This window comes from Teleopsis dalmanni, chromosome 2, assembly GCF_002237135.1.
Source record: "Teleopsis dalmanni isolate 2A chromosome 2, ASM223713v2, whole genome shotgun sequence".
Classification (NCBI taxonomy): Eukaryota; Metazoa; Arthropoda; class Insecta; order Diptera; family Diopsidae; genus Teleopsis; species Teleopsis dalmanni.
In genome coordinates, this window is record NC_051847.1 from 107,038,286 (window position 1) to 107,110,374 (window position 72,089).

Sequence of the window (72,089 nt, forward strand, 5' to 3'; positions counted from 1 at the left end):
GAATTTCGCTGACGCGGCACATCTGGACTCTGAACTTGTAACTTCGGGATGAGTTTTGAATTTCGCAGACGCGGTACATCTGGACTCTAACTTTGCGACTCTGTGATGAGTTTTGAATTTCGCTGACGCGGTACATCTGGACTCTGACTTTGCGACTCTGTGATGAGTTTTGAATTTCGCTGACGCGGCACATCTGGACTCTGAACTTGTAACTTCGGGATGAGTTTTGAATTTCGCAGACGCGGTACATCTGGACTCTAACTTTGCGACTCTGTGATGAGTTTTGAATTTCGCTGACGCGGTACATCTGAACTCTGACTTTGTGACTCTGTGATGAGTTTTGAATTTCGGTGACGCGGTACATCTGGACTCTGATTTTGCGACTCTGTGATGAGTTTTGAATTTCGCTGACGCTGTGGTACTAAGCACTTACATGGTGTCTGCTCTTGTGGATTTTCTTGCTGGTTTATTGCCTGGGCTTTTGAATAATCTCGAGGTTGTACGCGTTGTGTCGTTATGTTTGACTTTGGTAGTGATGCTGAAGTCACATTTCTAGTTATAAATGCGGTTGCTTGCTTAGCGGTTGATTGGTTCTGTGGCTGATTACTTGGTTTCTGATGAAGAATGAATGACTCAGAGTTTGGACTATGGATAACGTTATCCCGTTCTGGCATATTGGGTATGCTTTTCATTGTGTTTTGTAGCACCATTACTTGAGGGGACTCGACTACCATGCGCCCTACTTTCACTTCTCGAACACGATGACGGCTCACTTTATCCTGCTCTGTGCTTAGATCTTCGAAGTAATCGGTGAGTGTTGTTAATTCATTTAGGCTTGTAAAGTCTGAACGTTTAATGTACATCCGGTAGTCTGCCTTCATGTTTCGACACACTCGCTCCAATTGCGAATCTGGATCCATGCCAGTGTGTCGCATTAAATTTATAATGTCAAGTGAGTAATCCTTGAAACTTTGTTTTGTGTTTTGTAGTCGTGTTCGTACCTAATTTTCTAATTTTTCAAAATATCTGCATGATATGAAGAATTTTAAGAAATCTTCCTTTAAGCTTGACCAGAGGGGCCAAGGTTTATGGTTGTGGCGGTACCATCTTAATGTTTTATCTTCAAATTGTATTGGCATCATCTTGGGAATTAGCTTTACATCGATACTGTACATATCCGCAAGTTCCTCTATGTGATCGATGAAACCTAGTGGATCCTCACCACCATCATATTTACAGGACCACTTCTGTACCTCTTCAACCATCTGAAGGTAGGATCGCACTGGAGGATTTATTGGTATTCCTCTTGATCCCACCGACATTGTTTCTTGTTACGATATTCGTTAATATTTTATTCTCTGGATCTTAATTTTTTATTCAAGCCTTGGCCACTGTGATTTGACCAATCAGGTCCCTGGTAATTCTTTTTCTTTCCACTACTACTGTCGAACCTGCTTGGGCGCCAATTGTAACGACACGGATTTGTCGTTTTAATTTGGCTGAGGTATCAGTCAGTCGCGGTCCGAGTCGTTGCAATAAATTTGGATTATTGACTAGTTCGAAGCTCTGAAACCAAGGAAAAGCAAAGACGCTGTTTGTAGTGTTAAAATGACTATTTTTATTATAAAATTTTATAGACTCAAGAGAACTTCCAAATTTGTATAACTTCTGTAGCTAATTATTATGCTACAGAAGTTATATAAATTTCCACTAAATAGCCAACGATGTCAGAACATCAGAGGCGTTATATAACATTACTCTATTTACTGGACTCTAGCCAACGATGTCAGAACATCAAAGGCGTTATAAAATTACTTTACTGTACAAACTCTAGCCAACGATGTCAGAACATCAGAGGCGTTATATAAAATTTCTCTACTGAAGAAACTCTAGCCAACGATGTCAGAACATCAGAGTCGTTATGCAAGATTCTACAAATTTATTTATCCTTATGTTAGTATCAAAATACTATAGGCTTTCAAAAAGACTTAGCGTTAGAGTAGGTGACTACTCACTTCGGTATGCTGGCGCTAAGTGATTTTGCATACAAAAATCTCGTCTATTTATATGCAATTATTCTCACTTTATTATTTGCACGCACAACCGCACAAATGTAATTTCGCGTGCGTAAAGAAATAATGCATTTCTTCGCGAGGTAACGGCTCTGCCGTAAACTTGGCTTGACTTGTGTTGGCTGTGCGTGTGGATGTTCGCTGCTTCGTTGAAACTTGTTTGATAAACATTTTTCGCCTTTGTGTTGTTGGTAATCTTGCAGAGAATTTTAGTAAAAATTATAATTTTATGTAGGGCGGAAATTTATATAAAATTTCGTCCTTACATTAAGGACGGAATGCTAATTAATCAAATGTTAATCACCCGACTTATTGAGTGATGTTATAAGTTCCAAATGCAAACAAATACATTGAATATACCCTAAATAAAAGCTTTTTATGGCATTTTGACAATTTGAGAAAACTGTTTTTGACATATTTACAAAAAAGGGTAAACAATTGTTTGGTGGTTTCATTTCCTTGAAAACGATGCACCTCTTTTTAGAACTTCTTCTTCCCAAAAAGTACTTAATCGAAGTTAAAAATATGTTTTCGGTATATATTTTAAGGGTTGAAGGTATATTTAACCTTAATGCAACATTTTTTTTGGCACAGGCCAAAAAGCAAATTAACAGCCAAGTTGAAAAATCAGCTGTTTAAAATGAGAACAAATGAATTAAATGAATATAAACACTTTCAAATGGGTCATTCAAAATGAGCCATTTTCGGCTAATATAAACGACATATAAAACAAATTTCTACGACATCAATTTGTTCAATTCCAAATTAATATGTATGAGTCTTATGAACAGTTATATTTCCAATTCTTGTTCTATTTGGTTTTGCATAGATAAAGCTAAACAACATCAAAACTTTGTTTTGCAACTCTTCCAACAACAATATCAACTTGCTTTAGTGAAAATGTACAAAAATGTTCCTTGTGTAAATAATTTTAACTAGTACTGAATTTCTTCATACTGTTCATATGTAATTACTGTGGCTTCATTCTTACTAGCAACAGGTAAAAATAACACATTAATTAATCATGTAATTCAGTAGTAGAAAGTATTCTTTTATTATTATTTTTTTTATTATATTATTAATATTATTAATTATTATATTATTATATTACTATATTATTATTTTTTATATTCATTAAGTAAAACTAATAACTAAGTAAATAAAAAGTGTTGTGGACATTTTGTAATTTGTTAAATAACAATGCAACGCAAAAAATTACTAATTGTTTATGATAATTGTCGGTTGTTTATCATGATTTTTACCAATGCGTGTTAATTGTCAGCCCCAATAATTCGTGGAGCTTATTCTCGGTCCAATGATAAGGCATAGTGAGTTACATTGAATAATAGTACAGAATTATTATTTTTAAAGTCTTTCGTTCATTTTCAATTTCTTATTGAAGCTGTCACTGTCTTCAATTACTGAACCCATTTATTAACAGTTAATAGATATAACAATAAAAGACTTTTCAAATGATACAAATTAAACTTATATTGCTACAGCTTTCAAATAAGTTTGATATACAATACGTATATTACGTATTGTGCAAAAATATGACAACCTTAGTATTTATCAGTATAATATACAGTCCAAAGTAGCAAAAAATAAAAATATTTTTGGAACATCTGGATCTTTTAAGTTTTAACCATGTATTATTGTGCATCTTTTTTGTTGAAGATGAAATAACTTGATATTTTCTATATGGATTCTTTTATATGAGCTTCTAAAAAGTACTTTAATATCAGAAGAATCACAATATTTTAACTCATTGATATCAATTGAAAATTTTAATTTTAATTGAAAAAGTCAAAAGATCCTAAAATAAATAAAACTGACAAAGATACTACTTTCTGGCAATAGATTTGCTGAACTGGCTAAAACAACATAGGAAGCTAATCAGCCTACTATCAAAATGTTTAAACCCCCTCCAATCTAACTACTCATTGCAGATCTGATAGAAAATAATACGTTTCATATTATTTCTATAACAAGGGGGAATATACACGAAACCAAAATCCAAATCGACACTGAAAACAATTTTAGGGTCATAACCAAAGATTTCAAAGACAGCAGAAAAAAAACAAATGCCCTAAGCGAAAAATGCTTTAGCGCTAGAGCAGGTATAAACATTGTTAACAAAGATAAAATCCCACAACCTATGTTCAAAGTTTATTTTCATCCGGAAGCTTCTAAGCTTAAGAAAAATAAGAGCCATCCCATTCACAACCTGCAATACTTACTTTACCGCAGAATTAGCATTGAGGAGCCCCACAAGCATAATGGTCCGGTGGAATGCATAAACTGCCAAGAATATGGCCATACTAAATCATATTGCACTCTTTCTCCAAAAAATGTAGCAACTGCAATGAAAATCACACCGCAAACTACAGAAGCTGTCCTATTTATAAAGAACTGAAGTACAGATTAGCTCTACAGAAAGATGCTTTGCGTAATCCCACTAAAATTACCCCTATCAAATTAGTTGAAGTACCCCAACCTTTATCTTCTAAACCTGTTGCACCAGGTGTTTCTTATGTTAATGTTATTCAATCTGACAAGCAACAAGCCCCTTCAGTTCAAAGCAATAGTTTGGAAATGATGATCTCCACTCTCACCCAAAGCTTAACTCAGTTCATGTCAATCATCCAAATTACTCTTAACGAGATAGTTAAAATGCAAAGCCAATTAATGCAAATGGTTTTGTCTAATAAATGAGTACTTTAAAAATTTGTATATGGAATGCAAACGGCTTAAGCCAGCATAAACTTGAATTTACAAACTTCATGTCGCGAGAAAGTGTGGATGTAATGCTGTACACAGAAACACAACTAACGAACAAAAATTTTTTTTCTAATCTTGGTATTTATTCTATAAAACCAATCACCCTGATGGGAAAGCACATGGTGGTACAGGTATTTTGACACGAAGACGTCTAAAACACAATTTTCTAGATACATATGCACAAAGGAAAAAATTTAATTTTGTTGGCAGTTTATTGCCTCTCGTTTCAACAGTACTAAGACCAAATTTATGAATTATTTCTTAGCTCTAGGTGACAGATTCGGCATAAGCAGAAATTTGGTTTCAACATACTCCGATTTGTCTTCTGACCATTCTCCAGTTAGATTTTGCTTATCTGATGGTCCTCAGTTACATAACTATTTTTATAGCCTTACAAGTGCTAGAACAAACTGGCTCAAATATTAAAAGTACATAAGTTCACACACACACACACATATTACAAGATAAAGTGTAAGTCTCATATTAAGGACGCAACCTCGGTTTTAAATTCAATTCTGATTTTAGCAGAAGAAAACTCCATCTCTGAAAACAATAAAATTTACATATCTAATAAAATACTTACAAATAGTGACATAGAGAATTTAGTTTTACAAAAACGTAGATTAAGGCGTGAATGGCAAAAATCTAGGTCCCCTTCAGCGCAAAACTTATTTAAGGAAGCCCAAAGGAGACTAAGATCTGCATTAAGCAAGGAAGTCAAAGTCAGACAATATAATTATATTCAAAACCTATGTCCAAATGGCAAAAACCATTCATCTTTGTGGAATGCTAGCAAAGGTATAAATTCTCCCATAGACTCCGATTCTCCAATAAGAAACTCTTTTGGAAACTGGGCGCGAAGTGATGAAGAAAAATCTAACGTTTTTGCTGATTACCTAAAAGAGGTGTTCCAACCAAATCCTGCAACAGGACATTATGACTTTCCCACTCAGTATCTACATGTACCACTTATCGACATGAATATCACGGCCAATGATCTGGTTCAAATCATCACAAAGAAGTTAGATTGCAAAAAAAACACCGGGATATGATAATATCTCACCCATCATGATAAAAAACTTACCCCCTTTTGGCCATAAATTTTATCACAAGACTTTTTAATGCCATAATTAAATTTAACTTTTATCCAACAGAGTGGAAAACATCCATGATTATTATGATTCATAAATTAGGTAAAGACCCTACGCTTGCCTTTTCATACAGGCCAATAAGCTTACTGCCATGCCTTTCTAAACTCTTTAAAAGAGCACTGCTTTTAAAGCTAAAACCGTTCCTTGACGTTCAAAACTTAATGCCGTCCCACCAGTTTGGTTTTAGGGAAAAACATGGAACTATTGAGCAAGTGAATCGTATAACGAATGAAATAAGACACGCATTTGAGCTCAGAGAATATTGTTCCGCGGTATTCCTCGATGTTAAACAAGCATTTGATAAAGTATGGCATAATGGACTCATATATAACACACGCTGTTCATTACCTGCAAATGTCCACTCAGTTTTAGAATCGTATCTGCATAATGGAAGCTTTAAAGTGAAATGCAAATCATATACTTCTAATAATTTCCCAATAGAAGAACAAGGAAGTGTTCTTGGCCCTATATTGTATGTACTTTACACATCTGATATCCCGATAAGTAGTTCAGTTATCCCCACAACGTTTGCTGACGATACGGTAATTTTATGCCGAAACAGAAACGCTGTGCTAGCTTCAAACCAACTTCAATCTCACTTATATCGGGTGGAGAAATGGTTGTCAAAATGGCGAATTAAAATTAATGAACTTAAATATAAACACGTCACCTTTACCTTAAATCGGAGTACATCTCCAACAATTTTACTAAGAATCATTCCCATACCACAAGCAGGTAACATAACGTACTTAGGTATGCACCTGAACAAACGCCTAACTTAGCGCAAGCATATTGAAGCCAAAAAAAGCCTCTATGTTTTTTTTAACTTATAAAACCAGTATGGAGTTATGGTATCCAGCTTTTTGTTAATGCTGGTGCTTCAAATATTGAAATTATCGAAGGAGCTCAATCAAAAATACTGATGCCCCATCGTATATTAGTAATGAGAGTATACATCGAGATCTACAAATTTACCTAGTTAAAACTGAATTTGATAATATAAAAAAAAAGATACATTGAAAGCTGACAGAACATGTTAGAAAGAATCTCGCACTTCTATCCACTACTTCCCGTCTAAAAAGAGTTGACCGTCCAGCCATTAATCAGTATTCAATAGCTTGAAGTAAAAACTGCACTTTTCTTTTTAGTAATCTGATGAAGTTGAGCCGCTTTCTTGATGAACCACCTAACATTACCCCAATGAAATTTAACCCATTGATTTAAGTGAGGTTCGTGATATAAGATTTACTTATTTTATTTTATTTTATACAATGTATATTAAATATCATCTGTGAAAGCATTTCTTTTGTTTTATGTTTCATCTTTTGCACTCATTCTTAACCACCTATTGTTTCTTATATCTATGAAATAACGCTAGTAACTACCAAAATAATACAATAAATCAAACCCTGTAGCTACAAATTGCTAAATAGTTAACCCATTATCTGACGCTACTAGAAGGAGGCGGAATTTCTTAAAGCCGTTTTACTTGTGCACTTATGTACTCCTAATTAAGAAAAAAAAATTTTTTTTTTGCTAACCCGCCCAGTTTAGGCTGCACCCACTGTTGCGTTTTCGCAACATTGTCAGAATAAAGGTTCACATACCAAAAAGTTTTGATGTTTTAATATTATTAATTTTTTATTTTTTGTGTGTTTTTTGAACATTTAATTCACTTGTTATGATAATTTATAAAACACTTAGGGTGCAAAGCAACATTACATTTGGTACAGATATATATGGTTTGACTGCGACACAATTTACACCTTTGTCTGTTAGGTGTTTGGGATACTGTATGATCAACATTGTCGTATCTTGATAATGTTGGCATGTTTGGGTGTCGAAAATCTGATCCTCTGTTATTAGCAAATACTCTGTTACTTCTACATGGAAGTCAGCTTGTGATATAATTGCCTTTTTTTAACATTTTTTTGAAAAATGCAATGAAGTTTCCAAGCGTTAACCATCGCTGCATCAAGTCCATTAGTTATAAGAGGCCAGTACCATTTTTTTCCTCGAATCCGTATTCGGTAATTGTTTATAGTATTGTCAAAGAGATCAACGCCACCCATTGTTTTATTATAATGGCTTATAATGTTTGGCATGCTGATATTACCCATTTTCTTCTCTTTTCTAATATAGCCTTTGGTAGTTTGCATAGGAAGAGTTGCGATGTAGTGTGATGCTACTGTAACTACAGAATTGTCATTCCATCGACATAAATATACATTGTTGTCGACATTGTATACCGCATCACTTGTTCCTCGTAGCTGCTTAGATATGTCCTTTACATTTACATTTATATTTATAAATTTTGGACCACTTTAGTTTTTCTTTTTTGTTTTTTTTTTTGATACCTTAGTTTCAACTTCATCGGCCGTATAATTGAAAACCATTTCTAATTCACCTGCTACTTCATTTGGTAGTTGTTCTCCATCCTCCATCAACGTGTCATCTAATTCCTCCGCATCACTCTGGTTATCGACATTGAGCGGAGGCAAGATAGTAATGCGTGTACTATCAGAGGAATCAATATCATTAGATCCCATCAAAATATCTTCAATATCACACATAGATAAAAACTTTCGTTGTTCACTTATTTTAACACTAATGTTTTAAGGCTGAATATTAAATTGACACTAGAAATGTTGATTTGAATCTAATGACTGTATTAGAAGTCTTAGTGTATTTATTCAATAATTTATATTTATACACCAACATTGTACAGTTTCTAAGAAGAAGTAAAAAATTATACTGAAATACCATAAAAAATCATAAGATAACATTAAATATTTTAAAACATGGGAATATTTATCGTGATAAGTTGGAGCACGCTTATTATTTAATTGCTATTACGCTAAAAAATTAATTGAGACTACCTGCTACAAGCAATAGTTTCTTTACCGGAAAAAAACTTTAGTACTCGTTTCTTGACATTGTTGCGTTTTCGTAACACCTGACTTTGAGAGTTTGTGTAACGTACATATATCACCAAATAGCTTACAATTTATATAGATTCGCTAGAATACACTATTGTAATTAAGATTTAGGTAAAAAATTAACACAAATTTTCTCCATTTATATAACACATGCATAAAAATAAGCAAAAGTCGTATAATTTTAAAATAACACAAAGACGGCTCTGCAAAATCTTCCATTAAATTGTATCTATACAATTCAGGTCAAAAAAAAAATTATATATTGTAGATAAATCATAGTCCTATTGTACAAAAAAAACTATAAGCACAAAAACCTTTTAATTAAATTTTAAAAAATTTCTGAATACAGCGTTAAAATTGTTGCGTTTTCGCAACATTGTCAGGCAATGGGTTAAGCGACAAGCAGTTTAATTCCGATTACCGAATCGAGTCGTCAATATTATTTTCAAGTTCCATCTCCAATGTTTTGGTCATCAAAATCTTCATTATCAGTGAGCTTATGTAAATGTCGAGAAGTAATTATCAAGCGTGCATCGTCATCATCACTTTCATTTATTAGTACTTCTACTGTTTTTTCTAACACTTTAAATGACTTTCGTCCTCGATAACCCAATGTGTTCATATGTTTTGACATAATCTTCAAATTTATAAGACAACAAATATTTACTTCCGCCTATTTTACTATAAAAAATGCAGCAATATTTGCATTACAATTGGTGCCAAAATAGCAATTATAAATTTAAACTAAGAACAGCATTATTTTTTCTTACATTCAACGATTATGATTGGATAAAATATTTAGCAAAATTTATTGTGAAAGTATGACTTATTTTCGATGTTTATTCAGAAGATCGCGATTGCACTTATCCCATTATTACTGAACAAAAAACAAAACGTCAAAAAAACTTCGAATTCGATAAGAAACTGCCAAACGTTTGAAAAACTTTTCAAATGTAATATAAACAGATTTGTGACTTGAAATTTACCGAAGTGAAAAACACAGATTTGTATTGTATTACAGATTAAATTTATTATAAAACAGAGTTCGTATTTGCGTACCCATGAGCGGCTCATTTTGGCTCATTCGGCTCACGGCTCATGAGCCGGCAAAAAACTCTTTTCATACGATGGTTCACGCTCACGAGCGAGCCCAACTACAGAGCTCACGCTCACGAGCAAGAGCCGCCATTAAGTTATAAATGGGCTCACGCTCGTGTGCAAGAGTATGAGCTGCGGCTCATGAGCTGCGGCTCATGAGATCTCATGCGCCCAATTTAGGATTTTATTATTATTTTTTCTTGTGAAAATATGTCATTAAAAAAGATTTGAAATATTAATAACCTTGAACTAACTAAAATATGGAAATAATTAAAGTTCTTAAAATAAGCAATAAAAAATTTGTATTGTTTATTTGTGGAAAATTTCTTACCTACGAAATTTTCGAGGAAGTAATATTAACTACGGTCCTATAATGACCTTCTCATTTTACCTACTGTCCTTAATGAGTTTCTTATTTTATTTTCTTATTTAAGCTAAGAAATATGAATTTTTAACTTATTCTTTGTTCATAATTTTGTTTCGGAAAATTTAAAAATGAGCGCTATAAAAAATAAATACTTTACAGTTTTACATGAATGTAACAAAATAATTTGCTTACAATGTGAAAAACAATTAAACAAAAATTTCTAATGTTAAGCAGCATTATAAGCTCGTCCATAAGAAAGATATAGGTGAAAAACCAAGTGAAAGTGAAGAGGAAAATTGTGAACCAGCTAACAAAAAATATAAAAAGCATGAATTTGTAAAACTTGATATCGATAAACATACTTTTTTGAAGTGTTGTGTGGGATTAGTGGCTTCCAAAAACTTGCCTTTTAGAATTTTCGACGATGAAGATTTTTTTAAATTGTTATTAAAGCCGTATGAAAGAAAGTTTGGCATGAATTTGAATTCAAGAAATATTGTATCATTGCTTGATAATTCTTGCATAAAAATACAGCAGATAATTAAGGCGAGATTAACAAATAAAATGTTATCGCTTAAATTTGACATTGCAACTCGGATGGATAAAAGTATTCTTGGAATAAATATTCAGTATATAAAGGACTTTAAAATATATATCAACACTATAGGTAAGTGTAATAAATTTTATATAACCTAAATGTAATAAAAAACTATTGCCAGTAAGGTGGCTTTTGAGATGAGAAGAATATTCCAAAATATTCTTTTCATAAATTTTCAAATGCAAACTTTACTAACATTTTTTTACATTTTATTAAATAGGTATGAAACAGCTTCAAAAACAAAGCCATAAAGCTGCGTATTTAAAGGAAGAGATTTTGAAATGTCTTCAGAGTTACAACATTGATGTTGGCCAAATTTATTCCAGTACAACAGATAATGGAGCAAATATGGTGAAAGTTAGTGAAATACTACAAGACATACAAGAAGAGCATATAAACGAGGACTTTAATCAAGAGGAGTGCAGCAATAATGATGAAAATATAATCGGTATTATCTGTTGTGAGATGCGCTGCGCATACAATTCAACTTGCAGCCCATGATGTTTTAAAAAATCTTGAACTACAAATTGGTGAATGCAAAGATGCTGTAAAGCAATTACGAAAAGCTGTTAGGGCAGGCGACATTCATATACAAATGCAACATGTTGGAACTCGACATATGAGATGTTGAATAATTTACTTAAAATGAGAGAGATAATAGAAGCATTATATATTGAAAAGTCTGAAATTCCAGATATATCTTGGGATTTCGTTGTAAATTTTGTAACTGCCTTTTCCCCATTGGCTATTTGTACTAAACATATGCAAACAGAGCAGTACGTAATTGGTGATTTTTATAGAGATTGGTTATGTTGCGAGATAGAGTTAGAGGAATTAGTAACAAAAACACCATACGCTTCTCGTTTACATGAGTCAATGCAAAAAAAGAAACAAATATTTATGGATAGTGATGCATTCCAAGCCGCGCTTTATCTTGATCCCCGTTTTAATTATGAAAATTCAACAATGCTGTCTGAAAATCAAAAATCAACAGCTGTGGTGCGTTAAGTTGCAAATATACTTATATTTATAATTATAAAAATTATTGTATTTTTGAAAATTATTATTTATTAAACAAATTTTAAATTAATATGTTATGTTTTTCACAGGCGTATCTCACAGCAACTTTTGAAAGGTTAACAAAATTGGAGGACTTACAGAAAGTAGGGAATGAACCAGATTCTCCAAATATCTCATGTGATATGATGTTTGAGTTTCCTACTACTTCTGCAGCACCTTATTCAAAATTGCAGCAGCGAATGACGGCAAATATAACAGCTAACACCGAAACAAATCGCACCTTTAAACAAAAGCTCATAGCACTTGCCAGCCAAAAAGGTGTTCCTCTTCATACTGACATTTTAAGCTATTGGAAAACGTCAAACAATTATAAGGAGATTAAAAAAGTTGCAGCAGTAGCATTAGCTGTTCCAGCTACACAAGTATCGGTGGAAAGAGCTTTTAGCGCACTTTCTCTAGTTTTAACTAAACTAAGATCTAGATTAAGTAATAGTACAATAAACAACTTACTAATAACTAAATTAAATTTTCAAGAGCTTAATTCCAAAAATATGTGCTTAAATATTTCTGATAATAATATTTTATAAATTTGTTTTTCAAATTCAAATTATTGTTTCATTATATTGTTTTAATATAAATATATAATATATAAGCGAACTTAATTTCAAATTATGTATTTTCACATATAACGTTTATAAAAATAAATAAAGTAAATAAACTAACAAATCGCTTTTTATTAAACAGATGAGCTCGTGAGCTCTCGGCTCGTGAGACCTCATGAGCAGCTCTTCAATATGAGCAACTCGAAGGCTCACGCTGGTGAGCAGCTCTTTAATATGAGCCAATTATGGGCTCACGCTCATGAGCCCATTTTGGGCTCACGTAAGAATTGGCTCTTGCTCATGAGCCTGAGCTGCTCATGAGTGAGCAAATACGAACCCTGTTATAAAACAACAAAATTTTACGAACTAAATGTTTTGTTTAGATGCAATAAATATTTTGTGTAATATACACTGTAACTTACAATACTATAAATATATATATTAATTATAACATATATATAACAGTAATACCATGTTCAGACACACGTTAATTTCGCAAAAATCTTAATCTTATCTTCGTTTTAGTGAAATTAAGTTATTTTATCCATACAAAATTCAGGTTAGAACGAAATTAAAAAAAATGGCCTTAGTTTTATTGAAACGAATATGCTGTTCAGGCACACCTTAATTTCGCAAAAATCTTAGTGTCATCGTTGTTTCAGTGAAACTAAGTTGTTTTTTCTATACAAAACTTAGTTTCAATGTCAGAACGAAACTATGGAAAATGACCTTAACTTCGCTAAAACGAAGCATGAAATTAAGAGAATTTTCAAATTCAACTATGTAAAAGACAAATTTTAAGCAAAAGATAAAGTTGAGATAACGAAAAAGTGAAATGTATTTTTAAAAACAGTTGACTTTAATAAAACCGACCGTTTGCAGAAAAACCAAAACGATACTCTGGCGAGAAATTACCAGCAATTCGTAATGAATTTCGTGCACTACTCGAGGAAGAGATTATACGACCGTCAAACAGACCAAGGTCAAGCCCAGCCATCTTGTTAAAAACAAGACAGGTAGATGGATGGCAAATGGTGATTACCGTAAACTAAACGCCCGCACGAATCTAGACCGTTATCCAATACCGTACATCAATCACGTGTCAGAACGGCTTCATGGAAGTGCAATATTCTCTAAGATTGACATTAATCAAGCCTATTATAACATTCCAATGAACCCGGAAGATATTTGCAAAATTGCAGTCAGCACTCCAGTGGGAATGTTTGAATCCGTCATAACGCCATTTGGGCTTAAAAAACGCAACTCCAACGTTTCAACATTACATGGACTCAATTTTCCGAGCCGCACCATTCGTTTTTTTTTGTTACTTAAACGGTATTTTTGTTTTTTTTTAAGGACGCTAGCGAGCATAAAAAGCATTAAGACATTGTGTTACATAAACTTCAGCAAGCGCACTTAAGCATAAACATTTCAAAGTAAGAGTTTGGTAGTTTGGAGTTACGTTTTTGCAATTCCTTGGTTAACAAATTAATTCAGACGGAACCAGAAGATTGAGTAAAAGCGTAAGTACGAAAAATCAAAGACGGTTCATCAAGTTCGTCAATTTCTTGGCGTATTAAACTATTATTGAAAGTGGTCTAAGAGGAGCGAAAAGACCGAAGTAGTGCGGTCGTCGGAGCTCAATACATTCGAAGAATGTAAAGCAGGTGCCAACTTAGTACACTTATCACGAACATATCCATTACGATCCATTACGGACGCATCTAATTCCGTATTATTCAAAAAATTAACCCTCGAAATAAAAGTTAATGTTCTTAAAAAAATAAAACCGAATTTAAATTAATTTCAGTATCAACTTAAAAATAAAAACATTTCATTCTGCAAAGTTAAGAGCAATCCAACTCAATCACAATGGTCACTATAGGAAGCTCTAAGCAGTTTACATTTCAATCAAACATGCTAGAAGCATGACACTTCACACAAACTAATCACAAACCTCTCATTTTTGCTTTTGGACAGAAAATGAAAAAACTATTACCTCGTCAAGAGCGACAGTCAAGTTACATTGATGAATTTTCAACTAATATACCACACGTGTCTGGTCCTAACAAGAGCTGATGCTCTATTACTGCATAAGCGCAGTAATAATGGCTCAATCATTCAGTTAAGAACGCCTCAGTGAAGCTCAAATCAATGACGAGGAGTTGCAGCAAACACTAAAATCCAATTCATTACAACTACAAAATCTACGGCTACAAAAACATTTGGACACATACTGCAACATCACAACTGGTAGTAACTTTCCCAAGTTACTAAAAAGAAATGTATTTAACCTGACGCACTCGATATCGCATCCTAGTGTCAGATGCACCTCACATCAATTAACCTCAAAGTATGTTTGGCCATTAATTCGTAAAGATGTAAAGTCATGGGTACACCAGCTCCAATATTCTTTCCAGAAACAGACTAATGATTTGATCACGTTCAAATTGACCTTTTCAGTCTTTCAGAATGCCAAAGTTATAGGTACGCTCTGACAATGATCGATAGATTCAATTGGTGAATTGGCGAACTCGGTGAATTTTTCGTGGACAACGGCGCACCAATCAATTAAGAAAAGTTTTGAAATCGATTTCATATAGGATTGCAACAGTAAAGGTCCACCTCAAATTCGCAAAGGTTTAAAGACTGCACTCATATCTTCTTACGTGCTGATGATATAAAAAACCACTTGAGCCACCATATATACGTACAAAGTTATAAAAAGGATAAATGAACAGATTTTCGAGTAGCAAACACCTAAACATTTCAATAGAAAGGCTGAAACCAGTGTTTCTCGCAGTAAACAATGAGCAGCCAACAGAAACGTTATTCGTAGAAATATTAAACAACCTGGGTCAACCCAACCGCAACGATGGCACTACTGATTTGGTACGCAAAGTAACGTTTGCCGAACAAGACCATTTGAAATAAATAATCACAGTTCCATTAACACAATACAATCATCAGCAAACTCATCCTCAAGCGATTAAAATAAGTCACGATGGGTTTCACCACAGTCTTCGGCCCTCATTGAGGGGGAGTATTGTGGTGAACACATTAACCAGCAGAACGTCATCTGGCATGATGTAAAAACCAAAGTACAAACAACTACTAACTTAATGGTTCATCGTTCATTAGAATTTAGCGCGTTTTCTCAGAAGCAAAAGAAAAAATCACATAATTACGTGTAAAACAATGAATGTTCGTAAAATAATATGTATATGTTTACTATAGATATTTTTAAGTGTTTTAATTAATAATAAAGTGCTATTACAGAAGTATCACATATATGTAGGCAGTAATTCTAATTCATGGCAACTCTGCGTTGCAAGCGGCAGAAGATAGTGAAAATGGAATGCGGTTGGTAGAGGCAATAGTTGTTGATAGTTGGTGTCGAAGTGCAGTTGTGTTTTTCGTTGTCGAAAGGTAATAATAAACATATTATTTCCTACACTTGGGGGCTCGTCCTACAATAAATACAGGGAGCGGTTACAGAAAAAAAACAGTTCTTAGAGTTGTTTGCAGTTGTTGTTGATTTATGTTAAAATTGGCATAAAACAGTGGAAATAGTTGAAAAGTCGTAGAATTAAATTAGCAGTTATGCGAATAATCAAGAGGAGAGACTAGGAATTTACATCAGAAATTTTCACGTGGATGAATCTCTGGAAAGTAACGGAGTTTTATCAAGAGCACAAAGAAAAAAGTTGCAGATGTTAAAAACAGGAGCAGAAGACATAAGTTCGGGTGCGGACAAATAAAAATTAAGAAGAGATGACGGGGAACGCCAGCGAGGGAGGTAATGAAAAGAAACAACGAATCAGAACAGCAGTTAAAAACCGGATGTTTTCGATTAACAAACAAGTGAACGCAGAAATGGCAAATACTGAACTTAAAGACTTAATAGCACTACTCACGGTAAAAATACTCCCAAGAAGCAAATACAAATATAAATGTAAATGCAGAGGAGATGATTCTATATTTTAGAGGAGGAACAAACATGTTAATTTCGAATCGATAATTCATACACAAAAATTGGTTAATGCGAGTAATGAGATGACAAAAACAACAAAACTATTTAAGCAGTCATTATTGGTCAACAATTTGTACAGTTTTAAAATTCTAATGACAAAGGAATTAACACACGCTTTTTCAAGTACAAAAATTATGTTGAATCAAGTGATTTAAATTTGAGAACGCATGAAAAAAACAAAACACATGCACGTTAAATATCACAAAAATAATGAAATAACAAAGGAGCATTGTTTCAACTGCGGTTAAACAGATCATGAACGTCGTGATTGTAAAGAGATGCAAACGTGATCACCTTGGCAGAAATTACACAAACAGGCAAATAACCTTCAAAACAAATTAACTGCACGTCAGAATTCGAAAAACTAAAGAAAGCAAAAATCAACAACAACAATTTTTAATGCCTGATTGACAGTGGTGCGAAAATTTCAATGATTAAAGAAATATATAAAAAACATTTTGCAAATAGACAAGTTAATAAATATGAAGAAAGCATTATTGGCAATAGGCAAATTTATGGGATGGATCAAATTAGATAATGTTGAATTCGAATATTACACTAAAAGAAGAAGTAGTCAGGTACAATCATTAACGTGAGTACGCTGCAAATTATGACATCATTATGGGGTATAACATTTTAAGTAACTACAAATATATTTTTTTTTTGCTTCCCTTTATTATACAACTGCCAAGATTTAGTATTTAGTATACATTTTTACATAGTGGATGTTCAAGTAATAATTCAAAAACAAGATTAAGAATTACATGAGTGAACTATTAATAGTGGATAAAATGAAAAGAAAACTTTTCTTTAAATTATATAAATTAAATATTATAAAATAATTAAAATTAATGGATAGATGATATAAAAAATGAGTCAATTAAATAGACTGCTACGAATTTACTATGAATATATTAGTTAGATTATTATAGAATTGCTAGTTCTGATGGAAATAAGCGTTTCAATCTTCTGTGATGTGTGGCTTCGTCATTAGGTAGGTGCCTCATTGTTGGGTTAGGATGGAAAAATAATCTGTCTGTGTGCTTTTTACTATTTTTTCTGATAACGTCTGCAACGAAGGGTATCTTTAAATCGCGATGAATGTCATAGTTTGAGATGTATCATTCAGCGTTGATGATAATCATAAGTATTTTTGATTGTAGTCTTTGCAGTATTTGAACGTTGGATTTACATGCTGTGCCCCATATTTCGGCTCCATATTTCCATATTGGAGCGATTACTTTTTTATATACTAGTAGTTTATTTTCCACTGTTAGTTTTGATTTTGAGCAGAGTAGCCAGTACAATTGTCCAAAGCGACGCTTAATTTCATTGCTTTTAGCTTTAATATGGTCTTTCCAAGTTAATCTGCTATCTATAGTAATGCCAAGGTAATTTGCCTTTGTGTGTGTGAAGACTTCGTCATTGTTAATTTTTATACGTTTTAGGTCATATTTTTTATTCGTGTAGATAACATGAACTGTTTTGCTTGTATTTATTTGAACTCCCCATTTGTCGAACCATTCGAGCGTTGCGTTTAGGTAATTCTGCAAGTTGTCTGTGGATATGTTAAAATTTTTATTAGCTGCAATTAGTGCTGTACCATCTGCAAAAGTTGCTATCAAACTTTGAGAATCACAAGGTATCGGAACATCAGCCGTGTATAGCAAGTAGAATAATGGACCTAGTACGCTTCCTTGGGGCACACCAACTTTCATTTGTTTAAGTTCGGAGATTGAGTCTTTATATTTCACATAAAAGTATCTATTTTGTAGATAGCTCCTAAGTATGAGGTAAAAGTTTGTTGGAAGAAGCTCTGATAGTTTAGTTAGTAGACCTCCATGCCAAACGTTGTCGAAGCCTTTGCGACATCTAGATATACCGCCGAGGAAAATTGTTTTGTGTCAATATCACTAGTTATTTTATTAACAACTCTGTGAACTTGTTTTATAGTCGAATACTTTTTTCGAAAGCCGAATTGATGGTCAGGTATAAGTTTTTCTTTATGGAGAATCGGTTCTAGTCTTGATAAAATTATTTTTTCAAACATTTTTGACATAACTGGTAATAGGCTAATTGGTCTGTATGATTTTTGGAAAATAATTAAGGCGAAAAGCGCAATTAAACAGATTTCTCATATGTACAAGTGCTTGGAGAGGCAGCTAAGTCAGAATCTTTCCTGTGATACTATCATATCCTGGTGATTTTTTTGCTTTAATTTTATTTTAAATAGTATTCTTAATCTCTGTTATTGAAACTTTCTTTATTGCGACATTTTGAGTAGAGCTGCTCCGTGTAACGTTGCTATCATGCTGTTCTGGGTTTCTAAACGTAGTTTCGAAGTACGTGGCAAAAAGTTCAGCTTTTTCGGTGTTAGTTCTAGCCCAAGTTCCATTTGCTTTCCTCAGTGGTGGTTGATACATTACTGAGTTGTTGATATTTTTAATAACTTTTCATAAAGAATAGTTAGTGGCTTTATTAGCTGTCAAGTTCATTCTGCGTTTTTGCAGGTTTTTATTTTTCTCATTAAGTAGCATAATTTTAAGTCCCTTGGTTAGTTTGTTTAAGTCCGTTTTTAATTTTTAATTAAGGGGACCGATTTATTTGCCATTGTTTTCTCAGTTTTCTTCTGTCCATTATCTAGATTTAACTGTCATCGAGATTTTATTTTGAGTGTCGTTTTGTTTAAGAACTGGGGTAGAATTTGTCACCTTTTGGCGGAGTTCGATTGACCGGCATTACTGATCTTGTGTTATAACACTTTTAAAATAAAGGTTTGTGTACACACTAATCAAAGAATAGGTTGTATATGGTGTCTCAGCTGAATATTTTAATTTTGTTTAATTACTATGAACAGCTTTTGCAGTAATAAAATAAAATATAATAATAATTGTCTCTATCAGCACTTTTTGTTTTGTTTATATATGGGTCATTCTTTTACAAACCGGACGGATTTTGGCAAAAAATGACCTCATCACCTCCGATTTGGCTGAAATTTTTTTATGAGCTCCTTTCATAAAATAAGAAGACCCGTATCTCGGGAAAAAATTTTGTAATTTTTTTCCTAGGAGATATGGACCCATGGGGTTTTGAGAATTGGCATTGTAGACACATTTTCAAAATGGATATATCAAGTTCTATAAAAGGTAGAAACTTGAAATTTATTGCGTTTTAAAGATAATTGGTTGAGCTTTTAAGAAATTGTTTAAACAATTAAGATTGTTTATATTTAAGTACTTAAGTATTTTTCAGTAAAAAAAACAGAGGAATACGTCACACAAATTTTTCATTTTTACTTTTAATTCCGATTAAACAATAAATTCTTCTTCGAAAATAAATATTTCCAGTGTGATATTGCTTCCAGAAGTAATTTAAAAAAAATTAATTTATCAGGTGTCCTTCATGTTACTCATACGCACCATAATACCCTTGAATCAATTTTCCAAGAAAAGTGACACAATATTCACATTTTAAATTAGTTCCGCATCATCTCTATTTTTAAATTATAAATTTTAACATAATTAAACCGTTTTATGAACTTTTTCTTATATTGATCAGTTTAAAAATTAATTAGTTCCACACTAGCTGAAGTACCTGTATAACTGCAGCACATTTGAAAACAGTTGAAAAAATTCTTTAAGCAGGTACGAATTGTTATAGGAAATAAACTGTAAACAATTCCATATAGAGATAAACTGTAAAGAACTATAAACAAAATATTTTTTTTAAGTTTTTGTATTGATTTTATTAATAATCATTTCATTATTGATACATAATCTGTAATGTCTGCAGAAGAAAATATTTTTGCCATTAATATCGTTTTGAATTAGGAATAAAGCAGTGATATTTTAATGTGCCTTTAACTGATGTAGCTGCTTCGAAACGGTGTTTAATCTTATTTTCTTCAGCTTCATAGTCTTTTGATGTTGAGAAATGGCACACAACATTTGGTAAACATTCGTTAGCCCAGTTAAATAATTCCTTTGGTGTTTGAATTGGATTATGTATTCGTTAAAGACTAGCTCTTGCAGCATTCCTCTTTAAGGTGCCAGCTAAGCATCGTTTTCTAACGATGGGTGGCTTTTTGGATTTGGGTCTTCTAAGATTCCTTTTTCTGAAGCAAGTTTTTTAGCTACAGTAATCATATGCTTTGTAGCGTTTGGAAAGTGAGTTGTGATTCTTCGAAAAGACCAATTATGTACCACACTCAATATTTTTATTTTCATCGTCCTATCTACTGAGCCATTGAATTTTTCCTGTAGATTTTTTAAAATTGATGCAAGGTCATCTTCTTCATCGCTATTGTTGGACTCATCGGGAGGAATGTTGAAAATTTTATGTTTAATCGCTTCAGTTATATCCTTTATTTTTTCATTTTTATATTCGTGTTGTTTAAGTTTTCTCGATGTAATTGGGGTATTGCTTATTAGAGAGAGTGATTTATTTAATGGACTAATAGCACTTTTTCTGACTTCAGTTTCGTATGTAGCCGAACTGCTATTACTTGATGGTTGAATATTTTCCTCGCTCGATGACTGGCTGCTGTTTTCCGATATAGCTCCTTCATTGTTCTTATTTTTTTTGGCTCTCATCGCCAGTCTCATTCGGCAACTGTTACATATTTTTTTCCCCATATTTTTTTTGGTCCTAGGCATCCCCAACATACGCAGGATACTATCTGAAACTTGCCTTACTTTGGCCTTTCTTGGATGTATTTTTAACTTCAGCGGATTGAAACATTTTAAGTCATTGAATTGCCGTAGATGCAATTTATTTTTTTCAACTTTTGCCATTATTTAAATGTTCTTACTTGTTTGTTCGCTTTCAAAACAGAAACTGAAAATTTATCCGACTTACTTAACATTTTATACCAAATTTGATACTGGATCTTTTAAAGATAGGAGTACCTAGACACTCCATTTCAAATTGTTTACAGTTCTTACCTGCTTAAAGAATTTTTCCAACTGTAGCAGAATAACACTCACCATAGAAGGTGGGTGTACTTATGTGCTTCAGTTATTCAGGTAGTTCAGCTAGTGTGGAACTAATTAATTTTTAAACTGATCAATATAAGAAAAATATAAAATTAATTATGTTAAAATTTATAATTTAAAAATAGAGATGATGCGGAACTAATTTAAAATGTGAATATTGTGTCACTTTTCTTGGAAAATTGATTCAAGGGTATTATGGTGCGTATGAGTAACATGAAGGACACCTGATAAATTAATTTTTTTTAAATTACTTCTGGAAGCAATATCACACTGGAAATATTTATTTTCGAAGAAGAATTTATTGTTTAATCGGAATTAAAAGTAAAAATGAAAAATTTGTGTGACGTATTCCTCTGTTTTTTTTTTACTGAAAAATCGTGTGTATGTGTTTGGAGTGATGTGAAGGATAAATAAATTTTTTAAAAGTAGTTCCAACGACAATATCGTCCTGAAATTTTTGAGTTTTATGTACAATTTTATTACTAATTGAAATCAAAAATATTATATAAGAATATTTGTAGTATATTTTTTGAAAATTCATTCAATGTAAATATAGCACGCATGTGTTTGATGTGTTTTATGAGAAAAAAAAAATTTAAAAAATTTATAAAAATCGATACTATCATGAAAATTTTTATTTCTTAGTAAAATTTAAAACTGAATCTAAATAAAATATAAAAAATGAAAAATGTTGTGTACCCTTTTGAGATATCTTTTTTTTTGAAATTTAACGGTTAATATTAGTACTTAAATATAAACAATCTTAATTGTTTAAACAATTTCTTAAAAGCTCAACCAATTATCTTTAAAACGCAATAAATTTCAAGTTTCTACCTTTTATAGAACTTGAGATATAGCCATTTGAAAATGTGTCTACAATGCCAATTCTCAAAACCCCATGGGTCCATATCTCCTAGGAAAAAAATTACAAAATTTTTTCCCGAGATACGGGTCTTCTTATTTTATGAAAGGAGCTCATAAAAAAAATTTCAGCCAAATCGGAGGTGATGAGGTCAAAAAGGTGTCCGGTTTGTAAAAGAATGACCCATATACACAAAACCGCACTGTTCTTTTGTTTGAATACTTATTCACTTTTGATTATAAGCTTTAGAAATTAATCTGCTGTCTCTGTCAGCTATTTGAATTTTTTAATAAAGTTGTGCAAAAAAAAAAGAAAGTCAACAAAAATCGAAAAAAGCGCGCGCTATTTTCAAATTAATATTTTATGCACTTTAAACTTTCACTAATTGTTTTTTGCCCAAAAATGATCTATTTTTGTGAATTTGTATTAATAAAAAAAGTGATATTTAAAGGAGTACTTCTTATTTACTTGTTTTTATACGGTAATTTAAATTTCTTCGAGACCGGTTAAAAAACACGTCCGCTCACTACGAAACTTTGACTACGCAATACAAATATATGTCGTACGAGAATGGTTACAACTCCCTGTCTATAATTTCGAAAATCAAGCAGGAAGAAAAAGAGATTATGAATATTTCGATAAGTTAAGATACGCCGCAGTACAAAAAAACTGATAGTCAAAAGAAAGTAACTGTACCAACAAGCAATGATGAATGTGAATTTCTAATAATAACTTCGAAGAAAATGAGAATTCTAGAGCCACACCAGTTCATCAGCAAAGCGATGAAAGCAACAAAGAGAAATCACGAAGATAGTATAGAGGATGAAAAACTTGAACCAAAAGAAGAACTTGGGGCTAAATTCAGTGTTGTGGAAAAAAGTATTACCGGCAATATTGACAACAGTGATAACGTTAATGATAAAAGTGTTCAAGGAATTGCGTAGTGGAGCGGTCAGCAGATTTTAAGAAAGTCGACGTAAGTGTATTAGCAAATGGTATATCTGCACCAGAGGAATCAGATATATTAGGTGAATTGAATATAATACTTCCTACAAACATAACAAACGATAACGAAGTTGCAGTTAAACCCTGTATCAATGGAAGTTGATAATAACGATGAAGAAGAGTAATTCATTTGTAGTCGACATAGAGAAAATCTGAGTCTTCACCTTAATGTGTAACAAACAATACTACTGTTGCTACTGTTAGGCAGACGTACCACCTCCTATAATGGTATCGCATGCTGCCAATTATAGAGACATATACGCAAAGATTGTTGGAATTGTAAGAGCAAAAATCATGGTGTTTATATGAAAATAAGCCACTAAGACCGACTAAAGTCATTTTTAAAAATTTGCATCATACATGAGACTCAGAGTCAGTAGTCGCAGACTGGTAAAAGCAGGGCTTAAGTGCAATTTCGGCAGTAAATTAAATGGAAAACTAAAGAACCGTTAAACATGTTTTAAGTTTCGTTCGTCACATCTGAACACGTAAACAAAATCTATAAAATATCAAAAATCTTGAATACTATAGTGGCTGAAGAACCAGTTTAACAATATTTTGCAGCAATGTAGAAATTGCCAGGGTTTTGAACACACATAAAACTAGGCGGTAAACAACCTAGATGTGTAAAGTGTGCTGGAAAGCATGCTACATCTGACTGTGATAAACCACCAACATTGCAACCAAAATGCTGTAATTGCGGAGAAAATCATCCAGCAAGGAGTTAGCACGAGGAGTTAGCGCAAATCTACGCTACCTAAACTAAATAAAGGAATTTAGTTAACAGCTTCTGAATTCCAAATAGTTAAAGTTTAGAGAGGAACTGATCATCAACCTTTAACGATAGCGGCTTTATATAGCACTCAGCGGCATAATATAGGCAAAGAAAATAGATTGAAGTTTTAAAGGCTCTTGGGGATAAATTTTGGTGGTGACTATAATACTAAAAATGCTTTTTGGGATTCGAGACTTATTGTGACTAAGGGTGTAACAACCAAAATTTTATTTATTAAAAATTTGATTGCTCCAACGTCGCACAGTGTGACAAAACACAAAATTAGGCGGTCATAATTCGATATTTTCGGAACCAGTGGAGATATTGATATGAAATTTTCCTAAAACATAGTTTTTGAGTTGATCTTTCTTTTAAATCTAATTTGAGCCCAATCGGCCTACCGGAACTATCCGAAATTTTTGCCCAAACATGGGGATTTTACCGTGGTCCCAAGATTACTTAAAAACTATGATAGGTAGAAAGCTGAATTTTGGTGTCCAGAAAACTTACGTTATTATCTAGATTCTAACATCTTTTTAAGGTTTTCCGCCCACTGCCACACCCACCCCCCATACAAAATTTTCATATTAAATCATTTATTATCGTTAAAAATACTTTTTGCACTTATTGAACTACATATATATGTGACTTATATAGCAACACAACTTTATGCAAAAAATGGGCGTGATCCGCCTATTAGTTCCTAAGTTATTTGCAGTTTATGCAACTTTAGCGAAATTATGATTTCGTAAAAATTTAACCAATTTTAAACCCTTATAGCTTTTTTACTATTTACTCAAAAATGATCATTTTTAATTTTTTTTAAAGCTTGCGATATTGTTATTCATTATGTGTAAAAAAATTTCAATTTTAATTATCAATAAAATTTTATTAGCGAAATTGCACAAAAAGTCAGCATTTTTTTCATGGCCATTTTCACTTCTATCGGCGATACCCAAAAAATGTATCCGAGTTTTTTCATGAAATTTTTCCTATTAATAGCCAAATAGTTAAACTTTACAACAAATAAAAAATTGGCCTGCGCACTCTATGTTTTACACCTATTTCAGGCCTCAGAAACCAGCAAAAAATTACGAAAAATATGACCTTCAATAAACCCCATTTATTTCAACAACAAATTCAATCAGTAATAACAAAAAGACATTTATAATTTTATAAATATTTAATTTATTTATATTTCAAATTTCAACTAAATCGGTTGAAGAATAACGAAGTTATAACACATTATGTTCAGACGCCTGACTGGAAGTGTTCATATTTCAAATACGCATTACTTGCTTGTGTAAAATTGAATAGCTGTACATTCAAGGTTAAACGCTGTGATCATACTTCCGGTCAGGCGTCTGAACATAATGTGTTATAACTTCGTTATTCTTCAACCGATTTAGTTGAAATTTGAAATATAAATAAATTAAATATTTATAAAATTATAAATGTCTTTTTGTTATTACTCATTGAATTTGTTGTTGAAATAAATGGGGTTTATTGAAGGTAATATTTTTCGTAATTTTTCGCTGGATTCTGAGGCCTGAAATAGGTGTAAAACATAGAGTGCGCAGGCCAATTTTTGTTTTATTGTAAAGTGTAACTATTTGGCTATTAATAGGAAAAATTTCATGAAAAAACTCGGATACATTTTTTGGGTATCGCCGATAGAAGTGAAAATGGCCATGAAAAAAATGCTGACTTTTTGTGCAATTTCGCTAATAAAATTTTATTGATAATTAAAATTGAAATTTTTTTTTACACATAATGAATAACAATATCGTAAGCTTTAAAAAAAATTAAAAATGATCATTTTTGAGTAAATAGTAAAAAAGCTATAAGGGTTTAAAGTTGGTTAAATTTTTACGAAATCATAATTTCGCTAAAGTTGCATAAACTGCAAATAACTTAGGAACTAATAGGCGGATCACGCCCATTTTTTGCATAAAGTTGTGTTGCTATATAAGTCACATATATATGTAGTTCAATAAGTGCAAAAAGTATTTTTAACGATAATAAATGATTTAATATGAAAATTTTGTATGGGGGGTGGGTGTGGCAGTGGGCGGAAAACCTTAAAAAGATGTTAGAATCTAGATAATAACGTAAGTTTTCTGGACACCAAAATTCAGCTTTCTACCTATCATAGTTTTTAAGTAATCTTGGGACCACGGTAAAATCCCCATGTTTGGGCAAAAATTTCGAGTAGTTCCGGTAGGCCGATTGGGCTCAAATTAGATTTAAAAGAAAGATCAACTCAAAAACTATATTTTAGGAAAATTTCATATCAATATCTCTACTGGTTCCGAAAATATCGAATTATGACCGCCTAATTTTGTGTTTTGTCACACTGTGCGTCGTGGGTATAGTCACATAATACTCAACAGGCATTACTCACTTGAATTGATTAACTCGAAGATTCCTGTATTAAAAAAAAATAAAATTTGTTAAGTAGTGATAAAAACATTAACAATCCAACTCACCGCAATCCTCTGCCACCAACAACGTAACTGGACAAACTCTGAAATTATATGAAATAAAATTTGATGTGGTGTAAACTAATATATTGAAAGAATATTATACACACCGTGAACTATCGTTTTGAATATTTATGTTGCTGGAACTTTATTGAATATGAAATAATTTTAAATTAATTTTAAAATAATTTTTCACTGTCACTTAAATAAACATTTTGAAAAAAAAATTCTAGTTTTAAATATAAAAGAAAACTTAAATATTTTTTTTACAAACTGTTAAATTAAATACATTGAATATAAGATTGTTAAAAGAAAACTTCTTGAATGCAAACATTAAAATAAATTAATTTTACAAGAGAATTTAAATGTCAATAATACAGAACTTAAAATATCGTTTGTAAATTAGATGAAAGTATATTGTAATAAAGAGATTTTTTTTAAGAAATAAAAAAATACCAAAGAAAACAAATACCATTGGACACTGTCGAAAAATTACTTATTTAGAAGAAATATCATTCAAAATTAAATACATTGATTATAATTTTTGTTGGTTCACAATATTTCATGTGCAAAGGTGTTTGACCGTTAATTCACACAGTTACAGGTTAATACTCATATGCGGCGAGTGGTTAAGTGGATAAGAAGGATTGAACTAAGGGTTGAAAAGGTGAGCAAGATTCAGGGCTTTAACAGTTACTGAACCTAGGTCGCACGGAGTATAACACACGTAGATTTAACAGTTACGAGTGTCTATACCATAGTGTCGGAAACTGTAGGTGGCTTTTAACAGTAACCTAACGTCTCCGACCCCTGGACGCTTTAACAGTGTACAGGGAAGGGCGTGTTGTCTACGGCCTGTAATACAACACACGTAGCTTTAACAGTCACGTGTGATTGTATTATATCGTGTCGAGTATCGAGAGGGGTTCAGCTGTTTAGAACGGTTTAGTTTACCTCCAATTCAGTCCTTCAGAATTCAACGGCAGTGACAGGGTAAAAGATAAAACAAATTTCTTGTGAGGACCTTGGACAAGACTGAGTTATCCCAGCTCTAAACGAACCACCAGAAAAGGTTCATTACAAGGGTTCGGAATTTTTAAAAGCTATTCAACAATCTGGTCCACAGATCCAAGTAAGATACTTGATCTTATTAACTTTTTATTTCAAGAAAAGTTTTTAAAGGCTTTATGGAAATTAAGGATGAAGCTGATCTGTGCTCGGATCATTCCCCAATGTTTTTAAATATGTACAGTTCTATACTAAAAAAAGAAAATCCGTATTTTCTGGGTAATAAGTTCACAGACTGGAAGCTTTATAAAACACTTGCGAATCAATTAATGACAAAGCCTGCTATGGTCATAGAATATGAATACCAACTAAATAGCGATATAGAAAAATTTACAGCAAATAAAATAAAGTTTGTTGGAATAGTACTCCCGTTATAATGCAGGTTACTACTGGTTGCAACTATCCCAATGCAATCAAGCAATTATGACCAGATCTCTTGGGGACAAGTCTCTGCTCAATAAACTCTGTAAAAGGTTGAATCAAAGGATAGACATCTTAAACACAATTCATTTAAAACATTTCTGGCCAATTTATCGTGCGAAAAGAATTCACAACAAAAAACCTCAGACGACCACTGACACACTTCTCACCATTAAAGCTTGAAAATAATTGAGCAAAAAGCAATCAGCATAAGGCAGTGGTGTTTTCGGAATATCTTAAAAGTACTTTTACGATAGAAAATGCTGAAGAGCATATATCAGCTAATATAAAACTAGACAAAAAATAAGCAAACCTCCAGCTTCTGCTCAAGAAATAAAAGACATCATTACGTCACCCAAAAAGGTGCTGGATTTGACCTCTTGTTGGTGGTTGGTGTCGAAGTGCAGCCTCGCGTGTCAAAAGATATTTTTCATATTTTAAAGATCCTATTCTGTTTTACCGATATTAATTAAACATTTAATAAATAATAATACAAACATAATAATAAACACATTATTTCCTACACACATATCTATTGCGCCCCGCTCCTTGAGAAACATAGTCATTGAATTTTTTAACCAAAAATAAATATCACCAAATTGTAAATTTCTTGAATGTATTTATGTTTCGGGATTATTGTGTAGGTTTCAATGCACTTCAACATCGAAGAGAACTTTTCTATGATAAATTGGGTTTTGTTCTCAAACCATGTCTGCGAGTTTTGTATGCCATAATTTCATGCATCTTGAAATGCAAATATTTAAAAAAAATATTTCATGTGGTATTATGTGGAAGTCCAAGATCTTCGGATCTAAATCTTATGTTTGATTATGTTGACCATAAACTTCACACAATTCGAAAAACGTTCGTAAGAGATTTATTAATTTTGGGAACAATCTCAACAGTGATTCATTGAGAAAAAATGACAGTTAATATATGTTCATTATATTTCAAATACGCATTACTTGCTTGTGTAAAATTAAATAACTGTACATTCAAGGTTAAATGCTGTGATCATACTTCCGGTCAGGCGTCTGAACATAATGTGTTATAACTTCGTTATTCTTCAACCGATTTAGTTGAAATTTAAAATATAAATAAATTAAATATTTATAAAATTATAAATGTCTTTTTGTTATTACTCATTGAATTTGTTGTTGAAATAAATGGGGTTTATTGAAGTTAATATTTTTCGTAATTTTTCGCTGGATTCTGAGGCCTGAAATAGGTGTAAAACATAAAGTGCGCAGGCCAATTTTTGTTTTATTGTAAAGTGTAACTATTTGGCTATTAATAGGAAAAATTTCATGAAAAAACTCGGATACATTTTTTGGGTATCGCCGATAGAAGTGAAAATGGCCATGAAAAAAATGCTGACTTTTTGTGCAATTTCGCTAATAAAATTTTATTGATAATTAAAATTGAAATTTTTTTTACACATAATGAATAACAATATCGTAAGCTTTAAAAAAATTAAAAATGATCATTTTTGAATAAATAGTAAAAAAGCTATAAGGGTTTAAAATTGGTTAAATTTTTACGAAATCATAATTTCGCTAAAGTTGTATAAACTGCAAATAACTTAGGAACTAATGAGCGGATCACGCCCATTTTTTGCATAGAGTTGTGTTGTTATGTAAGTCACGTATATATGTAGTCCAATAAGTGCAAAAAGTATTTTTAACGATAATAAATGATTGAATATGAAAATTTTGTATGGGGGGTGGGTGTGGCAGTGGGCGGAAAACCTTAAAAAAATGTTGAAATCTAGATAATAACGTAAGTTTTCCGGACACCAAAATTCAGCTTTCTACCTATCATAGTTTTTAAGTGATCTTGGGACCACGGTAAAATCCCCATGTTTGGGCAAAAATTTCGGGTAGTTCCGGTAGGCCGATTGGGCTCAAATTAGATTTAAAAGAAAGATCAACTCAAAAACTATATTTTAGGAAAATTTCATATCAATATCTCTACTGGTTCCGAAAATATCGAATTATGACCGCCTAATTTTGTGTTTTGTCACACTGTGCGTCGTGGGTATAGTCACATAATACTCAACAGGCATTACTCACTTGAATTGATTAACTCGAAGATTCCTGTATTAAAAAAAAATAAAATTTGTTAAGTAGTGATAAAAACATTAACAATCCAACTCACCGCAATCCTCTGCCACCAACAACGTAACTGGACAAACTCTGAAATTATATGAAATAAAATTTGATGTGGTGTAAACTAATATATTGAAAGAATATTATACACACCGTGAACTATCGTTTTGAATATTTATGTTGCTGGAACTTTATTGAATATGAAATAATTTTAAATTAATTTTAAAATAATTTTTCACTGTCACTTAAATAAACATTTTGAAAAAAAAATTCTAGTTTTAAATATAAAAGAAAACTTAAATATTTTTTTTACAAACTGTTAAATTAAATACATTGAATATAAGATTGTTAAAAGAAAACTTCTTGAATGCAAACATTAAAATAAATTAATTTTACAAGAGAATTTAAATGTCAATAATACAGAACTTAAAATATCGTTTGTAAATTAGATGAAAGTATATTGTAATAAAGAGATTTTTTTTAAGAAATAAAAAAATACCAAAGAAAACAAATACCATTGGACACTGTCGAAAAATTACTTATTTAGAAGAAATATCATTCAAAATTAAATACATTGATTATAATTTTTGTTGGTTCACAATATTTCATGTGCAAAGGTGTTTGACCGTTAATTCACACAGTTACAGGTTAATACTCATATGCGGCGAGTGGTTAAGTGGATAAGAAGGATTGAACTAAGGGTTGAAAAGGTGAGCAAGATTCAGGGCTTTAACAGTTACTGAACCTAGGTCGCACGGAGTATAACATACGTAGATTTAACAGTTACGAGTGTCTATACCATAGTGTCGGAAACTGTAGGTGGCTTTTAACAGTAACCTAACGTCTCCGACCCCTGGACGCTTTAACAGTGTACAGGGAAGGGCGTGTTGTCTACGGCCTGTAATACAACACACGTAGCTTTAACAGTCACGTGTGATTGTATTATATCGTGTCGAGTATCGAGAGGGGTTCAGCTGTTTAGAACGGTTTAGTTTACCTCCAATTCAGTCCTTCAGAATTCAACGGCAGTGACAGGGTAAAAGATAAAACAAATTTCTTGTGAGGACCTTGGACAAGACTGAGTTATCCCAGCTCTAAACGAACCACCAGAAAAGGTTCATTACAAGGGTTCGGAATTTTTAAAAGCTATTCAACAATCTGGTCCACAGATCCAAGTAAGATACTTGATCTTATTAACTTTTTATTTCAAGAAAAGTTTTTAAAGGCTTTATGGAAATTAAGGATGAAGCTGATCTGTGCTCGGATCATTCCCCAATGTTTTTAAATATGTACAGTTCTATACTAAAAAAAGAAAATCCGTATTTTCTGGGTAATAAGTTCACAGACTGGAAGCTTTATAAAACACTTGCGAATCAATTAATGACAAAGCCTGCTATGGTCATAGAATATGAATACCAACTAAATAGCGATATAGAAAAATTTACAGCAAATAAAATAAAGTTTGTTGGAATAGTACTCCCGTTATAATGCAGGTTACTACTGGTTGCAACTATCCCAATGCAATCAAGCAATTATGACCAGATCTCTTGGGGACAAGTCTCTGCTCAATAAACTCTGTAAAAGGTTGAATCAAAGGATAGACATCTTAAACACAATTCATTTAAAACATTTCTGGCCAATTTATCGTGCGAAAAGAATTCACAACAAAAAACCTCAGACGACCACTGACACACTTCTCACCATTAAAGCTTGAAAATAATTGAGCAAAAAGCAATCAGCATAAGGCAGTGGTGTTTTCGGAATATCTTAAAAGTACTTTTACGATAGAAAATGCTGAAGAGCATATATCAGCTAATATAAAACTAGACAAAAAATAAGCAAACCTCCAGCTTCTGCTCAAGAAATAAAAGACATCATTACGTCACCCAAAAAGGTACTGGATTTGACCTCTTGTTGGTGGTTGGTGTCGAAGTGCAGCCTCGCGTGTCAAAAGATATTTTTCATATTTTAAAGATCCTATTCTGTTTTACCGATATTAATTAAACATTTAATAAATAATAATACAAACATAATAATAAACACATTATTTCCTACACACATATCTATTGCGCCCCGCTCCTTGAGAAACATAGTCATTGAATTTTTTAACCAAAAATAAATATCACCAAATTGTAAATTTCTTGAATGTATTTATGTTTCGGGATTATTGTGTAGGTTTCAATGCACTTCAACATCGAAGAGAACTTTTCTATGATAAATTGGGTTTTGTTCTCAAACCATGTCTGCGAGTTTTGTATGCCATAATTTCATGCATCTTGAAATGCAAATATTTAAAAAAAATATTTCATGTGGTATTATGTGGAAGTCCAAGATCTTCGGATCTAAATCTTATGTTTGATTATGTTGACCATAAACTTCACACAATTCGAAAAACGTTCGTAAGAGATTTATTAATTTTGGGAACAATCTCAACAGTGATTCATTGAGAAAAAATGACAGTTAATATATGTTCATTATATTTCAAATACGCATTACTTGCTTGTGTAAAATTAAATAACTGTACATTCAAGGTTAAATGCTGTGATCATACTTCCGGTCAGGCGTCTGAACATAATGTGTTATAACTTCGTTATTCTTCAACCGATTTAGTTGAAATTTAAAATATAAATAAATTAAATATTTATAAAATTATAAATGTCTTTTTGTTATTACTCATTGAATTTGTTGTTGAAATAAATGGGGTTTATTGAAGTTAATATTTTTCGTAATTTTTCGCTGGATTCTGAGGCCTGAAATAGGTGTAAAACATAAAGTGCGCAGGCCAATTTTTGTTTTATTGTAAAGTGTAACTATTTGGCTATTAATAGGAAAAATTTCATGAAAAAACTCGGATACATTTTTTGGGTATCGCCGATAGAAGTGAAAATGGCCATGAAAAAAATGCTGACTTTTTGTGCAATTTCGCTAATAAAATTTTATTGATAATTAAAATTGAAATTTTTTTACACATAATGAATAACAATATCGCAAGCTTTAAAAAAAATTAAAAATGATCATTTTTGAGTAAATAGTAAAAAAGCTATAAGGGTTTAAAGTTGGTTAAATTTTTACGAAATCATAATTTCGCTAAAGTTGCATAAACTGCAAATAACTTAGGAACTAATAGGCGGATCACGCCCATTTTTTGCATAAAGTTGTGTTGCTATATAAGTCACATATATATGTAGTTCAATAAGTGCAAAAAGTATTTTTAACGATAATAAATGATTTAATATGAAAATTTTGTATGGGGGGTGGGTGTGGCAGTGGGCGGAAAACCTTAAAAAGATGTTAGAATCTAGATAATAACGTAAGTTTTCTGGACACCAAAATTCAGCTTTCTACCTATCATAGTTTTTAAGTAATCTTGGGACCACGGTAAAATCCCCATGTTTGGGCAAAAATTTCGAGTAGTTCCGGTAGGCCGATTGGGCTCAAATTAGATTTAAAAGAAAGATCAACTCAAAAACTATATTTTAGGAAAATTTCATATCAATATCTCTACTGGTTCCGAAAATATCGAATTATGACCGCCTAATTTTGTGTTTTGTCACACTGTGCGTCGTGGGTATAGTCACATAATACTCAACAGGCATTACTCACTTGAATTGATTAACTCGAAGATTCCTGTATTAAAAAAAAATAAAATTTGTTAAGTAGTGATAAAAACATTAACAATCCAACTCACCGCAATCCTCTGCCACCAACAACGTAACTGGACAAACTCTGAAATTATATGAAATAAAATTTGATGTGGTGTAAACTAATATATTGAAAGAATATTATACACACCGTGAACTATCGTTTTGAATATTTATGTTGCTGGAACTTTATTGAATATGAAATAATTTTAAATTAATTTTAAAATAATTTTTCACTGTCACTTAAATAAACATTTTGAAAAAAAAATTCTAGTTTTAAATATAAAAGAAAACTTAAATATTTTTTTTACAAACTGTTAAATTAAATACATTGAATATAAGATTGTTAAAAGAAAACTTCTTGAATGCAAACATTAAAATAAATTAATTTTACAAGAGAATTTAAATGTCAATAATACAGAACTTAAAATATCGTTTGTAAATTAGATGAAAGTATATTGTAATAAAGAGATTTTTTTTAAGAAATAAAAAAATACCAAAGAAAACAAATACCATTGGACACTGTCGAAAAATTACTTATTTAGAAGAAATATCATTCAAAATTAAATACATTGATTATAATTTTTGTTGGTTCACAATATTTCATGTGCAAAGGTGTTTGACCGTTAATTCACACAGTTACAGGTTAATACTCATATGCGGCGAGTGGTTAAGTGGATAAGAAGGATTGAACTAAGGGTTGAAAAGGTGAGCAAGATTCAGGGCTTTAACAGTTACTGAACCTAGGTCGCACGGAGTATAACACACGTAGATTTAACAGTTACGAGTGTCTATACCATAGTGTCGGAAACTGTAGGTGGCTTTTAACAGTAACCTAACGTCTCCGACCCCTGGACGCTTTAACAGTGTACAGGGAAGGGCGTGTTGTCTACGGCCTGTAATACAACACACGTAGCTTTAACAGTCACGTGTGATTGTATTATATCGTGTCGAGTATCGAGAGGGGTTCAGCTGTTTAGAACGGTTTAGTTTACCTCCAATTCAGTCCTTCAGAATTCAACGGCAGTGACAGGGTAAAAGATAAAACAAATTTCTTGTGAGGACCTTGGACAAGACTGAGTTATCCCAGCTCTAAACGAACCACCAGAAAAGGTTCATTACAAGGGTTCGGAATTTTTAAAAGCTATTCAACAATCTGGTCCACAGATCCAAGTAAGATACTTGATCTTATTAACTTTTTATTTCAAGAAAAGTTTTTAAAGGCTTTATGGAAATTAAGGATGAAGCTGATCTGTGCTCGGATCATTCCCCAATGTTTTTAAATATGTACAGTTCTATACTAAAAAAAGAAAATCCGTATTTTCTGGGTAATAAGTTCACAGACTGGAAGCTTTATAAAACACTTGCGAATCAATTAATGACAAAGCCTGCTATGGTCATAGAATATGAATACCAACTAAATAGCGATATAGAAAAATTTACAGCAAATAAAATAAAGTTTGTTGGAATAGTACTCCCGTTATAATGCAGGTTACTACTGGTTGCAACTATCCCAATGCAATCAAGCAATTATGACCAGATCTCTTGGGGACAAGTCTCTGCTCAATAAACTCTGTAAAAGGTTGAATCAAAGGATAGACATCTTAAACACAATTCATTTAAAACATTTCTGGCCAATTTATCGTGCGAAAAGAATTCACAACAAAAAACCTCAGACGACCACTGACACACTTCTCACCATTAAAGCTTGAAAATAATTGAGCAAAAAGCAATCAGCATAAGGCAGTGGTGTTTTCGGAATATCTTAAAAGTACTTTTACGATAGAAAATGCTGAAGAGCATATATCAGCTAATATAAAACTAGACAAAAAATAAGCAAACCTCCAGCTTCTGCTCAAGAAATAAAAGACATCATTACGTCACCCAAAAAGGTGCTGGATTTGACCTCTTGTTGGTGGTTGGTGTCGAAGTGCAGCCTCGCGTGTCAAAAGATATTTTTCATATTTTAAAGATCCTATTCTGTTTTACCGATATTAATTAAACATTTAATAAATAATAATACAAACATAATAATAAACACATTATTTCCTACACACATATCTATTGCGCCCCGCTCCTTGAGAAACATAGTCATTGAATTTTTTAACCAAAAATAAATATCACCAAATTGTAAATTTCTTGAATGTATTTATGTTTCGGGATTATTGTGTAGGTTTCAATGCACTTCAACATCGAAGAGAACTTTTCTATGATAAATTGGGTTTTGTTCTCAAACCATGTCTGCGAGTTTTGTATGCCATAATTTCATGCATCTTGAAATGCAAATATTTAAAAAAAATATTTCATGTGGTATTATGTGGAAGTCCAAGATCTTCGGATCTAAATCTTATGTTTGATTATGTTGACCATAAACTTCACACAATTCGAAAAACGTTCGTAAGAGATTTATTAATTTTGGGAACAATCTCAACAGTGATTCATTGAGAAAAAATGACAGTTAATATATGTTCATTATATTTCAAATACGCATTACTTGCTTGTGTAAAATTAAATAACTGTACATTCAAGGTTAAATGCTGTGATCATACTTCCGGTCAGGCGTCTGAACATAATGTGTTATAACTTCGTTATTCTTCAACCGATTTAGTTGAAATTTAAAATATAAATAAATTAAATATTTATAAAATTATAAATGTCTTTTTGTTATTACTCATTGAATTTGTTGTTGAAATAAATGGGGTTTATTGAAGTTAATATTTTTCGTAATTTTTCGCTGGATTCTGAGGCCTGAAATAGGTGTAAAACATAAAGTGCGCAGGCCAATTTTTGTTTTATTGTAAAGTGTAACTATTTGGCTATTAATAGGAAAAATTTCATGAAAAAACTCGGATACATTTTTTGGGTATCGCCGATAGAAGTGAAAATGGCCATGAAAAAAATGCTGACTTTTTGTGCAATTTCGCTAATAAAATTTTATTGATAATTAAAATTGAAATTTTTTTACACATAATGAATAACAATATCGTAAGCTTTAAAAAAAATTAAAAATGATCATTTTTGAGTAAATAGTAAAAAAGCTATAAGGGTTTAAAGTTGGTTAAATTTTTACGAAATCATAATTTCGCTAAAGTTGCATAAACTGCAAATAACTTAGGAACTAATAGGCGGATCACGCCCATTTTTTGCATAAAGTTGTGTTGCTATATAAGTCACATATATATGTAGTCCAATAAGTGCAAAAAGTATTTTTAACGATAATAAATGATTTAATATGAAAATTTTGTATGGGGGGTGGGTGTGGCAGTGGGCGGAAAACCTTAAAAAGATGTTAAAATCTAGATAATAACGTAAGTTTTCTGGACACCAAAATTCAGCTTTCTACCTATCATAGTTTTTAAGTAATCTTGGGACCACGGTAAAATCCCCATGTTTGGGCAAAAATTTCGAGTAGTTCCGGTAGGCCGATTGGGCTCAAATTAGATTTAAAAGAAAGATCAACTCAAAAACTATATTTTAGGAAAATTTCATATCAATATCTCTACTGGTTCCGAAAATATCGAATTATGACCGCCTAATTTTGTGTTTTGTCACACTGTGCGTCGTGGGTATAGTCACATAATACTCAACAGGCATTACTCACTTGAATTGATTAACTCGAAGATTCCTGTATTAAAAAAAAATAAAATTTGTTAAGTAGTGATAAAAACATTAACAATCCAACTCACCGCAATCCTCTGCCACCAACAACGTAACTGGACAAACTCTGAAATTATATGAAATAAAATTTGATGTGGTGTAAACTAATATATTGAAAGAATATTATACACACCGTGAACTATCGTTTTGAATATTTATGTTGCTGGAACTTTATTGAATATGAAATAATTTTAAATTAATTTTAAAATAATTTTTCACTGTCACTTAAATAAACATTTTGAAAAAAAAATTCTAGTTTTAAATATAAAAGAAAACTTAAATATTTTTTTTACAAACTGTTAAATTAAATACATTGAATATAAGATTGTTAAAAGAAAACTTCTTGAATGCAAACATTAAAATAAATTAATTTTACAAGAGAATTTAAATGTCAATAATACAGAACTTAAAATATCGTTTGTAAATTAGATGAAAGTATATTGTAATAAAGAGATTTTTTTTAAGAAATAAAAAAATACCAAAGAAAACAAATACCATTGGACACTGTCGAAAAATTACTTATTTAGAAGAAATATCATTCAAAATTAAATACATTGATTATAATTTTTGTTGGTTCACAATATTTCATGTGCAAAGGTGTTTGACCGTTAATTCACACAGTTACAGGTTAATACTCATATGCGGCGAGTGGTTAAGTGGATAAGAAGGATTGAACTAAGGGTTGAAAAGGTGAGCAAGATTCAGGGCTTTAACAGTTACTGAACCTAGGTCGCACGGAGTATAACACACGTAGATTTAACAGTTACGAGTGTCTATACCATAGTGTCGGAAACTGTAGGTGGCTTTTAACAGTAACCTAACGTCTCCGACCCCTGGACGCTTTAACAGTGTACAGGGAAGGGCGTGTTGTCTACGGCCTGTAATACAACACACGTAGCTTTAACAGTCACGTGTGATTGTATTATATCGTGTCGAGTATCGAGAGGGGTTCAGCTGTTTAGAACGGTTTAGTTTACCTCCAATTCAGTCCTTCAGAATTCAACGGCAGTGACAGGGTAAAAGAGAAAACAAATTTCTTGTGAGGACCTTGGACAAGACTGAGTTATCCCAGCTCTAAACGAACCACCAGAAAAGGTTCATTACAAGGGTTCGGAATTTTTAAAAGCTATTCAACAATCTGGTCCACAGATCCAAGTAAGATACTTGATCTTATTAACTTTTTATTTCAAGAAAAGTTTTTAAAGGCTTTATGGAAATTAAGGATGAAGCTGATCTGTGCTCGGATCATTCCCCAATGTTTTTAAATATGTACAGTTCTATACTAAAAAAAGAAAATCCGTATTTTCTGGGTAATAAGTTCACAGACTGGAAGCTTTATAAAACACTTGCGAATCAATTAATGACAAAGCCTGCTATGGTCATAGAATATGAATACCAACTAAATAGCGATATAGAAAAATTTACAGCAAATAAAATAAAGTTTGTTGGAATAGTACTCCCGTTATAATGCAGGTTACTACTGGTTGCAACTATCCCAATGCAATCAAGCAATTATGACCAGATCTCTTGGGGACAAGTCTCTGCTCAATAAACTCTGTAAAAGGTTGAATCAAAGGATAGACATCTTAAACACAATTCATTTAAAACATTTCTGGCCAATTTATCGTGCGAAAAGAATTCACAACAAAAAACCTCAGACGACCACTGACACACTTCTCACCATTAAAGCTTGAAAATAATTGAGCAAAAAGCAATCAGCATAAGGCAGTGGTGTTTTCGGAATATCTTAAAAGTACTTTTACGATAGAAAATGCTGAAGAGCATATATCAGCTAATATAAAACTAGACAAAAAATAAGCAAACCTCCAGCTTCTGCTCAAGAAATAAAAGACATCATTACGTCACCCAAAAAGGTGCTGGATTTGACCTCTTGTTGGTGGTTGGTGTCGAAGTGCAGCCTCGCGTGTCAAAAGATATTTTTCATATTTTAAAGATCCTATTCTGTTTTACCGATATTAATTAAACATTTAATAAATAATAATACAAACATAATAATAAACACATTATTTCCTACACACATATCTATTGCGCCCCGCTCCTTGAGAAACATAGTCATTGAATTTTTTAACCAAAAATAAATATCACCAAATTGTAAATTTCTTGAATGTATTTATGTTTCGGGATTATTGTGTAGGTTTCAATGCACTTCAACATCGAAGAGAACTTTTCTATGATAAATTGGGTTTTGTTCTCAAACCATGTCTGCGAGTTTTGTATGCCATAATTTCATGCATCTTGAAATGCAAATATTTAAAAAAAATATTTCATGTGGTATTATGGGGAAGTCCAAGATCTTCGGATCTAAATCTTATGTTTGATTATGTTGACCATAAACTTCACACAATTCGAAAAACGTTCGTAAGAGATTTATTAATTTTGGGAACAATCTCAACAGTGATTCATTGAGAAAAAATGACAGTTAATACGTTTCAAAAAATTTAGTAATGTAAGATTTTAGTAATTATTTAGTATGTACTTATAGTAATTTTGAGGATATCAAAGTAATCTTTTAAGATACCTTTCGCAACTGTTATGATCAATTTATGTAATTAATTTCATTAGCATTCATTTTTTTCTGATCTAACCATTTATTTTATTAGTTTTCAGATGATGCCATAAATTCATCCGAATGTCTTCCACATAAGGAAAAAGACTGTGCAAGTTATTAATACACTTGGTTATAACAATTTTTTATCATGTGGTGGTTTACATGTATGAGCCGTTGCCTTGATTTTTTATTGCTAAACTTTTTTGTTATTGCATCGGAAATAGATATCGACTTTGCAAAATTAATAGAAAATACAAGCCAGTTAAATAAAGACAATTATAGCACAGATACTCTATTTAGCTATGAAAACGAGTATGTTCGACTAAATCCATATTTTAAGCGAGTTGTAAATGAAGAACAAGTTTTAAATGCATATGGGCAAGAAACGATTTCGGTAAGCTTTTCCGGTGATATTATTCTAGGTGGATTATTTCCAATACATGAGAAAGGAGAAGGAGCACCATGTGGTCGTAAAATATATAACCGTGGAGTTCATCGATTGGAAGCAATGTTATATGCCGTTGATCGGGTAAATAATGATACCAGTCTGCTACCTGGTATCACTATCGGCGTACATATATTAGACACTTGTTCACGAGATACTTATGCACTTAATCAGTCATTACAATTTGTGAGGGCGTCTTTAAACAATTTAGATACATCGGCATTTGAGTGTCCTGATGAAAGTACTCCACGAATGCGTAAAAACGCTTCATCGGGTCCAGTATTTGGAGTTATTGGGGGGTCATACAGTTCAGTATCAATGCAAGTAGCAAATTTATTACGGCTGTTTCATATACCCCAAATATCGCCCGCATCCACCGCAAAGACTTTATCTGATAAAACTCGATTTGATTTGTTTGCACGTACTGTTCCTCCAGACACTTTTCAATCGGTTGCACTTGTGGATATAATTAAATGCTTTAATTGGTCGTATATTTCAACGGTGCATTCAGAAGGTTCATATGGTGAATATGGAATTGAGGCATTTCACAAAGAAGCTTCTGAAAGAAATGTTTGCATTGCAGTTGCAGAAAAAGTACCTAGTAATGCAGATGAAAAAGTATTTGACGCCATTTTATATAAGCTTCAAAAGAAGCCGAATGCGCGAGGAGTAGTATTATTCACAAGAGCAGAAGATGCTCGCAGTATACTAATGGCAGCTAAACGAGCAAATCTAACTCGTCCATTTCACTGGATTGCTAGTGATGGCTGGGGTAAACAGCAGAAATTACTCGATGGATTAGAAGATATTGCTGAAGGATCCATAACTGTTGAATTGCAATCAGAACTAATAGAAGATTTCGATAATTATATGCATAAATTGACACCATACACAAATCAACGTAACCCATGGTTTCGTGAATACTGGGAAGAAATATTTAACTGTGCTTTGAGAAAAACTGCAACACCTTCAGCTAATAACTCAAATAATCTCGACAAATTTCCGCAATCATTTGACAAAGCACTGCAAAACGAAAAGCCAGTGTGTATGGAAGGTTATAAATTATCAGAAAAATATGGGTAATTATTTTAAAATAATTTAAAATTTATATATAGAAAGTAAAACTATTTAAACTAATTTTAAATAGTTTACTTACAGCTATGGTTCACTATGATTTTTACATTTTTTTTCTATTTTAATAGTTATGAACAGGAATCAAAAACACAGTTCGTTATAGATGCTGTTTATGCTTTTGCGCATGCTCTACACAAACTTCATAGTGATTTGTGCTCATCAGTTAAAAATCAGCTTAACGATAGTATGCGTCTTCCCAAACACCATCAAAACAAATCCGTATGGAATCGTAGCAGCCAAACCCTTGCTTGTCCGGAAATGATAAACTACGATGGCAAAGATTTTTATGACAACTACTTGCTAAATGTCTCATTTATCGGTAAAATTAACTTTTTTACTTATATAATAAATTTTAGTGTTGCAGTTTTTCACATTCGTAAAACGATTGTTTATAAATTATTCGCTTTAAATTTTTTACACTATTTTAATGTTCGCCTACCTGCTATTTGTATTTGTTATAATAAATTTGTGTACAATATTTCATCTTCGGTTTTTATAATCATTGTACATAATCTGTTTATGGAACAACAGTTGGATGGAAAATAACATAATACTATGGTAAAGTTGCATGCATTTGGCGATTTTCGTTTGTAGATGATTGTGGTAGACCACAGACTATTCTCATCAAAAACAAACAAAATCCCCAGGGCCTTTTCTTAATTTTTCCTTTTAGTTTTCATTTTACAATAAAATAGGTTTTGATGGCAACAGACGTCATAATTAAATTTTAAATGGTGATTTTTAATTGCCAAAATATACATTTATTTTATTATTATTGAAACTTTCCTGTACAATCAGAATCTAGTATTAGTTTTTAGCTTTAGGTAAATAAAACCCGGATTAGATTCAAATCATACGGGCAATTTTTAGTAAAAAATGTGTGTATTTTAACTAGCTTGTAATAATGTTTTGATCTATGAATTGAAAAAGAATGACAGAAAAGACAATTATATGGAAGTTTAACAAAGGGCTCCACACTTTGCTAATCAATAAAAACACGAATATTTAACAACAACAAACAAACTTTATTTAAATTTTCTAAGAGCGAAATCGGAAACGTTTTCCTTAAACGAATTAAAAAATTGAATATATTTTAAATTGAACTTTACATTTAAAATTCAATTAACTCATAGTCTACTGCGTCGCTACAGTACCCCCCTCCTAGCGACGGAGTTTGGGCGACGGCGCGCTACGCATGAAGAGAAGTTAATACTGTTACTCACGGTAGTCACACAGCTTCGCTGGGAAATGCACTGCTCGGCCAGAACGCGTAACCTTTGAGGAATCGACCCACGGTTTAGGAACCTTCTTCTCGAATGCTTGTTTCCGCTCATGACTGACTACGGACGATGGCGAAAACTGCTTGCTGTCTAATGCGACGGTGCACCTGCTCCCTCTTCTGTTAATTACGAAATTTTTCTCACCTCGTTGCAGTACTTGAAACGGTCCTTCATAAGGCTGTTCCAATGGAGCTCTCACCCGATCGACACGCACGAATATAAACTTGCTGGTTTGCAGATCGCTAGGAACATAGACTGGATGATGTCCATTGTAGTGGCATATTAACCATGACCACACACAATACGTTGTGTGCGGTATTTAATGTGTCATGCCAACCCAAAACTCTCAAATATCAAGCATGACCGAAAAACCTAATTGTCAAATATAAAATAATTTATGAGTCAGAAATTTGACTCGTCTATTTTGTCATTTCTTTATGACAAAATATTTGTATGCATATTTAATTATTTCAATATGCAATTTGACAATTTGGATAGTGGCATGCTAAACACATGAATTTGTGTTAAGTATTTCACAGATCATATTGCAAGCGATTATGCATGCAATATGATTTGTCCTCAATACAGTTGGTTACCAGATGTGTGTCACTGTGAAATAGATATGAATAAATGACCAGTAAGTAAATAAATAATATTTGTAAATTATTATGTACGTCTAATTTGGGTTAACCAATTAGACGTAAGTAAATGTAAGTATCAACCAATAGAATCGATACATAAGATTCTATTGGAAATTAGTTGTAAGAATTGATGTTAGAGTTAAGAAATAAAATTTAATAAAAACATTCTTGTGACAACACGCAAAAAGAACACGTCTATTATCTTGATTTGTAAAAGTTAGAATCCTTTACATGGCGATCCTGCCAAATTGTGAAAGGCAAGGACCAAACTAAAAAACTAAAGAAAAACTTAATTAAATTATAATGTGAATTTTATCCTGCCAAATTGTGAAAGGCAAGGACCAAACTAAAAAAAAAAACTAAAGAGAAAAAATTAATTAAATTATAATGTGAATTTAAAACTTAAAACCTTAAAAATTGAATCATATACCTTAGTGATTTAGTGATTTATATTCAGCAATAAAACTGAAAGTGTACTTAAGAGATCAACATTGCTAATGCAAGGAACAAAACATTGCTAATGTGACTTATTTAACACATAAAAGTTCATAAAAAAAAAAAAAAAATAAATAAATAGTAAAAAACTGTATTCAAAAACAAATTATGTGCATCAGAAATTTTATTCAAACAAATAATATGCATTAGAAATATTATTTAAAAGAAAAAACAAATTATGTGCATCAGAAATTTTATTCAAATAAATAATATGCATTAGAAATATTATTCAAAACCAATAAAATGTTCATCAAAATTTGACAATAATAATAACAAAAATCCAGCATTTCAACTTACAACTTATAATTCAACTTACAATTTCTCTTCAACAATTCCGAAACAGTTTTAAAAGATGGGGTGGTTTTCGAGCGATGAGTATAATACTCAAAACAACCTACAGCAGAAAACGGACGTCACGAACAACTTGAAGAACCAAAATACAACAACATCGACCGGAAAATTCGAGGTAGTAATTATAACATTATTAATAGTATTTATTATTTTGTACATTGCGAATAGAATAAATAATTATATAAAAAAATATGTACATAAACATGTACATACAACTTTAAACACTAGCAATGTATAATTATTAGCTTTATTATAAATGAGTATTGGGCTATCAGTCAGATTTTGTAATTTGGTTTTTTAATAAAAAATTTTTCTTATTATTTTACTTATTTAATATTTATTTCCGACGTTTCGGTTTTTTAAAACCATCATCAGGGAAAAAATTTTAAAACAACTGAATAGAATAAAATTTGTATATAAAAAATATTTTTGACAAATGTTTAAAATAATTACAACGGAGAATATACAATCAGTTTATCTTAAGAATGATTTTTCTAGCAATGCACAGTAAACAACAGAAATATTTTCTATATCTCGCCGCAAATTATATGTGGGTTTAGTCATTATATGTAAGGACTCTAGGGTAAGACGTCGAAACAAGGAAGGTTCAGTATCAATGACTTTCACTGAAGTAAAATCTGGGTAATGATTTACATCAAGAAAGTGTGAGACTAAAGCTGATTGTTTATCCGGATTAATTTGTTTTAGACTATTTTTATGTTGACTTATTCTTTTATGTAATTGATTTTTTGTTTGGCCAATATAGCAGAGTTCACATTTTTGACCATTATTATCAGTTCCAGTGCATGGAATTTCATAGATGCAATTAATAATGTTGTTCGTTTCAATACGATCTTTCAGTTTGGTATATATAGTTTTTTGAATTTGTGCAAATGGTTTAAAGGATATTTTTAAATTGTCTACTTTCCTTTCGATAATCTTAGCAATTTTAACTGATAGGTCATTTATATATATCATCGATCTTCTAATCATAGGAATTTGTATACTCTGCTCATGGTGATTAGTTCTTGAAAGTTGAAAATGTTGACGTACTCGATGTAGTTGACTAACAATAATTTTGCGAGGATAGTTATTATCAGACAAAATGTTGAAAGCTTTATTAATGTTAGTAACGTAAAATTCTTTGTCATTTATAGAAAATATGCGGAAAAAAGGTTGTAAATCACATTCATTTTTTGTTGTCGTGGGTGGTGTGATAAATAGTTAAGAATTTTACCTGAGAATACATCTTTCTGGTACCAGTCAATTGCTAGTTCTCGATTATTTTTCTTAGATATTAATAAATCTAGGTAGGGAAGTTTTCCATTAAATTCATGTTCAACAGTGAATTGTATGCGATTGTGAAATGAATTTAATAATTGTAGAAATTCAAGGATTTTATCTTTTGACCCAATGGTGAAAATATCGTCAACATATTTTAAAACAATTCTAGGTTTAAATGATAATTTGGGAATTGTCACATCAAAGATTTCATTTGTAACAATGTTGGCGATGGTAGGTGAAATATTTGAGCCCATAGCACATCCATTAATTTGTTTGTATATATCTCTTTTAAACAAAAAATATGTCGAATCAATTAGTACAAAATGTATAATTTTTAAAAAAAGGTATTGAGGCATGGTTGTATATTGTTGGATAAGATGCCATTTGGTTTCTAATAGTCTAATCACTAAATCCATTGGAATACTTGGAAAAAGTGAAATCACATCAAAAGAAGCGAGAACTTCATCATTTTCAACAATAATGTTAGTTAATTTTTCTCGAGCTTCTACACTATTTGTGATATCATATTTCTTATGTACAATTTTGCTCAATATGGTGTTCAAATAGATTGCAAGCTGAGATGAAGGGCTGTCAATCGTTGATACAATTGGGCGCAGTGGACGGTTAGATTTATGTACTTTCGGTAATGCATAAATTCTGGGAATAGACACATTGTGTCTAGTCATATGTTGATATTGTGCTTTATCAATAACATTGAGATTAAAGAGCTGTCGAATTAAGTTATTAGATTCAGTTTCTAGTTTATTAAGAGGATTACGTTCAACTTTAATATAAGTAGACTGGTCGTTAAGAATACTTATCATTTTTTCTTCGTATTCGGAGCGTTTAAGTGCAACTGTAGATCCTCCTTTATCAGCTCGGATGATGATAATATGTTTATTTTTACGTAAGAATTGGATACAATCATCATGTGTTTTAGTGATGAACTGTGAAATTATGATGTCTTTGTTATTCCTTGAATATTGGAAATTATTTCTATTAATGTTATTAGACATTAAAATGTTAGTTATACGTGCTCTCATAACATCTCGCTCTTTCTCATCAGAAACTAAACGTATACAATCTTCAATATCACAAATAGTTTGGAAAAGTGGAAAATTATGTTGATGTATTGGTAAGGAAAACTTATTACTCAGAGACAATAACCATTGTATTTCACTGGGAAATTTTATATCTGTAAAATTGAAAAACCAATTCTTACCAATTTTTAAATTATTCTTCTTAAGGAATTCTGACTTGATTTTTTCAAATTTGAATTGCTTTTTTTCATTGAGTTGTGTTATTAACTGAGTTCTATTATTGAATAAAGCAATCCCAAATTGTTTCAATAGATATTGGTTATCAATTAGCAAATATTTTAGAGTATTAAATTCTCTAGTAAAAAATTTAATATTTTGTTTAACTCTGCAAGCCATGTCTTTTATAAAAATATCTAGTAATTTTCTTTGGTAATTGTAGTTCACAATTTCCAATTGTTCAATGCAGTTCTTGTTTAATATTGAATCTCCATGATTATAGTGGATATTTGTGATAAATTTGGGGATGAAACCATAATTACGACAACTAGATAAAAACATTTTAGATGCACTAGATTTAGCTATTTTTTGAGTGATTGTTAGCAATTTACGTGCAATTTTGTTGATCATTGGATTATTCAATGCTCTAAGTTGTTGTACTAGGTCGACAGTTCTCAACAAACAAAAAATCAATTACATAAAAGAATAAGTCAACATAAAAATAGTCTAAAACAAATTAATCCGGATAAACAATCAGCTTTAGTCTCACACTTTCTTGATGTAAATCATTACCCAGATTTTACTTCAGTGAAAGTCATTGATACTGAACCTTCCTTGTCTCGACGTCTTACCCTAGAGTCCTTACATATAATGACTAAACCCACATATAATTTGCGGCGAGATATAGAAAATATTTCTGTTGTTTACTGTGCATTGCTAGAAAAATCATTCTTAAGATAAACTGATTGTATATTCTCCGTTGTAATTATTTAAAACATTTGTCAAAAATATTTTTTATATACAAATTTTATTCTATTCAGTTGTTTTAAAATTTTTTCCTTGATGATGGTTTTAAAAAACCGAAACGTCGGAAATAAATATTAAATAAGTAAAATAATAAGAAAAATTTTTTATTAAAAAACCAAATTACAAAATCTGACTGATAGCCCAATACTCATTTATAATAAAGCTAATTAAAAAAAGTCAGCATATATGAAATGTATAATTATTATTAACTATTGTCAACACAATAACTATTATCAAAATTAATTATTATCAATACAATAAACTATTAATATATTTTCACTACATCTAAATGATTATTATAATTATATCGATTTAAAAATAAATATATTACCATTTAATAAATTAAATATAAAAATACAATGTAAAAACAAAAAAAATATATATATATACAAAATTTTTTTATTTTTTCTATGAAGAATATAATTTGTGTTTTTCCTTCGAAACTTGAAAATTAATATATATGTATAGTTTCATTACCAACATTCATAATTACTTCGTTACTTTAAACGTGTTCCACTCTTTCCTTGATCTTTACTGATTCGTTTGACCATAAACGTACTTAAAATATTTTATATACTTCTTTTTTTTTATGGAAGATATCGCTACTTATATAAGCGAGGTACAAACTACTTTAAAGAACGCTAAAAAGGCTAGTGTTAGAGGGTATACGAAACCCACTTTAGCTATCAAGTTAGATAGATTAGACTATCTAAAGAATCGTGTTGAATCAATTCATATAACTAAAAACTTAGAAGAGGCTTCAGTTTTAAAAGAAGTTTTCTTTGAAAAATATATACAAGCGAGAAAATATCTGGTAAAAATGACTACACCTGAAGTAGCCACTAACCAAGTAGTTAATACACCTTTAGACTTTAACAATAGTACGACGAATAGAATGACGACATACGACGCGGTGATAGAGAGCGTAGAGAAACTCCTTCCTACGTTCACAGGAAAGATAGAGGATTTAAATTCTTTTCTAAGGAGGTTACAGTTTTATGCAAAAAAAATAAGAGACGAGGATAAACAGGAATTCTTAGAACACATTGTGGAGTGCAAACTACACCACAATGTAAGGTTACGAGTTTCACCGATAGGTTTTCCAAATTCAGTGGAACTATTGGTAGAAAAACTAAAGTCTACATATATACCAAAGGACACAGTGCCAACGCTTCTACAAAAGATAGCTGAAACCAGACAAGGCCACAACCAATCAATCACAGATTATAGTGATAGAATTGCCAAACTATTATCTGATCTGAATACGGCGTCTTTACTAAAGAGGAATTACAACGTAAATTCTCCACAAGCGGAAGGAATGTTAGCCACGAACGAAGAGAACGCATTACTGGCATATAAAAAAGGCCTCAATGCTACGTACTCGCAGGCAGTACAAATGGCGCAACCAAAGACTTTCCAACAAGCAAGGAAATAGCAGAAAGTTTAATTTTTCCTGAGCAGAATCAACGGATGCTGTATTACCGAGGTAATAACCCCAATAACAACAATAGAATAAATAGAAATAATAGTAGACAAAATAACAACAATTCCCGTTTTAACAACAGAAATTCAAATAATAACAGTGGTCAAAGAAACCACTATAACAATATTAGTAATAACTCAAATAACAGAAGTTATTACAACAATAATAATAATAACAATAATGGTCATAGAAACCAACGTTACAACAACAGTAACACGTATCGACTTAATACCCAAAGAAATCAAAATCATCAAAATAATATCAATATCCAGAGACAAGGTAATAACAACATTAGAAGCAGTAACAGATACAACGGTTACAATGAAAGAAATATTCGTTTAATGGCAGTGCAGGAAAACTACAATCCACCAGAGGGAAACCAGTAGAATTCACCTCTGGTAAAATAAGAAAAAACATCTACACATTTAATCCTAACATATCCAACCACATAAAAATTCGATGCAAAGATGCTGACACTGACATTAAATTATTAATCGACACAGGAGCAGATGTGTCAATAATTAAAAATAGATTTGACTTAGCCTACGACTCAAGTAAAACATGTGTATTATTCGGTATCACCAACGATTGCAGAAATTCCCTAGGCATCACGAATCTTCAGATGGAATTTGAAGATATAACAATACAACACAAATTTTCGGTAGTAGAAAATGACTTCCCAATTGAGGTGGATGGCATCATCGGTAGAGATTTCTTAACAAAGTTTAAATGTAATATTGACTATTATACCTTTTCATTAACAGTTACCAATAAAGGACAGCAAATAACAGTGCCAATATGTTGTAAACCAATTGTTCTACAAGCAAGGTCAGAACATATACTCCCCATAGACTTATATTTTGATGAAGATACATTGTTAATTTCTCAAGAAATTGACAAAGGTGTTTTCAATGCAAATACAATACTTCCAGCCAGAGGAAACTGTCACATTCGAATTCTAAACACGAATGAACATAGTGTTACCCTTAGTATGCTAAAATTTGAAACCCGCCCACTAAATAATTACTATAAAGTTAATAAAAACTCTTTTAATAAACATGACGAACTGCGTCTACAAAACCTTTTAAACAAGCTACAACTAGGAACTCAACATAACAAATGTGATGATGAATTACTAGTGTCATTAGTAACTAAATACCAACACATATTTTTAAGGGAAGGAGAACAAATCTCCTGCAACAATTTTTACACGGAACATATTTCTACTGAAGACGATGTCCCAACATACATAAAAAATTACAGATTACCTCAAAGTCACAATGATGTTATCAAATCGCAAGTTCAAAAACTACTTGACGATGATATCATACAACCTTCCAAAAGCCCCTACAATTCACCGATTTTACTTGTACCAAAGAAATCATCGGACGACGAAAAGAAGTGGAGACTCGTAATTGATTATAGAAAACTAAAAAACAAAATAGTAAATGACAAATTCCCTCTCACACGTCTAGAAGACATACTTGATTTGCTTGGAAAAGCAAGATACTTCTCAACTTTGGATATGACTAGTTCATTCCATCAAATTCCAATAGATGAAGAATCAAGGCAAAAAACTGCATTTTCAACCATCAATGGTCATTATGAATTTAAAAGACTACCTTTTGGTCTTAAAATAAGTTCAAATAGTTTTCAACGCATGCTAACGCTAGCGTTAACAGGCCTTGAAAATGAAGCATTTTTGTATGTCGATGATATTATTGTTTTCGGCAACAGCCTAAAACACCACAATATTAATCTAGAAAAAGTCTTTAAAAGACTAAGTGATTATAATTTAAAACTAAATCCTGAAAAATGCAACTTTCTAAAACACGAAGTTACATATTTAGGACATTTAATCACTGAACATGGCGTTAAAACAGACCCAGCCAAATACAAAGTCATTCAAAGTTATCCTAAACCTACAAATGTAGATGAAGTTAGGAGATACATTGCTTTCTGTAATTATTACAGACGTTTTATCAAAGATTTTGCGTCAATAGCGAAACCTCTAAATATGCTATTGAGAAAGAATCAGAAATTTATATGGAATACTGAGTGCGACATAGCATTCGAAAGTCTCAAATCGATTTTAATGAGTCCCCCAATATTGAAATACCCAGATTTCAATAAACCGTTCATAATAACAACGGATGCTTCTGACTATGCACTTGGTGCAGTTCTATCTCAAGGTAACATTGGTTCAGATTTGCCAATTTGTTATGCAAGCAAAGCCTTACAAAAACATGACTTAAATAAACCAGTCATTGAAAAGGAACTACTTGCAATACATTGGGCAATAAACTATTTCAGACCATACGTGTATGGCAAACACTTTTACGTTGTTACTGACCACAGACCCTTGATTTCATTATTTGTCCACAAGAATCCTTCTTCAAAAATGACAAGGATTCGGATCGATTTAGCAGACTATGATTTTGAGATAATATATAAAAAAGGAAAGATTAACACTAATGCTGATGCCCTGTCTAGAATTAGAATAGACAGTAACATTTTAAGGAATTTAATACCTACAACCGAAGACAAGATGTCCAGCCATAAATTGAATAATCCGGATGAAGACGAAGAAACGATATGTCATGTAAAAGAAAAAGCTAAAATATGTATAACGACTAGAAGTAAAGCGCGCGCCGCAGCAGCCACTGGTAGCTCTGCCAATAAAACTACCGAAATGAATACACAAAAAGAGGCAAAACCAATTGAGCCTGATCAACTCTATTGTTGGGATTGCACTTCTATTAGTGATATTCGAGGTATGAAAACACTGCAGTTTAAAATTATAGGTAAAGATAAAGATGAATTCATAAGATACGATGACAAAAAAGTCACAGTGGAATTACGCGAAATACCTCCGAAGCCGATTTCGATTATGGTGAAGCTGATTTCCGAACTAGAAAGAATAAAAATAACAATGCTAGCGCTTAGCGATGAAGATATTATAATTACATCCATGGATAAAAAAGAATTCAAAGATATGATAAATGAGTTGCAACGAAAAAATAAAAACAAAGAAAAACTGAAAATAGTATTATACAAGAAACCAGTAAACATAGCTGACATCATGACAAAATATAGATTAATTGAAGAATTTCATAATAATCCTATTAGCGGACATCTAGGAGTACGAAAAACTTTCATAAAATTGAAACAGAAATATACTTGGAGAAAAATGAAACAAATGATGCACAAATTCATCACTACATGTGAAAAATGTCAAAAAAACAAACAAACTAAACATAGCAAAGAACAACTTCAAATTACTTCAACCCCATATACCGCTTTCGAAAGAATACAAATTGACACAGTCGGACCCCTGAGACCATCAAACGGTTACAGGTACATATTAACAATGCAATGTGAACTTAGCAGGTTCATAATTGCACAATCAATAGTAAACAAAGATGCTAAAACAATAGCTACAACACTGGTAGAACAATTAATATTAAAATTTGGTTCATTCAAAACTCTAAAGTCCGATAGAGGCACAGAATTCTTGAATGAACTAATAACGAAAGTAACAGAGCTAATGGGCATAAAACAAGTTTTTTCGACACCATACCACCACGAGACAGTTGGTTTAGTAGAAAGAAACCATCGCGTCCTGAACGAATATTTATTAAATTTTGCACAAGATGACGACTGGGATAAGTGGATACCATATTATACATTCGCGTATAACACAACGCCCCATGTCGATACACACTATACACCTCACGAACTAATATTTGGTAAACTACCAGCATTACCAAATGAACAATTAAACAATAGTCAAGGAATATTTAATCTAGATAATTATGCCAATGAGTTAAAAGCAAGATTAAGGTTATCACTTGATAGAGCGAGAAAGTTAAGCATAGACGCAAAAGTTAGACGTAAGGATATTTCTAAAAAAAATAGCAATCCAATCATTTTAAAAGTAGGAGATGAGGTACTAATAAAAACAAACAGAACTAGAAAGAGTACAAGCCCTTATACAGGTCCCTACAAAGTTACAAGAATAGAAAACAGTAATGTTGATATCCAGGTTGGAAATGAAACGAAAACTCTACATAAAAATAACACGAAGTTATTCAAAAGAAAATGAAGTAAAAATATATACATATATATTTTTTTATTAAAATAAAATTTACAATTTAAGTATAACATTACAATATTGTCTTATTATTAAATACATATACAATTTAAATTAACTTTAAAACTATTAGATATTTTAACAAATTTTATAATGTTAATGAAATAATTATAACGAATTACATAATTATGCTATATACATATATACTTACTATGTTATAATATATCAAAATATATCTACATAAATAAAGCGTATGATTTATTTATTAAGTCCTAAAATTTAAGAACTAAACATATGCTACTTAACATACATATGTTATGCCAAATTTGTAATTTAAGGTCATGGTCAATTCAAAAAGATAAATAAATAAAACAAATAATATTTTTAAAAATTTTTCTGTTTAACTTTTGTTCAAAAATAAAAATTTTTCTTAAAGGGTGAGGGTGTAGTGGCATATTAACCATGACCACACACAATACGTTGTGTGCGGTATTTAATGTGTCATGCCAACCCAAAACTCTCAAATATCAAGCATGACCGAAAAACCTAATTGTCAAATATAAAATAATTTATGAGTCAGAAATTTGACTCGTCTATTTTGTCATTTCTTTATGACAAAATATTTGTATGCATATTTAATTATTTCAATATGCAATTTGACAATTTGGATAGTGGCATGCTAAACACATGAATTTGTGTTAAGTATTTCACAGATCATATTGCAAGCGATTATGCATGCAATATGATTTGTCCTCAATACAGTTGGTTACCAGATTTGTGTCACTGTGAAATAGATATGAATAAATGACCAGTAAGTAAATAAATAATATTTGTAAATTATTATGTACGTCTAATTTGGGTTAACCAATTAGACGTAAGTAAATGTAAGTATCAACCAATAGAATCGATACATAAGAATTGATGTTAGTTGTAAGAATTGATGTTAGAGTTAAGAAATAAAATTTAATAAAAACAGTCTTGTGACAACACGCAAAAAGAACACGTCTATTATCTTGATTTGTAAAAGTTAGAATCCTTTACACCATGTCTGCTGCCGTTGATTGTCTTCAGCTGAGCCAATGCTTTACGAAGTATTGAAACGAAATCGGTTTCACCTGGTTTATGGCATTTCTGTAACAATAGCTGTCCAGGAACACGTAACGGGTTTCCCTACAACATTTCAGTGGAACTGACGCCTAGATCTTTCTTTGGGGTAGTCCGCAACCCCAGCAGAATCAATGGGAGAGTGCGCGTCCAGTCATTAGAGTTATGGCAACGCAAAGCAGCTTTCAGCGTCCTATGCATACGTTCAACCATCCCATTCGCTTGAGGTGACATGCTGTCGTGTGAATGTGCTTGATACCCAATAGTCTGGACAACTCTCGGAAGATCGTTGATTCAAACTGACGTCCTAAATCTGTGGTGATAATGTGAGGAACGCCGTAATGTGCTACCCATCCTTCGACAAACGCGCCGGCGATGACTTCGGTCGTCATGTTTGATACCGGAACCACCACGGGCCACCGTGAAAAACGGTCCATGCACGTCACACAGTATCTTTTACCCTGCGACAATGGTAGTGTCCGATGATGTTCATATGCACATGTTGGAAACGCTTATCTACGCCTGCGAAACAGCCTATAGGTGTCTTGGTGTACCGGTTAACTTTGGACAATTGGCATGCGATACAATTCTTGACAAACTCGGCTGCGTCCTTTGCTAAACCTGGCCAGACGAAACCTGCTTGAATCAGTTCTTACGCCTGGATGCGCTAAGCTGTGTAGCTTTGTCATCACTAACTTACGACAACTGGCTGGAACGAACGGTCGCACAACACCTTTGGAAATGTCGCAAAATACCTCAGTATTATAGATAGGTAACTTATACGCAACGAGCTTCAAAGATGTGTCGGCTTGATGTTCACGTAATGCATGCAACTCGTCATCTGATACTTGAGCCTTAGCTATCAAGTCCACTTCTGTTGCCTCAAATTCAATTTGAGCAATACGCGAAAGTGTATCGGCCACGCAATTATCTGTACCAGATATATGACGGATGTCAGTGGAGAATTGGCTTATGAATTCCAACTGCCTAACGCGGCGTGGCGAAGTCTTCTCGCTGTTCTGCTTGAACGCAAACGTGAGCGGTTTATGATCAGTCAGAATGGTGAAATCGCGCCCTTCGAGTGCGTACTTGAAATGCTATATAGCTTGAGCGATGGCAGTAAGCTCTCTGTCGTAAGCGCTGTATTTTAATTGCGCCGTATTCAACGCCTTCGAATAAAATGCCAAAGGTTGCGACTTGCCTTATACAATCTGCTGCAAAACAGTACCAACTGCTGTATCGGACGCATCAGTGGTCAACGTCAGCTGAGAATCCGATGCCATGAAGTTGAGAATTGTAGCATGTGCTAAATCCGCCTTGCAAGTCTCGAATGCGGAAATGTCTTCTGGCTTCCAGATAATCTTGCTATTATCGTTTTTTCGGTTCCCAGGAGTGAGATTGAACAGACATCGCTGACTGCTGACGGCGTTGCGAAGAAACCGTCGATAAAAGTTAATCATCCCCAGGAAGCGCCGTAGCTCCTTCACCGTTGATGGAAGTGGAAAATCACAAATTTCGGCTACCTTGCTTTCGGGAGGCTTGAAACCGTGTGCGCTGATAGAGTCGCCGAAGAATTCGATCTCGCTGCAACCAAATTCACACTTGGCAAAATTAACTGTCAGACTACCTTGACGAATACGCTCAAAAACAGTTTGGAGATGAACTCGATGTTCTGCGGCGTCTTTTGAAGCAATCAATATGTCATCGATGTATGCGAAAACAAAATCTAGTCCAGCCAAGGTTGCGTTAATAAACCGTTGAAATGTCTGTACTGCATTTCGTAAGCCAAATGTCATGAAACGGAACTCGAATAACCCGATTACTACCCAATCGCCGTTTTCGGTATATCGCATTCCGCCATTGGAATCTGGTGGTACGCCTTTTGTAAATCAACCTTAGAAAACATGTTTTTTCCATGGAGAATGGTTGTTACGTCGTGCAGGAAAGGGATCGGGTACCGGTCCGGCTTTGCTCGCGCATTCAACATACGATAGTCACCGCATGGTCGCCACGAGCCATCGCTCTTCCGAACCATATGCAATGGGCTCGACCAAGGACTCTTTGACGGCTGACAAATGCCTTTTCGCAACAAATATTCAAACTCCTTCTTTGCTTCCTCTAATTTTATCCCAGACAAACGTCATGGACGGGCAAAAACTGGAGCACCAGTAGTCTCGATGAAATGTTCAACTTGAGTGTCACACGTGCGAGAATTATCACCCAATGTGGCTAGATCACGATATTCATTCAACAAAGAACTGTAATCATCTGCAATAGAGTTAGCTCGGATGCCGTTCACTTGCCCAACTGCTGTCGCGCCTCTCGCTACTAATAACGTTTTGTTGTCCACTAGCTGTTTCCGTTTCATGTCAACAAGTAAATCATAATACCTAAAGAAATCTGCACCGACTATCGGATAGTTAACATCCGCCACCATTAACGTCCATGGGAAATCGCGCCTTAAACCAAGGGATAACGACAAACGTTTGGTGCCGTATGCGCGTATCGGCGTGCCATTAGCAGCAAACAAGCTGGGTAATAATGAAGTAACTGACTTACCTCGTTTGATACCGTATATTTTCGGTAGTACAGAGAGATCCGCTTCGGTGTCGATAAGAAATGCGGTTGACGTCGCCGGATCTCGTATTGTCAGTCGAGCTATAATTACATTGCCCTCCAATCGGCTCGACGTCGATTACGACATGCTTAATTTTTTGACTTTGCATTAGATGTATACGGGCATGGCTGACGACATCTGCGTGCTTGCTCCCAGAACCTACTATGAAACCAGCACCAACCGGAGTGATTTGTGGACTGCGATCGCGTTCGGCTCTTTCTGCGTGAGGACTGTCGCGTTCTCGACGGCTGACGTCCACCAAAATCCAATCTGCTTAACCGCTGCTCAATTTGATCCAAACGCTGGCACAACATGGCTGTCTCGTTCGAACCGCTGCTTCCACTAGATGACACCTCACAAATTCTATCGGCCAGTTTAGCTAATTCTACCAGGTCAACACTTGATGTTTGTAAAATGGCACGTACCTCCGGAGGTAGACGTTGGAGCGAAAGTGACTTCAGGAATTCGGTACTAACTTTATCCTTCGCTAGTGCTGTCAGTTCATTCAACAACTGCGATGGTCGACGATCTCCTAATTCGATCACAGAAAGGAGCCTCTGGATCTTGCGTTGCTCACTTTCACCAAACCGCTCTATAATCTGGTTCTTCAAGTAACTGTATTTACCAGTTGCAGGCGGGTGTAAAACAGCATCGGCTACATCAGCAACGACGCTGGACTCGATCGCTGCGACGACAGTGTTGAATTTCGTAACGTTGCTAGTTATAGCGGCGACTGCAAACTGCGCCTCAATTTGCGCAAACCAAATTTCTGGTCGTTCATGCCAAAATGGCGGTACCTTGACGGACACGCGACTCAGATTACCTTCTGATAACTCACTCTTTCGCTGCACCGCTGCGGCTTCGTTAACCGTCGACAAAGACATGCTGCTTGAAAATGTTGCTAGCAAAAATATTGTTCAACTAATTTTGGTGAGCTTAACCGTGTGTTCTTATCACGTCGGGGTCACCACTTTAACAAAGGACTCCACACTTTGCTAATCAATAAAAACACGAATATTTAACAACAACAAACAAACTTTATTTAAATTTTCTAAGAACGAAATCTGAAACGTTTTCCTTAAACGAATTAAAAAACTGAATATATTTTAAATTGAATTTTACATTTAAATTTCAATTAACTCATAGTTTACTGCGTCGCCACAGAAATATTTCTGAGGATGAAGATTCACTACAATGGAATTCATATGTAACTACTAAACCTTGTTATTTTTAAAAATATGAGGCGACCCATATGGCAACCAACAACACTATTAACAAAAAGCATGAAATTACACTGAAATGACACAAATGACACAAGAAGCACACAGAGAAGAATAGCGTCACACCTAAAATAATGAAGTAAAGTGGCAGCAACGTTGTGATACATTTGTATACAATCCTTTTTGTGAAATATTATAATTGATATAAAGGTAACAAAGCCACATTAATGACCCCGACGTGATTCAACAAGTGCAACGTTATCAACACGCGTCAAATTATGATGTTTCAAATAACACAAAAACATGTCGCAAACAGCAGACAACTATGCGCAAATAATATTTCGAACTGCCGACATTTGCTTTTATTAAAACGGACCCGGATTAATATTCAATCTAGATGTAGTTACAGTTCAGAAATTCTGGTATTAAAATAGACCAAATGAAGTACGACCATGTAGTCGGCAGTCTTGATAGCAACGCGCTGAGGAATATCGCATATATCATCCGTGCTCCATCCGCAGCTGACTAGCACCAGACAGTCAAAACGCGGTCTATTCAAAACTTCACGAAATCAGAGAATCGTAAACAACGGCGTCTTATGCAAGAAGGCCAGCTAGGCGACGACAAGTCGTTCCATTTACTACGATCGATGCGTGATTTGTTCAGCGGTGCCATGAACGATAGCGCAATTAAACAATAGCGATTGGATCGTTTGCCAAAAACTTTACGAGCGGTCGTGTTAATTTTTTACGTCGGTTTGGATAAAAGTACCCAACAAGCACACTTAATGCTGCACATGGGGAATTACCATTCGGTGTCCAAATAGTAACGCAAAATTCAGGTGGAAACCCAACAGTGCCCTTAGCCTTTCACAACAGACCTTAAGTGAATGTCGTAGAACAGCTAACCAAGCAACTACGAGCAAGCGGGGTGTCTCAACAGCAATTTCGTTCCCAACGCAGATCGAGTACATCGGCACGAAAACAACATTCGCAAACTCTTTCAGCAAATGTAGTAGCTAATATCCAGTGCATTATTATCATAATCGTTTTAGTATAAGTGCACAGAAGTGTGCCAAGCGCAGCAGTTATGCCGTCACGGAAAACTAAATACTGCTTCATCAACGCCCAATACCGCGGTGGGAGCTGCATTGTATCACATCCGCGAACGACAACTTGAACCACTTTGCGTTCTATTCAAAACGGTTAACCAACATGCAATAGCGTTACAGCACTTACGATAGAGAGCTGCTCATAATATAACAAGCAATATAGCATTTCCAACAAACGGTAGAAGGCAGAAGATGTACGGTGTTAACCGGCCATAAACCATTTATCTGGCCAAACATAAAAATGGACGTAAAAAGTAGTCAGAACATATCCGCATTGCTAACAAGCCAAAATAACCAGACACAACAAAACAATTCTCAGCACCTTTAAGGCATCTGATCGGTGATTTGTGGCAAAACATGTTGATATTGCGGAACCATTACCACTATCAGCCGGGTAAAGTTACTGCCAGATATGCATAGATCGTTTCACCCGGTGGGCTGTTACTGTCACATTACGGACAATCGTGCAGACGCAAAAGTTGTGGCGTTCATCACGGGATGGGTTCCACACTATAAAATTCGAATCTAAGCTTGTAACGACCTTTTCCGGAGCTTTGTATATCTGGGGTATACTCAGCGAGTATACCAGGGTCAAACATATAAGAAATTCTTTAAAAAAAATTATAAGATATTATAAAATATTCATAAAAAAAAAGAGACACTTCTGTTTGTAGCAGCGTTTATTGTTTAATAAAAAAAAAGAAATACAATCAAGTTCTGAAAAGTTGTGTTGTAAATGATGTAAACAGGAGAAATTCCAAAATCAATAAAGTAATGTCAAATGCGCAAGCGTTGCAATCGTTGCGAGGCGTTGGAATCGTTGTGATCAGTGGTGTAAAAAACCTTGCATTGAAAGAAATTCCAAATAGCATTAGAATAAGACCGCTTAGGAAAGAGTAATCTTGCTATCAATTCCATAAAATCTTTGTCAGCTATAGCCAGACAAAAATCCTTCCTGACGTTGCGCCTGACCATGCTCGCCAGCAATTGACAAACGCTCGTAGTCACACACGACTTCTGACAGTTTTGGTGACTCGTAGTCCATTCCTCCATCAGCTATGACAAAATGAAAGTCTGGATGACTAGTTAAATTACCCTAAGCCAGCATAACTCAAGCAGAAGGTAACTCAACTGGCTAAATTGTCCTCCGCCAGTATCAGCCAAGCAGAAGGCAATTCAACCACCATCACTTCGCCCAAACCAGTTCATCCATGCACATGGTGATGGTCAACTAGTCCGTGCTCCCACTGTCGTCCCTAGTAGTAGTAGAATTGACTTACCTTGCAATGAAAGAAATTCCAAATAGAACGATTTGGCAATTTCGCTGCCCTTTTGTTTGAAATTCTTCCCATTACAGGCAAAAACAATTTTACTTTATTTTCAAGTAAAGAAAGTCCTGTCTTTGTCAAAACAAAAATAATAATAAAAATAACTGCATCACATAAAAAATGCGTGCACAATATTTTTCTTAAATCTGTTTATGCAGACAAACAAGAAAAATAGTTACAACAAATTTACCTACTTTTTATTAGCGGCAAAAAACTAATCAAAACCTATTTTAGATTACAGGGTCATTCGTTTTATAAAAAAATATTTGTTTTTAATGAAATTTACAAGGTCATTAATCTAGTTTGTGGGCCTACATTATAATGTAAAATTTGGACCTTACAAGTTGTTCGCAGTACATTAAGCGCGAAACAAAAATGCAAACCTAACCAAAAATGCACAGACGAATTGCCACTGGCATTGCTGGCTTTACGAAGTGCATACAAAACAACATCCGAGCTAGGCTAGCCAAAATGGTTTACGGTACGTTCTCATGCTGCCGAATTGACAATATTCCTACAGGAGGCCATGAATTAATTTTCTCCGGTTCCAGGTGCAAACCATGGGAAAGCAAAAAATTTGGACAACGAGTGTTGCTGAGAAACGACTTGAGAACGTGTGACCTCCCTTGAACTAAGGTTCATTTAAGACCATTCAAAGTGATACGGCGAGATCGTAAGCTTTGACCTATTTTGATTAAAGACCTTCATCACAGGGGTAAGGCAGCTTACTTATAGAGTGAAAAAACTGAACCAACCACACAGTTGCCGCGATCTGCATCACTCCAATCAAGCCCAGATGCTGAACCAGTACAATCAACTCAGCAGGAGTTTAACCAATGCCGCAGTGTTTCTAGCGACAGAGTCATCCGTTTATCTATCAGATTTAGGACGTAAAATCAGTTATAACAGACATCGTTTCCGCTCAGCCACTGATGGGAAATGATGTGGAGACCCATATGGCAACCAACAACTCTACATTATGCTTTCATTTTTGTGAAATAGTATAATTAATAAAAAGGCAACAAAGCCACAAATATATATTAATTTATAAAACAGAAAACACCTTTCAAATATGTGCACGTTATTTATTGAAAGTCGTTCGTAGGTATTCATTTATAGAATATCATATGTTTATGTTAGTATTATCACAAAAACTTTAATATTTTTTATGGAAAAATACATTATTTCTATTTTAAACTTAACCACTAAAGTTAGTTTCGGCTTTTTTTTTTAAACAAAGAGAAATAGAATTTTTCATAATTTGGGCCAAACGTGTTAAAGTGAATATTTAATTTTTCTATATCAACGCCCATCAAGAATAATTCTAATACATAAATATCCGAAACTAGCATAAAGTTTTGGTTGAAAATCACGCAACGGGGGTGCAAAAAAAAATTGGTATCCTTTCACAAGACGACGTAAACGCGATTGTGTTCAGTTTACAGTGACATTACAGAACAAAGTATGATAAATTCAAAAACATACGGACTCAAGGAGAGTGCACAGCAAAGTCATCTTAACAAGTCGATGAACAAAATCTTCACGATGGGCGAAAAATATATTGTAGATTATTTTTATGTACTATAAGTGTAATTCAATAAAATATATAAAAATGGTAATTAGTAAAAATTTAAATAAAAATAAACATAAAAAAATATAAAATCAAATTTACAATTAGTCGAAATTAAATTAAAAACTAAATATTGTGGCCACAGAAATTTTTATAGTAAATTCCTATCCTACATATTATAAACACGAATTGAATTATAAAGGAAAATAATGAATTTTATTTCATTGTTATAAATTTGAACACAAAATTCACAACACAATAAATAAAACATTTAGTGTACAAACATAGATTTAAAGAACACTCAACAACTAAACACTCACTGTTTACATTTTTGTTTATCAACAAACAAAACACATCACAGCACGAGATTTTACTTGCGAATTGACAAGTTCACTGGCTCTTTCAGCCTACTGTTGAATTTTGGCTTATTCAACCGATATATATCAAATTTTTCACCTGGCTCATTCGGCTAATGTTATGTTTGTTTGCCTGGCTCATTAAGACAATTCATTGTTTATCAACCTGGCTCATTCAGCCAATTCCTCATTTATTAAATTTTTCTTCCCATAGAGTATCCGTCAAGGAGAAGAGAGTCCTAGGACACTACGCGTTCCTGCCAGGAGTCTTCTCGATACATTCAGCAAAGCCGACAAGGGATTTTGATTTTCGTTGAAAATAATTTTTAATTAATAATGTATATATTTTTTTTTATATTTTGAAGTAAAAGTATATAAGAATTTTCTTTGATTTTCATTAAAAACGAAATAATTTTAAATTAATAGTATACATATATTTTTTATATATTGAAGTATAAGTGAATAAAACTTTTTTTATTATACCATATTGTAAAACTATGACTTTGATTTAACACCTTGTCCCAGCAAAATATAAAATTTATTGTACGACCTTGGACAGCGGCTGAGGATACGCCAGCAAAATCTTGTATTGGAACGAACCCGAAAAAGTGTCGTTAGAATATTTTTAAATTAAAATGATGAGAATTTGATTAAACTAATTAGCATTTCACTGTCTTAAAAGTTAAAGGTGAAAGTTAAAAGAAATTTAGGTATTGATACAATTGAAAAACAGAATTGGAACCCGAAATTAAAATTTTGAAATATGAATAAATATTAAATAAAAGTAAATATGTAGAATAAGAGTATTTTAAAATTTTAATAATAATATTGAAATATTCAAAAATTTATTTGAGAGTGACGACAACAAGTAATATGATAGGATTGGAATTTAAATAAAATAATAAGTATTATATACTAAAAACATTTATTAAAAGTCATTCAAAAAATAGCCAATCGATCAAACTCTGGCCGACCTTAGGTATTAGAAACTGTTCAACTAGCAACTCTATCTCAGACCCAAAATATATGATCGAATGTATTGAACGCTAATTATTCTACTTTATCCCCAGCAATAAAAACAACAATTTAATGTTGTTTTCAAAAAATATCTGATGAAGATGAAGAAAGTATACAACCCAACACAACCAACACAATTAAAAAAGAACAATTTATTTTGCTCGAGCATCTTACTAATACCTAAACTTGCTTATATTATTTTAGATCTCTATAATACATTTTTAATACATTTTCCAATGCATTATTCCATTGTTTTTAATATAATCGAATTTGACTAAAAAACATTGACCTAATAAAAGTGTGATATATCGACTGTATGTCTCGCGTTGTGCATGCTGATCATATAAGTCTGCGCTACTATTCACTGTAATACTGTATTATATAATATAATATTATATTATACAATATATATATGTAGGAAAAACTTTATTTAATTCAATGATAAATAAATTTTATTAATATTTTTACAATAATATTTTACTACAAAACAAAATTATTTCAATGTATTTTACGCCCGTTAACATCATTCGCTCTTTCCAACTAAAAAACAATCAAAAAACTAGCAGCGTTGCCAGTTTTTTCGTTTTCATTTTACTGCCCGCCGCCAATTGCCACATATATACATATATATATATATATTTATATCTATATATACCCGAAATACTCAGCATGCGACTCCAAGTTTTACTAAAAGCCCGTCCTCTATGCATCAAACTTGAAAATCAAAAATACAGCACGTTTTATGCTAATATCACTAGTTTAAAATAGAAAAACGGTTAATAGATACCTACCTACCTTAAGCAACACGTATTAAAAGAGTAGACGTGAAAATTGTCCAACAGCCGGTTCTGCAGCCAGAAGAGTCGAATTGTTCCAATTTAATTATTGATTGCACAAAGCTCTTTAAAGCTTTATGAACAAAATCCAGAACTGAATCTAGAGAAAAGCTCTTAATCTGCTCTGCTACAGTCTTCTCCACGTACGGACGTGTTTTATAGTGCTCTTACAAAGTTTTACTAGTTAGCGGTTGTTTAGCGCGATAACTACATACAAAGTTCAAGATAAACGAAGTTATTGAGTGCTGAATCGCGGTATATATGCAAAAACTATTGAAATAGTGAATAAATGTTCAAATCAATTGTTCGTATTTATATTGTGATAGCATAAAGATTTTGGCGCTCTTGTAATAATTCGCCTTATTTTGGAACGTAAATTTAATTTAAATTAAACAAATTTGACAGAGACAGATAGTTACACTAGTGTCTGGTTTTTCTATACACAAACACATAAAAGCTGATAGAGACAGCAAATAAAAGCTTTTAAAGTTAAAATAATAAACTAAAATAAGTGTTGCAAAACGCTAAAACGAATTTTGGATAAAATTAATTATCCATAAATTTAATACGTGTTATTTTGTGAAAATTTTGATCACTTATATTAATATTTAATATTTATTTTATTAAAATATAAAAAAAAAATTTTATTTATATTAATATTTGAATAATTATTTGCATTTAAAATACAACTTAAACAAAATCAAATGTGATATATGGTACATTTTTATACTAATTAACATTTTAATTTGACCAATTCTTTAAAAAAAAAAAAAAATTTTTTAAATAATTAAAATAATTTCTACTCAAAAATCACTTGTTCTGCTGCATGGGCGATACGCTAATTTATGCGAACGCTCCAGTGCATAGCAAAATAAGATCAACGAAAACCAAACATTAACTAACACAATTTCAAATAATGAGTGTTCAACGAAGTCCCTTAGCAACACGAAGCCAAAAACAGCTACAGGCCGAAAACAATTCAAACTCAATTGAAAAAAAACTACGACACTTGTTTAAACCAAAAACTAGATAATATATCTTGGAGTGAACAATGCCGTACCCCACTGATAAGCTCACCTCATACGCTCACGGTGGGACTCTCGCCATCAAATCTAATAGCACATTCCTGCTCAACATCAACATGTACTACAAATAGCGTCACAGTATGCACTGCAAACTCGATAACTAACACCTTGAGTTCTACATCAACTCAGATATCCGTTTCGTCTACTCATGCCTTATCTTTACTTCCAACAACTTCGGTAAGTTCAATCGCTAATATATCAAACAATATACTGAACGAAATACCTACTACATCAAATTGCGCTATGTTCTCGACACCTGTGCACAAAGAGCAGAACAGCCAAAAAACTTTCAAAGTACATACTCAATCGAAGGGAAACTCAAAAGAGAACTCATTAAGCAACTCTTCAATACAAAAAATTAAACTTCCAAAAGAAAGTCAGAAAAGAACTCGTTCAAGTCCTGAAATTCGTCGTTCAAAAAATGCTGAACAAACTAAAAAACAAGCTAAATTAGATAGTTACTGGCTAGACAATCCAAGCCGTTCCGCAAATAGATTTTCAGTACTAGAAACAGAAGAGGAAGAAGTTGAAGAAGTGACACAACATGCCGAAAAGCAGCCTAAACCTCCACCAATATTCGTAGATAGGGTGAATAACATAAATCCTCTCATAAATCTTTTGTCCTCACAAGTAGAAAACAATTTTGAACTAAAAGTTTTAAACAACGAAAAGGTAAAAATCCAAGCAAAAACAACTGAGTCTTATGTTACAATAGTAAAGCAACTAGAATCGAAAAAAACCGAATTTTATACCTACAAGCCTAAAGATGAACGAAATTTTAAAGCTATCTTGAGAAATATGCATTCGTCTGTCAATACCGAGGACATTAAAACAGCTCTGGCGGAAATAGGCCATAAAGCTCTAAACGTGTTCAATATGAAACACAGAGAATCGAAAAAACCACTTCCTCTCTTCATTGTAGAACTTGAGCCTCAACAAAATAACAACGAGATCTACAGCATAAAGAATTTGATGCATAGTCGAGTCACGTTTGAGCCTCCTCGTCCTAAACGAGACATTCCTCAGTGTAGTAACTGCCAAGACTATGGCCACAAGAAAAGTTATTGTCGAAGACATCCGAGGTGCATCAAATGTGCAAAAAACCATTCTTCGTCTCAATGTCCAATCCAAGGAAGAAGTACTGAAGTCAAATGCGTATTATACGAAGGAAATCATCCTGCAAATTATAAAGGCTGTTCGATATATAAGCAGCTACAAACCGCGAAATTTCCAACACTAAAACCTAAACCAACAACAACTACAAACAAAGAAACTGACGAAGAAAAAGACAAAGTTTCTATCCCAAGGGATCCCAAAAGAAGTTATGCTAGTGTGCTAGTGCAACAATCACCTAAATCTCATACTATTCCTAAATCTCCAGATACCATGAGCGAAGTTCTAATAGTAGTTAAGTAAATGTTAGAACAAATCACCACGTTAATGAATGTTCTTGTCACGCTGACGACTAAATTATGTCCGACAGTGAATTAAATATAGTGGTCTAGAATGCGAATGGGCTGTCAAAACACTGTTTAGAGTTACAAGAATTTTTAAAAGATCAAAAAGTAGACATCATGCTAATATCTGAAACACGTTTTACTTCAAAACATTATTTTAAAGTACCAGGCTATGACTTTTACCACACTATGCATCCCGATGGAACGGCTCATGGGGGAAGTGGCATTTTAGTTAAAACAAATATATTACACTTTGAAATGCAACAATACCGCACTGAAGAGATTCAAACAACCAGCATATCAGTAAAAGATTGGTGTGGCTCAATCACAATAACATCAGTATACTGTCCACCAAAACACGCAACTAAGACGGCAACATATAAAAAATTCTTTAGAACCTTAGGTAACAGATTTATTGCGGGGGAGATTTTAATGCTAAACACGTTGAATGGGGCTCTCGGCTTTCAACACCCAAAGGACGACAGATGCTTGCGGCTATAAGAAGCGAAAACCTTTCAACTATCTCGTCTGGAGAACCAACTTATTGGCAAACGGATCCCAAAAAAAATGCCAGACTTGTTAGACTTTTGTGTTACTAAAGGAGTGCGACAAAACGACACTTTCTGTAAGTCTAGCTTTGATCTTTCATCAAATCACTCGTCAGTATTATTACGGATAAAATCGAATATACAACTTAAAGTTCAAAAATGTTATCTGCACAACAAATTAACCAACTGGGATGCCTTTAGGCATACACTTAAGGCATTACTTGATGAAAAAATGGCGCTTAAAACAGACGAAGAAATTGCGCTTGCAACCGAACATCTTATAAGGAGTATTCAACAATCAGCCTGGAGATCCACGCCTTCACACATGCAACAATTCGCCACACCATTATGTAGTACGACTCAAAAACTTATAAGAGCCAAAAGAGCAGCGAGAAGGCGCTGGCAACAAACCAAATCTCCGAAAGATAAAAAACTTTTTAATGTGCTGATCAAAAATCTAAAAGAACATCTGAAAACAACCAGAAATTTGGAAATACGAAGAAATCTCCAAAGACTAGATGCAACTAATTCCACCAACTACTCTCTCTGGCGAGCAATCAAGAAACAGACATCAACACACAATGCACCAGTAAAAAACGAACTTGGGCAATGGGCCCGAACAGATACAGAAAAATGCAAAGTATTTACGGTCATCTGTCTTCAGTTTTTATTCCAAACATTAATGAAGGCCCAAATAGTATAACTGAAGAGATTAGAGAGGTATTACAGCAAACGCACCAACTGGACCTTTCAATACAAAAATTCTCCATTTTCGACATAAAATTCGAAATCAAAAAACTAAAAATAAATAAAGCACCCGGCTATGACCTAATTACTTCAAAAATATTAAAGGAGTTACCGGATGAAGCAATAGTACTGCTGCGAAACATTTTTAACTCTATTGTCACAAAAGGCTTTATCCCTCCCCAATTCAAGGTGGCTCAAATTACCATGATAGTCAAACCTGGGAAAACGGCAAAAGATGTTAAGTCATATAGACCAATTAGTCTTCTACCGGTTATGTCAAAGTTGTTGGAAAATTTATTTCTTACCAGATTAATGCCCATTGTCAATAGAAGGAGACTAATTCCGGAATATCAATTTGGTTTTAGAAAAAAGCACAGTACAATAGAGCAAGTACACAGAGTGGTTAATGTTATACATAAGCATTTGACAAAAGGAAGTACTGCACAGCAGCATTTCTGGACATATTCCAGGCATTTGATCAAGTTTGGCATAACGGCCTATTGTTTAAGCTTAAAAAGATGCTCCCAACTAATTACTATATTTTCTTAAAATTTTACATCGAATCACGATATTTCTTTGTAAAACAGGGGGATGAAATATCAACTTTGCAACCAATTCATGCTGGAGTGCCACAAGGCAGTGTCTTGGAACCTGTGTTATACTTACACTTCACTAACGACTTGCCTACCACCGTTGGTACTGAGATTGGAACTTTTGCCGATGATACTGTGGTAATTGCTACAGACGAAAATCACCAGTTAGCATCCAACAAACTCCAGCGAGCGCTAGATAACATTTCCCAGTGGCTTAAAACCTGGAGAATAAAAGCAAATGAGACTAAGTCTTCACAAATAACCTTTACAATGAGAAGGAAAAATTGCCCAGCGGTACGCCTTAACGATATTTTAATCCCTCAATCTACCCGAGTGAAATATTTAGGAATACACTTTGACACAAAACTAACTTGGAAGCACCATAGTTTTACCAAAAGAAAAGCACTTGGCATCAGACTGCGGGAGCTTTACTGGATACTGAACAAAAGTTCAAAGCTTTCCGTGGAAAATAAACTTCTTATTTACAAAGCGATACTCAAACCAATCTGGACATATGGCATTGAACTCTGGGGAACTGCTGCATCTTCAAATATTGAGATTATTCAACGTTTTCAATCAAAAACCCTTAGATTAATCTTAGATGCTCCTAGATATATAACAAATGAATGTATACATCGCGATCTTAACGTTCCAGTAGTTAAGGATGTCATAAAAAGCCAAGCCAGTAAACACAAAAATCGTATGTTACATCATCCCAACCTCTTTATGAGCAGAATTATAGCAGAAGGAAGAACGTTCACACGCCTCCGCAAACAAACGCCATTGGAACTTTAATGTGTCCGACTTCAACAGACGGATGTGCTACTGAGCTCAGTCCATTCAAGCTCAAAATGGTCTTTTAAGTATTTAGTCACTTTTAAATATTGTTTATTGTCTACTCTGAATTGACAGATCGCAATAAAAGAAAATAAAATTAAACAAAAAAAAAAACAAAAAAATCTGCTCTGGTGACAGAAATTCTTTATGAAACAGGTTTCTTCTATGCGTTATTAAAGTTGGGCAGTCACAAAAAAATGTGTATGGGCGTTTCCTCATCTTTGAGGCATTATCTGAATTCCGAGTTAGCAGAAAATTGTCGTTTATGAAGGTGATATTTCACACCATAATGACCTGTAACCCGTCATCAATCTTAAATTACATTTTGAGAATTTCAGAATGTCTTTGTAGGAGTACGGTGTTATCAATGCTTTGCTTTGTCTGAGTTCTGGAAAGTTTTCCCAGTACTGCAGCCGCATATGATTTTCCCTTTTCTTAATAATCTGTTTTGTACTGGCCCAGTTTATTCCACAAAAAGGTTGAGGGCCTATGAAAGCAGTTTTTGATGCAGTTCTGACTAGCGCATCAGCTTTTTCATTTTCCAAAACTCCCCTGTGGCCCGGAATATAACTTGATATAACTTTTCTGTTTGTAGCATCGCCCCAATCCAGGAAATAATATTGAAATCAACATTTCTGTTAGTTAAGGCATTCGTGATCGAGCCATAACTCGTATTGTCGAACGGTCCTTCAATATCCAGAAATGCACAAAGCGCAATTTCTTTGTTTTTGTGGGCCTTTTCAATTTTGCTGACTAAATGATGTAAAGACAATTCAGTAGATTTCCCTCTGGAATAAGCGAATTGAATTTTGTGAAGGGGGTGGCTTTTAGACATTTCTGTACGAATATATATATCTATGAGCCTTTCCATGGTTTTCAGGAGGAAGGATGAGAGACTAATCGGTCTATACGATTTAGCGTCATCACTTAATAATAAGAATAAGAAAGAACAGGGTATTAGCTCCCATTTGAGCAGAGCACCGCGACCATGATTGATCTTTTGTGCTACAACAGACCCTAACTGAACAAAAGACATTCCGCCTTTCGAATGAAGGCCAGAATGTCGGTTGTTGAGAACCTCCTAATGTCGGAAGGTGCTAGTAGTTCCCGACCCAGTGATCTCCTCCTGGTCACATAGAATGTGACTGGTTGTCTCCTCTGCCTCCAAGCAGAGTCTACAATCTATCTCTTCGGATAGGCCCATTTTGTTGAGGTGGTAACGTAGCCCATGGTGACCCGTTAGATATCCCATTAGCAACCTCACCTCTGTTCTGCTAAAGGAGGACATCTTATTATAACTATAGGGGAGAATAAGCTCTTTAGACTGACGTTTACCTCGACTGTCGCACCAGTAACGACTTCTCTCGGTTGAGATCCAGTTATTGATTAGAGACCTAGTTGTAGACCAACTTAATCCACAAAAAGGTTCTGGGCTAGAGATTAGAGTGGCGGATCCTGTCCGTGCAAGACTATCGGCAGACTCATTACCATTAATTCCTGTGTGACCAGGCACCCAGCACAGTGTCACTTTATTATTGCTTGCCAGCTGCTGCAGTGTGTCATAGCAATCTGCTAGAAGTTTTGAGTAAAACTTTCAGGAGCATAACGCTTTGATTGCTGCTTGACTATCTGAATAAATACAGATTCAGGCGCCCTTCAACCCCTTGTTAATGTTGATACGAGCGCAGACCTCGATGGCGTGAACCTCTGCTTGGAAGACAGTGGGCCATATACCCAGCGCGAGCGAGATTCTGGTGTTTGGACCAAATATTCCAGCACCAACTCCTTCTTTGGTTTTCGAACCATCAGTATACCACGACATCACTTTTGGTTCGAGTCCAGGAGTGCCATTTACCCAGTCCAATCGATCGGGTATGAGGACTTCGAACTTCCTACCGAAGCGAAGTTTCATGTTCATGCGATCTGTCCTATCGCAGATCTCTATGCCATGAACTAGTCTGCAGATAGAGTTTTGACTGACGAGACTTCCGTGCATGTTGATAACAGGGTGTAGCCTAGCTGCACTCATAGCTGCTGTCTTTTTAATAAAGAGGTGCAGAGGGGTGAGACCCACTATGGACTCCAGTGCTGATGTGGGACATGTTCGAATAGTTCCCGTCATAGCGATGCATACGAGTCTTTGCAGTTTAT

The 72,089-nt window shown here is 33.2% G+C and overlaps 4 protein-coding genes and 4 long non-coding RNA genes across 8 annotated transcripts; 2 read left to right on the forward strand and 6 right to left on the reverse strand.

Annotated features, from left to right (window-relative positions):
• Positions 1-11,651: 11,651 nt before the first annotated feature.
• Positions 11,652-12,547, forward strand: LOC119675339 (the record flags this gene model as incomplete). Its single annotated transcript, XM_038086531.1, has 2 exons — positions 11,652-12,002; positions 12,116-12,547. Coding segments are annotated over exons 1-2 (783 nt in total), but the record flags the coding sequence as incomplete, so codon positions are not given.
• Positions 12,548-26,634: 14,087 nt separating this feature from the next.
• LOC119686471 lies at positions 26,635-26,933 on the reverse strand. The gene is made up of 3 exons (XR_005252930.1): positions 26,891-26,933; positions 26,787-26,824; positions 26,635-26,725 (listed from the first exon to the last, which is right to left on the reverse strand). It is a non-coding gene; the product is annotated as an uncharacterized LOC119686471 (long non-coding RNA).
• A 3,340-nt stretch (positions 26,934-30,273) lies between these two features.
• Positions 30,274-30,572, reverse strand: LOC119686472. The gene is made up of 3 exons (XR_005252931.1): positions 30,530-30,572; positions 30,426-30,463; positions 30,274-30,364 (listed from the first exon to the last, which is right to left on the reverse strand). It is a non-coding gene; the product is annotated as an uncharacterized LOC119686472 (long non-coding RNA).
• A 3,340-nt stretch (positions 30,573-33,912) lies between these two features.
• Positions 33,913-34,211, reverse strand: LOC119686473. Its single transcript, XR_005252932.1, has 3 exons — positions 34,169-34,211; positions 34,065-34,102; positions 33,913-34,003 (listed from the first exon to the last, which is right to left on the reverse strand). It is a non-coding gene; the product is annotated as an uncharacterized LOC119686473 (long non-coding RNA).
• A 3,340-nt stretch (positions 34,212-37,551) lies between these two features.
• LOC119686474 lies at positions 37,552-37,850 on the reverse strand. The gene is made up of 3 exons (XR_005252933.1): positions 37,808-37,850; positions 37,704-37,741; positions 37,552-37,642 (listed from the first exon to the last, which is right to left on the reverse strand). It is a non-coding gene; the product is annotated as an uncharacterized LOC119686474 (long non-coding RNA).
• Positions 37,851-40,301: 2,451 nt separating this feature from the next.
• Positions 40,302-42,368, forward strand: LOC119675340 (metabotropic glutamate receptor-like). The gene is made up of 2 exons (XM_038086532.1): positions 40,302-41,767; positions 41,891-42,368. The coding sequence occupies exons 1-2, from the start codon at positions 40,392-40,394 to the stop codon at positions 42,366-42,368; spliced, it is 1,854 nt and encodes a 617-aa protein (XP_037942460.1). The 5' UTR covers positions 40,302-40,391.
• A 3,372-nt stretch (positions 42,369-45,740) lies between these two features.
• LOC119675342 lies at positions 45,741-47,309 on the reverse strand. Its single transcript, XM_038086533.1, has one exon. It carries the CDS (start codon positions 47,307-47,309, stop codon positions 45,741-45,743), a length of 1,569 nt encoding a protein of 522 aa, XP_037942461.1.
• A 10,013-nt stretch (positions 47,310-57,322) lies between these two features.
• LOC119675344 lies at positions 57,323-58,117 on the reverse strand. The gene has a single exon (XM_038086540.1). The coding sequence runs from the start codon at positions 58,115-58,117 to the stop codon at positions 57,323-57,325; it is 795 nt and encodes a 264-aa protein (XP_037942468.1).
• Between the last annotated feature and the right edge of the window lie 13,972 nt (positions 58,118-72,089).

Excerpts from the sequence above, each read along its gene's own strand:
- LOC119675340 (XM_038086532.1), top strand. The coding sequence starts at position 40,392 with ATGTGGTGGTTTACATGTATGAGCCGTTGCCTTGATTTTTTATTGCTA. Across the intron at positions 41,768-41,890 it reads AAATTATCAGAAAAATATGG|TTATGAACAGGAATCAAAAA; the intron begins GTAATTATTTTA and ends CTATTTTAATAG.
- LOC119675342 (XM_038086533.1), bottom strand. The coding sequence starts at position 47,309 with ATGGCTTGCAGAGTTAAACAAAATATTAAATTTTTTACTAGAGAATTT.
- LOC119675344 (XM_038086540.1), bottom strand. The coding sequence starts at position 58,117 with ATGTCTTTGTCGACGGTTAACGAAGCCGCAGCGGTGCAGCGAAAGAGT.